The 67,146-nt window shown below is 43.0% G+C and overlaps 2 protein-coding genes and 1 pseudogene across 8 annotated transcripts; all 3 read left to right on the top strand.

Annotated features, from left to right (window-relative positions):
- The first annotated feature begins 14,972 nt into the window (after positions 1-14,972).
- On the top strand, positions 14,973-15,326 carry LOC309793321 (NADH dehydrogenase [ubiquinone] 1 beta subcomplex subunit 1-like; annotated as a pseudogene). Its single transcript has one exon. The product of its transcript is annotated as an NADH dehydrogenase [ubiquinone] 1 beta subcomplex subunit 1-like (transcript).
- An 8,426-nt stretch (positions 15,327-23,752) lies between these two features.
- Positions 23,753-27,272, top strand: LYZL6 (lysozyme like 6; the record flags this gene model as incomplete). The annotated part of the gene is made up of 4 exons (XM_082604581.1): positions 23,753-23,891; positions 25,088-25,246; positions 26,154-26,232; positions 27,203-27,272. The coding sequence occupies 4 exons, from the start codon at positions 23,753-23,755 to the stop codon at positions 27,270-27,272; spliced, it is 447 nt and encodes a 148-aa protein (XP_082460707.1).
- Positions 27,273-28,466: 1,194 nt separating this feature from the next.
- On the top strand, positions 28,467-66,887 carry LOC309793141 (RAD52 motif-containing protein 1-like). 6 transcript variants are annotated; one of them, XM_082603452.1, is made up of 9 exons: positions 28,467-28,594; positions 29,198-29,377; positions 32,837-32,959; positions 33,339-33,507; positions 34,471-34,569; positions 36,223-36,308; positions 40,364-40,444; positions 47,007-47,081; positions 55,813-55,901. In XM_082603452.1, the coding sequence occupies exons 1-8, from the start codon at positions 28,499-28,501 to the stop codon at positions 47,034-47,036; spliced, it is 864 nt and encodes a 287-aa protein (XP_082459578.1). In that variant the 5' UTR covers positions 28,467-28,498; the 3' UTR covers positions 47,037-47,081; positions 55,813-55,901. The 6 variants fall into 6 exon arrangements, with proteins under 6 accessions (XP_082459578.1, XP_082459579.1, XP_082459577.1 ...); XM_082603450.1 differs by lacking the exons at positions 28,467-28,594; positions 29,198-29,377; positions 32,837-32,959; positions 33,339-33,507; positions 34,471-34,569 and adding exons at positions 57,962-59,772; positions 60,178-60,282; positions 64,690-64,739; positions 66,114-66,168; positions 66,250-66,887 and having other exon boundaries at positions 36,256-36,308; positions 55,813-55,931; XM_082603449.1 differs by lacking the exons at positions 28,467-28,594; positions 29,198-29,377; positions 32,837-32,959; ... (1 more) ...; positions 34,471-34,569; positions 36,223-36,308 and adding exons at positions 39,802-39,939; positions 57,962-59,772; positions 60,178-60,282; ... (1 more) ...; positions 66,114-66,168; positions 66,250-66,887 and having other exon boundaries at positions 55,813-55,931.
- Positions 66,888-67,146: the final 259 nt, after the last annotated feature.

The raw sequence follows: 67,146 nt of genomic DNA, 5'->3' as shown, positions 1-67,146 counted from the left end.
AGGAGCCTCTTCTGGCATTTGGTGCTCTTAGCAGTTAAGTTCTTCCTGAAGTCTGCCCTAAGTCTCTTCTCCGCTCTTTACTGAAGTCGCAGGAAGCCTTCCCAGATGTCAGAGGAGTCGCAGAGACCCCTCCCCTCGCCCCAGCGTTGCCTTCCCTCTCCTCTCTCCCCTCGTCACTGGGCAATGGCCCTGGGTGGCCGGCCGTGCCCCGCCGCTCCCACCCAGGTCCTCCCAGCCTCGCTCCCCCCATCAAGGTGAGGAGTACTCTCTGCCTCCTTCCCACCTCGCCCCCAGCCCTCCCCGTTTGACATTTTCTTAATTTAAAAATGTTATTGCATTTTTCCCCTCTCCATTCCTTTTCACAAATACACGTCACTGTAAACTTGTTAGAAATTACCGATTAGCAAAACGCAAAAAAATCTAAAAGCTCATAATCCTACTACCCAGAGAGTGTCCATGTCACCGCCTTGGTACAAAATCTTTCTGTCCTTTTTCTATGTGTGTCTTTATATATGTATTCAGAATAGGGACGCACTGTTCATACATGCTGTTTTGTACATGCTGTTTTGTAACCCTTTGTCATTTAACAGTTTATCCTTTGGTAGGGATAAATATTCACCTACAACAGTGGTTCTGAATTGCCCAGGGGGCTTGTTAAAACCCAGATTCCCGGGCTCAGCCCAGAGTTTCTGAATCAGTAAGCCTGTGCATTTCAAATAAATGTTCTTGCTGCTCTTCCTAGATGCACTTTGAGAATTACTGGTCTGCAACATCACTTTTAGTGAAGGAATTGTATATTGTAGTCAAAGTATAGACTGTTACAAGTTATTTAACCAAAGTCTCTATGTTTGGATATTTAACTTGTTTCTCTCTCTCCCTTTCTTTCTCCCTTCCTTTCCCTCTCTTTCTCCCTTCCTTCCTTCCTTCCATTCCTTCCCTTCTTTCTTTCTTTCTTTCTTTCTTCCTTTCTTTCTCTTTCTTTTGTCAGAAACAAGATTACCATAAAGAACCTTGTAATGAAGTCTTGGTACAGAAACTGTAATTTTTTATTTCTATTATATTTTGAAAAATGGACCTGCAGAATCAGTAAATCACATCTAACCAAATTGCCCTTCAGAAATGTACCAGTTTACACACCAGCCCTGTGGAGAAAGAGCATACTGTCCCCAGTCCTGTTTATTGTCAATATTTTAAAAATCATAGTGTGAATTTAGGGGCTAGTGGATGGTTTCTCACCCTTGTATTCTTTGATTGTTGAATCAAAGGAAAGAAGGAAAGCATTCAGGACTCTTTGCAATAGTCCAGGCAAAAGATGGCCGGCTGGAGACTTGGATTCCAGTGGTGGCGGTGGAAGGAGAGATAAGTGGGTGGAAAGAAAGGGCTTGGCAAATTGGAGGGAGGGGATTCAGGATGCCTCCAGCACATGAGCATCCTAAAGCCACCCCCTCACTATTAGTAGAACACTAATTTGTGTGTGTATGTCCTGCGAAGCTATTAAATTTCTCATTTTAAAGATGAAGAAACTAACATGTATGCGCGCACGCGCGCGCACACACACACACACACACACACACACGAGAGATTAGGGAAAGACCCAGCTCACCTCCTCAGTCTTAAGAAAGCAGCCTGGCACAAGGGCACTCAGAGTTTTCTGGGCAGGAGTCTCCCTGTCCTGACCACCCCTCAGAGCCAGGATAGAACAGGATGAGAACAGGTATCTGGCCTAGACATTTTGTCCCCTGCTTTTGACCAGCTGGGTTTCTTTAGAGAAATGCTTTTATGTCTTCTGTCCATCCTTTTCCTGAGACCAACCCCTGACCTTTGATATACCCTGGACTTGGAGCCCATGGCTTTGACCCCGTCCAGCTGAGGTCAGTCAAGCTGTCTGCTGCACAGAAAGGTTGGGGAGGGGTGAGTACAGGTGGGGTACAGGGGCCTGCTTACTCCAGCAAGAGGCTGTGAGGAGGCTCATGGTTGGCCTTTCCTTTATTAAGCACCTATTATATGCTCAGTGCATTAAATATATTACCTCACTGAATTCTTACAGTGGATGTCCCCTTGACATGAGGAAACAGAGACTCAGAGTGGTTGTTTGACTTACCTAAGACCACACAGCTAGTTAAGCATCAGAGCCAGAATTTGAGCCAAGATCCGTCCTGTTCCAGAGCTACACTATTTTTTTTAAAAAAATTATTGAAATATGGTTGATTTACAATGTTGTGTTAATTTCTGCTGTACTGCAAAGTGACTCAGTTATACATATATATTTTTTTCATATTCTTTTCCATTATGGTTTGTCACAGAATATTGAATATAGTTCCCTGTGCTACACAGTAGGACCTTGTTGTTTATCCATTCTATATATAATAGTTTGCCTCTGCTAACCTCAAACTCCCAATCCATTCCTCCCCTACCAACCCCTCCCTTGGCAACCACAATCCTGGTCTCTATGTCTGTGAGTCTGTTTTTGTTCTGTAGATATATTGGTTTGTATTGTATTTTAGATTCCACATATAAGTGATATCACAAGGTATCTGTCTTTCTCTTTCTGACTTACTTTGCTTAGTATGAGAATCTCTAGGTCCATCCATGTTGCTGAAAATGTCATTATTTCATTCTTTTTGATGGCTGGGTAATATTCCATTGTGTGTGTGTGTGTGTGTGTGTGTATAGAGATAGATATAGATATAGACATATCAATACTACGTCCAAAGCTACACTCTTAATTATAACTGTCCCCTTTCTTCCATCATCACTGAGCAGCTTTCTCTGGTTACCTGGCAGGAGAGGAAGATGTTGTCTGTGACCTGGGAGCAGGAAGGGAGAGAGAGAACTTGGGCATGTGGAAATAAACAAAGACCACCCAAATGAACAAGCAAAGGCTATTTATTCACAGCTTACTACAGTAGGGGGTCAGCCACCATTACCTGAGTTTGGCAGAGACACAAAGGCAGATAGAGGAGCAGGAAAGCTTTGTAGCAGCAAAAAGGGCCGGCTTCAGGTGTGCCCCGATTGGAGGCTGCTGGCATAGAAAAGCTACAGGTGGGTTGACTAGACGAGGGGCAGCCCATGTGATTGGTTAGGGGAGCATATTTAACTTTCTCCAATTTGTACTGTGTTGAAAGTGGGGGCAAAATTAGGGAAGCTTGTTATTGATCAAGGCCTGGATGTTTGGGGCTGGTTGCTACAGGGGTTGTGGTTCGGCTTCCTGGGCTGTTGCTATAGGTAGTGGGCCAGAGCACTTTTTTTTTTTTTTTTTTTTTTTTTGCGATACGCGGGCCTCTCACTGTTGTGGCCTCCCCCACCGCGGAGCACAGGCTCCGGACGCGCAGGCTCAGCGGCCATGGCTCACGGGCCCAGCTGCTCCGTGGCATGTGGGATCTTCCCGGACCGGGACACGAACCCGCGTCCTCCGCATCGGCAGGCGGACTCCCAACCACCGCACCACCAGGGAAGCCCCCTGTATTAACTCTTAATTCGTACAGTAACCCTGAAAGAGAAGTACATTACTTATCTCTGCATCACAAATCACTGCCAAATTTAGCAAATATTTTTTAGCTCACATAGCTTCTGAGGGCCAGGAAACCGGAAGCAGCTTAGCTGGGTTGTTCTGGCTCAGGGTCTCTCATGAGGCTGCATTCAAGGGGTTGGCCAGGGCCACAGTCACAGGAAGGCTCCACCGGGGGTAGAGGATCGGCTTCTAACGTGACTCCCCAGCACAGCTACTGTCTGGAAGCCTCAGTTCCTGGCCCTGGAGACCTTCCCGTAGGGCTGCTTGAGCGTCCTCATGACATGCAGCTGGCTTGCCTTCGAGCAACTCTTGAAGAATGTGCTGGAAGGTGAGCAACCGGTGGAAGGGGGAGGGTCAGAAGAGTGAGGTTGCAGAATAGAACACGTCAGCTGTCATTGTTACTTCATCTTCACAGCGAGCCTTGCAGAGAGAAGTCAGGAGCCCCATTTGACAGGTGAGAAAATGGAGGCTCAGAAAGGAGAAAAATCTTGCCTGAGGTCACGAGCTGGTAACTGGCACAGCCAGAGTTTCAGCCCTTAGCTACTTTATAACCCAGCCCAAGTTTGTTCCAGCACGTTCTTTGTGCTTGGGTGGGGGGGTGAGGGGGGAGGGGAGTGTTTTGCTGTTAGAGAAAGACCACCCTCCCCCCAGGCCCCAGGGCTTGGGAGGGGCCTCAGGAGCCTAAGAAGGTGCCTGTCAACCGGGCTGCCTTCCCGCTCTAGAATGAGGAAGCCAGAGCCTCTGGGCCCAGCTGCCACCCACACAGGACTATTTTTACCCTCCACCTCAGTGACAAGCCTGCATCTCCCAGCTCTGGAAAGGCCATCTGGGCAGTCTGGCTGCCCCAGGAAGAACCTCCACCCAGAGGCCACCGTTGTCCCCGCAGCTGTTTCTAGATGAACCTCTAGCTGTCCACCATGCCTTGGCCATCCGGGGTTGGTAAGACGATTCCACCCCTAGATTCAGAGACTGATAAAACATCCCCAGTTAGTATCAGTTGCCGGATGGACCTATCTGAACCGAAATGTTTAAATCTGAAGGTATTTTAAATTGTTCACATTTCTAAAAAGGTCAATAAAGTGTTCTATGCATGAACCACTTTAATGAAGAGGTAAGAATGATTTTATTTGCGTATTCAACTGTACACACACACACACACACACACACAAAATGTCAATAGATGACCATTGTACAACAGTGCACTTCAGGGAGGCCCAAAAGCCCTTGAAAGGAATTTATTTTCTGAAGTGGTTTCAAACAGCTGCCCTGAGGCTCCTGTTATGCTCTTCATTTATTTGGCAAACTCTTCCTGGAGCAGGCCAAAGTTGCCTTCGGCCCAGGTCCTGTCCAAATGACCTCACGTTTTACATTGGCAGAGGGGAAGTTAATGATTTCCTGCATCTGGTACAGAATTTAAATAAACACGGATTGCCCTGTTCAGCTTTTGCCCCTCTCGAGAGCCTTGGAGGTTGGCCCCTGCTCCGTTCACCCACACAAGGCGGAGAGCAGAGGAGGGCTGCTCCTCACGCCAGGGTGGCTTTGCCCAGAGCATCGGGAGAAATGCCTCAGGGGTGTCTGTGCCATAGCAGAAAGGGGGCGGTACCTGTGCAAGTACTGCGCAGTGGAGAACTTGTGAGCAGGTATCACGGGTATCAGGAACTTCACACACCACCTCCTACCACCTGTCTGATCTGTGTTTCAGAGAATACCTGGATTTTGGAGATCTGGAATCTATTTCTGCCTCTGCCCCTAATTGGCTATGTGCCCTTTGACAAGTCACCCATCCTCTCTGGGCCTTGATTGGCTCATCTATAAATCGAGGGAGCTGAAACAGATCCTCTTCAATAAAACTTTATTGATAAAAACAGGGAGTGGGCCATTTGGATCATGGTTTGCCTTCCTCCACCCTCTGTTTCCTGGAAGGTGGGGGAGGGGATGTGCAGAGAGCATGGGGCCCCAGATCTGTGCCTGGTCTGCACCTAAACCACTACGTGGGCCTCCCTTACCCCATATATAAGATGAGAAGCATGGTTAATATCTTCATTCCCCAAACTGTGCTTTCTGGATCAGCAGTTCCGTGAGGTCTGTACAGAAGTGGCACTGACCTTAACAGATTTCTTTACTACTACAGGCTTTCTCAGGGCCTTTAGTATGTTGATGTGCATTGTGAATTTCCCGGGGTGGGGGGGTGGGGGGTTGCAGGATGCGGTGTGTAACAATGGGATTCCTTTTCCCTACCCACCTACTAATATTTTTTGCCACTGTGTACCACTCAGCACAGTTAGGGAAATGCCCTGTAACCTCCCTAAAGCCTCTGTTTCCTTCCCTGCAGAACAGGGGCGATGATGGTTTCTGCCTCCTAGAATTGTTGGGAAGGGTAAATGAGGTAATGCCTGGAAGCGGGCCGGGCACAGGGCCTGGCACAGAGTAAGTGTTCAATAAATGCTGGCAGTGATTATTTATAACGAGGTTCTTCCTTTCCAGCTCTGACAGTCTTCACTTCCAACGGCAGTGTGTTATTAGACCCCAAAGCATCTGGCTTCTCGAGCCGAAAGAACAAAGCTGGAGGAAGGAAAAAGGAAGAGAAATATCCTTCTGGGTTGCCCATTTGGCACCAGCCTCACTGCCAGTCGTCACAACAGGGGAATGTAGCAAAATGCCAACCCCTAATGACAAGGCTCAGGGGAGCTGGTGGTTCCCTGTTTAGCTCAGACGCTGTGGGGAACATCGGAAACTGTGGAGAGGAGAGGGCTAGGACCAGTGCTGCTTTGGGGTCAAACAGAAGAACCCCACAGCATCCCAAGTGGGTCAGCCTCCGTTTCTCCCTGTCCGGGCACAGTGATCTTGGCCATTTACAGGTCTGTGTGATGTGCTGGGGGAACAGTGACAGGAGTGCTGAGTCAGAAAAGGTAAACAGGAAAATGCAGACAAGGGCAGGAAGAGCAATCCGCAGAGGAAGCAGCATCTGCTGTGGCTCTGAAGCCTGGGGAAGCATAGGGCTGTAGTCACAGGGACCCAGGGGTGGGGCGGCAGTGCGGAGGAGTGACAAAAGAGAAGGCTAGAGAGTGGGCGGGGAAGTCAGTGGGGCATCATTTACATTCCCCTGGATTAAAAAAGAAAACAAACTCTTCTCTGTATTTTTTAAAAATTTGACAGTGAACGTGTATAGCTCTTATAAGAAGAAAAATAATGTTTTTGAGGAAGGAAAATGATCACCCTTGCAACCATGTAGAGATCACTCTGGGTGCTACTGCAATGGACCAGACAAAAGGTAATGATGAGCAATTCCACTCGCAGGTGTATATTCCCAAAGAATTGGAAATGTACAAATATACATACATGCGTGTTCACAGCAGCACTATTCATAATAGCTGAAAGGTGGAAACGGCCAAATGTCCATCCACAGATGAATGGACAAACAAAACGTGGTATAGCCATTCAAATGGGATGTTATTCATAAAGAGGAACGAAGGACTGATACACGCTACAACGTGGATGAACCTCAAAAACTTTAGGCTAAGTACAAGCAGCTGGACACAAAAGGTCACATACTGCATGATTTCATTTATATGAAATATCCAGAATAGGTAAATCCATAGAAACAAAAATGCAGATTAGTGGTTGCCAGGAGCTGGGGGAGAAGCAATGAGGAGCAACAGCTTAAAGGGTGTGAGAGAAAGTCCCAGCAGTCAGAACGCTGAAATCTCCCATAGTCTGGTAATAAGCCCACTTTATAGCTTAAGCTACCTCGAGCTGACTTTCACTTATACAAAAGAGTCGTATCTAATTCACCTGATACCATTCCATAAGCCTCTTTGCCAAAGTTCTTAAATCAAGAATAAAGTCACCAGGGACTTCCCTGGTGGTCCAGTGGCTAAGACTCCGCGCTACCAACGCAGGGGGCCCGGGGTTCCATACCTGGTCAGGGAACTAGATCCACATGCTGCAACTAAGGGTTTGCATGCCGCAACAAAGATCCCATACGTGGCAATGAAGATCCTGTGTGCTGTAACTAAGACCCAGTGCAGCCAAATAAATAAATAAATATATATATGAAAAAAGAATAAAATCACCTACGGGTGGGGCGAGGGGGAATTTGATGAAGGTCGTGAAAAGGTGCAAGCTTCCAGTTATAAGATAAAAAAGTACTAAGGATGTAATGTACAACATGATAAATATAATTAACACTGCGGTATATTATATGTGAAAGTTGTTAAGAGGGTAATAAAGTCTAAGAGTTCTTATCACAAGGAAAAATATTTTTTTTCTTTTATTTTGTATCTATATGAGATAATGGATGTTCACTAAACTTATTTTGTGGTAATCATTTCATGATGTATGTAAGTCAAATCTTTATGCTGTACACCTTAAACTTATGCAGTGCTGTATGTCAATTATATCTCAATAAGGCTGGAAGAAAAAAAAAGAATAAAATGATCATACTACCGATGTTTCTGAAAGCCATAATGAACATGTGCAATGGGGGAAACTTGAAGAACCTTCTACAAGGTTTATAATGATGAAAAAATGGAACCAAACTAAATGTCCAAGAAAAGGGGGTTGGTCAAATTACAGTGCCTCCCTTCAGCAAAAAGAATGCAAGGCCACCGTGGGAAAATGATGCTGTGGCACAGGGGCCCTCCAGCTTGGCCACACATTGGAACCACCTGGGGAGTCTTAAAAGTCCCATAGACCAACCCCATCCCAGGCCCATTAAATCGGCCTGGGGGTGGAACCCAGACGTGAATATTTGTTAAGCTTTCCTGGGGGGTTCTAATGAGAGCCACTGTTGGAGAAGAATATTCAAGGACATAGAAATATGGCCACTATATGCAGTCATTCCTTGATATACAAAGGGAATTGGTCCCAGGACCTGCCTTGGATACCAAAATCCCCAGATGCTAAAGTCCCAGAGTTGGTCCTCCATATGGAACCTGCCTTGTATTGAAAAAAGTCTGCTATAAAGGGACCCGCGCAGTTGAAACCTGTGTGGTTCAAGGTCAGCTATATTGTTACGTGACGAGAAGCTAATTATCTAACAGAGTATACCCTATGACTCCTTTCTGGTAAATATCTACCTGTGTGCGCACACACACACACACACGCACACACACATACACACAGACTCACATAGATGAACAATAGGTGTGAATCATTGATGTGCTCACCTCTGTAGGATGGGGCTATGAGAGACTTTGATATTTTTCTTTTGATTATCTGTATTTCCTATATGTTCTAAAGTAAACATCGTGTCTTGTAATAAGTACAAAAGAAGATAAAGTCATCATCTTAAAAAGTCATATACTTTTCATTTCAGGAAAAAAGACAGAAATGAGCATCTAATCAAACAAGGTGTCTGCAGGTCATTTGCGAACAAAGAACATCCCTAGAGGTGCTGCCACTGCAGCCCAACCGAGAGGCAGGTCCCAGCCTCCTGGTGACACCTGGGTTCTGTGAGTTAGGCAGGTGCTCCTGCCCGTAAGCCTCAGGCTCCTCCAGGGTTAAGTGGGATGAGTTTGCCCACCTCACAAGATTAAAGGCGTGAATGTGCAGCATCTGGCACAAAGTAGGTGCTGGATGCAGGTTGCTTCTTTCTCCATCAGTACATCTCAGAGTCAGAGCCTGCAGCCAGTCAGCTCCTTGCTTGTCTTGCTGAAGGAGAAGGGTTGGTTTTGCCCAAGTTCATCCACGGCTGCTGGTCCCCAGTGCTGTTGCAGCTGTGCTACCCAGTGGCCACCTCTCATTGGCTTTGGCTGGGAATCTCTGCTGCCCGTGGAATTTTCCTGGGCTCCCTAGAAAGACCCCAGCTTCTCATCAGCACAGCCTGTTGACCCTCTTATCAATATAGTCTGTATCCACCATCCCCAGATTGGGTCCCATCTGCATAAAGAAAGAAGGGCTTTCAGTCTTCCTGGGGTTGCTCACCTTTAATAAAAATGACAATTGTAGCTGCCATATATGGACGCTACATGTGCCTGGGCTTAACACCCTCTATCTCTCAGCCTTAACTCTGCTGGGCATGGGATGATACTATTCCCATTTCACAGGTGAGGCTCAGAGAGGTGAAGGGACTCAGTCATGGTCACACAGCTGATAACTGGCAGGCCTGTCTGGCCCCCAGGTTTCTCCACTGTACCACGCTGCCTTCTAGCTGTCTCTGTTCCCTGTTCTATCCCAGTGGATTCTCATGTGCAGCCAAGTTAGATAACTGTTTTTACAAAAGCAGTGATTTTCAACATTGACTATGGAATTGCCTAGAAAGATTTTTAAATCCTGGTGGTAGGGGTGGGCATTGGAGGGTGTGGTGTGGGAAGGGTGGAGGTGGGAGGAGGGCGAGTGGGTGAGTAGTCACCAGAAGGGGACACTCAGGGCCTTCTGCGGTTGTGGTAATGTTCTACTTCTTGATCTGGGTGCTGGGTACTTGGGTTGTTCATTTATTTGTGAAAACCATTGAGCTGTACACTTATGATCTGTGTACTTTTCTACGTACATGTTATTCTATGGTAAAATTGTTTTAATTATTTTTTTAAGTAAAGAAAAAAAGGCAGTTGTCCTCAGCCACGTCACTGCCTCCTGGGAAAAGGCAGTCTGTGGCCCTGGATTCATTATCTTGAGGATGCTTTTCACGGCATCAGGCAGCTGTTGGCCTTTGAGTCTGTGCCTGTTCTTGACCATGAGCAGACACTTCTTCCAGGGCTGATGCTACGCTTAGCTGTAAAAGGCCCACTGCTGCTGCTATGGTACTCAGGGACCGTCAGGCCCTGTGGCTGGGCTCAACAGCCCCTCCCGCCCCACAACTGCACTCAAATGACCTCACTGTGCCCAAGCCCTGGGACCTAGGGCAGCAGGGATGGAAACAGCTACAGCCCAGCACCTGGGCCTCAGCTGTGAGTCCCCTGCTGACTTCTGCCTTGTATCATAATTTGAGTCACTGGATATATGTTCTCTGATCTTCACTTACTGACTCTCTGATTTTTAGCTGGGCCCATGAATGTGTGAAATGAAGACGGTATTTCCCGTTGTCATTTGTGGCTAGGTCTAGTTTTGTGACTCACTTTTGGCCAATAGAATCTAAGTGAAGTAGTCTGCACAATTCTAGGAAATGCCCCCCAAAAAGGAGACTGCTCTTCTCTTCCCTTACTCTTTCTTGATACCTGGAATATGGCAAGGAAAGGCTGAGTCCCAGCAGCCTTTTTGGTCCAAGGAGCAAAGTTATGATTGAAGATAGGAGAGCAAGAAGACAGGGGAGCCTGGGTCCTCTCTCTCTTTCATCTCCTTTGTACCATGGAGCACCCTGTTGGTGGTAGACTGACTCCCCTGGGGTGTCTTAACGTGAGAAGGAAATGAGCTTCTACCCTGTTTGAGTCAGTGATAGTTGGGGTTTTCCATTCCCTCAACTCAGCTTAATCCTAACTAATCCTCACGGCTTCTGATTTGATCCTTGGCTTGAGTTCCTGCCTTGGTCACCTGCCCAGTATGAGGCTGAGGGTCCTGCCTTGCTCCTCCTGTGCACTGGAGTCCTGTCCCCGCCCCTACTGGTGCCCCCCATCCATGCTCTCTGCAGGATTGTGTGTTGCTGCATTTGCCTCTTGCCAGGGTGGAGTATAGTCTGCTGCTCCAGTTGCTTCCTTAGAGTGAACCCTGCTGCTTCTCTCTTCTCTCTCGTCCTCTTACCGTGGCTCCGGCCCTGTGCCTGACAGGCTGGCAGCTCTCTGGACATCTACAGCAGGGCCGATGCCTGCAGGACCTTCCCCAGTGGGCAGGTCCACGAGCAGCCACTTCTGGAGAGGTAAAAACAATGGCACCTTCATTCATGTATTCATTCAACTGATATTTATCAAGTGTCGATCTTGGGCACTGGGGACACAACAGTAGGACAAGGTCGAGAGATGGTGCACTAGGTACAAGCACAGGCTGTAGGGCAAGAAAGGCAGACACAGGCATCAAAGACCCTGGAACTGATCACAGGAATTTTTAGGGGTTTCCTTTAAGGTTATGCCCATGACCTTGGTTACATGTGCAAGTCTGTGTAAGTCACTACACCTCTCCAGCCTTCAGCTTCCTCACCTTCCCCATCTGAACATGACAAGGCTGAACTGGATGATGTTTAAGATTCTGTGCAGATCTGTCCTCCTATGAAGGGAGAAAAAGGCCTAGGAGTCCTTAAGCCCAGATTTGCCACCCGTGGGCTGCTGCCTGATTTAGGGCCTTAAGACAACTCCTATTTAATTATTTATTATAATTCTGTGGGTTGATGGGGGCTCAGCTGGACAGTTCTTCTGGTAACAGTTCCCTTTACCCCTCTGACCTCTGTGCTCATATAGAAATGGGGTACACTTGTACCGACCCAGAATTCTCACAGAATTCATGAGATAATAGCCAGGGTAACCGATAGTAGAGGAGGGGAAGTTTCTCTTTGTTGAAATAAAGCAGTTACTAAATGAAGAAGGAATTATAGAATTAGAATGTCACCATGTTTAACTCCCGGAGAATTAATGGGTCCACGCATTGGGCATCAATAGCTGCTAATGTCACAAAAAGGAAGTCAATTAGACATTATGTCCCTTTGATGGAAGAACACAACACCTGCTTTGATCTTAATCTGATCAAACCTTTAGACTCAACTGTCAATTTACAGGAATTATAGAAGACAGAGCAATATGTTAAACTACATCATGGGCTTGTAATCATCAAAACACAGACTGTGGACAATCTACAAGGTATATGCTCTGCCTTCTTCAATAATAAATTACAAAGAAAAAGAGAAAGAGGGGAGAGAAACCTACGGATTAAAAGAGATTTAGGAGACATCAACCAATCACAACTGAGAGCATCTTATTTGGATCTTGATTTAATCCAATTGTTAAAAAAATGCTTTTTGGCATAGAACAATTAGAAATTTGAACACTGACTGAATATGTAATGATATTAAAGAATTATTGTTTTCAGAAAGACACAAGATAATGAGTAAATAGTAATAGACAAAGTACAAAGAAGTGTCCCGAAGCAAGGACCTATCATTAACTAAGTCTGGGGCGTATGGGAGAAAGAGACTGCGCTGGGAGTCCTACCCCCAACTTGGCCATTAACTCACCCTGCGTGTAGCCTTGGTCGAGTCTTTTCCCCTCCCCAGTCCTCAGTTTTCCCATCTATGAAATGAAGCAAGTGGATCCAATGGGTCTGTGAGGACTTGTTTATCTCTGGCCTCCTTTTGCTTTGTCCTCACCTGTGCAGCCCTGGAGCCTTTACTTGGTGCCTGTATCACCCCTACCATGTGTCCATAAGAGTATAAAAGCAGCAGGATGGGCAGAAGCCCATAGCTGATGGGCCCTGCAGAACAGAAGAGGCCACCTCCCTGAGGCACCTTGCCTGGAGGATCAAGCTGCATGATCCCAGGTGGACTGCTTCAAGCCCAGGGGGAAGGATGTCCAGGAAAGAAACCTCTGGAGAGGGACTTCACTGGTGGTGCAGTGGTTAAGAATCCGCCTGCCAATGCAGGGGACACGGGTTCGATCCCTGGTCCGGAAAGATCTCACATTCCATGGAGCATCTAAGCCTGTGCGCCACAACTACTGAGCCTGTGTTCTAGAGCCCGTAAGCCACAACAAGAGAAGCCCACACACTGCAACAAAGAGTAGCCCCCGCTCGCCCCAACTAGAGAAAGTCTGCACACAGCAACAAAGACCCAACACAGCCAAAAATAAATTTAAAAAAAATTACAAAAGAAACCGCTGGAATACTTCATCACCCACAAACCACACACATGAGTTATCTGCTCACTGGGATGGTTTGGCTTTTCCTGATGACTGGGGCCTTTTGGTGAGCTCCCTGGACCTACACCCTGGTCTAGTCACCTGCTCGGGACTCCAGCTGAGGTGGGGTCCTGCTGCCTTTGACACACATCTGTGGGCAGAAATGAACAATGTCACTGGACCATTCCATATCACCTGCCCCTCGATTCCTTGTTGCTGGCCTCTGCCCACCTGCCCTTCCAATGGCATCACTAAGAAAGTATCAACCTTGGCACAGAACCTCACACATTGAAAATGTTCAGTCAATAGAGACGACTTCCCTCCTGGACCATCACAGGGGATTAAAATTCTCTTGAATCATCAGGAGCTTTATCTCCAGAAGTTTGAAATAAAATACCCACCACCTGCTACCAACACCAACCAATTTAACACAGGAACTGAATAATACCCCAGCCCCAAAGAGTAAGAAAGACAATTCCATGAAAGTGAGCAGTACAGAGTAGCAGCTAAACCCGCCATGTTGGTGTCAAACCTGAATTCAAATCCTTGCTCTCTCTCCTGCAAGCTCTGTGATTATGGGTGAGTAACTTAACTTCTCTGCATCTAATTTCACAAGAGTGCTGTGAAGATGAAATGATTCACTGCATACACTGCTTCGTGCCTCACACCCTGGGAGGGCTCAATATGTATTAACAATAGGTTCTATTGGGAGGCCTCCATTGTCGCGTCCCATGGGTGCTCCACCATCACCTCACCACCCCCAATTAAACCTTGTCTCCTTTCCCTGTCCCTTATAAAAAACGACCTTTCCACCAGTGCTTCATTCTTCAGCCTGGTTAGTTAAGCCTGTGATGTTGCGGTGTCTGATAATGGAACGCTGACTTTTTTTTTTTTTGGCTGCATTGGGTCTTCGTTGCTGCGCGCAGGCTTCCTCTAGTTGCGGCGAGCGGGGGCTACTCTTCGTTGTGGTGCGCGGGCTTCTCATTGCAGTGGCTTCTCTTGTTGCGGAGCACGGGCTCTAGGCGCGCGGGCTTCAGTAGTTGCGGCACGTGGGCTCAGTAGTTGTGGCTGGCAGGCTCTAGAGAGCAGGCTCAGTAGTTGTGGCGCACGGGGCTTAGTTGCTCCGCGGCATGTGGGATCTTCCCGGACCAGGGCTCGAACCGGTGCCCCCTGCATTGGCAGGCGGATTCTTAACCACTGCGCCATCAGGGAAGTCCGCCTTGTTTCATAATAGGAGGGTTTCAGACAAGGTGGAAGGCCAATACAGAGGGTACCTTGAGCCTGAGCGGCTTTCTAAAGGCACCTTGAGAATCACAACTCTTCGATGCCACCTCCAACTACTCCATGTCACTTCTGTGGTTGACAGACCCGGAGCTCTGGCTGCTGCCCCACTGGAGACAGGACATATGGTAGCACAGGGAGGGCTCTCGATGTTGAGGGACCAACAAAGTGGAATCAGGAGCCAAAGAGACCACAACCCAAATCCCGGCTCTACCACTGCATAAATTAGGATATTAATGCCCAGTTCCCAGGCTGGCGAGCATAGAGGAGGGAATACGTTTACGTGTTGGAATCCCCGCAGCCCCTGCCTTCCTGTACCTGGACCTCTGCTGGCCTCTAGTGGCCACTGGATAAATTGCGCAGAGAGTTGGCCTGAAAACCGGCATGTGGGAGAAAATTTGCCCCAACTTCTGAATCTTCCTAATACTGGGATCCTCAACCATGACAGACCCATAACTCCCTTTTCACAAAACATATTTTGTGGGTGGTGTCGTTGTTGCTTCCGAGGCTTCAGCATTCATGATGAACTTACTTCAGACTGTGCGTGACCACTGGGTACATATACTTGTCCCTGTGGGATTTGTTGTTGGTTGTTATCTAGACAGAAAGAATGATGAAAAGCTAATTGCCTTCCGAACAAGAATCTGTTATATAAAAGGGAATTAAGACCCAGTGAAGAAGTCACCAGGAAGTAAAAGTTGCTGCTGAATTACAGAATGTTCACATTTTTTAAATTATAAGAGAAATAAAAAACACATTCATTATTTAAATATATATATAGTGTAATGATAGTAATTTTTAAAGATTTTAAGCACTTTATTGAAGTACTGACATATAATAAATGACATTTATAGTGTACAATTTGCTAATTTTTGGTTTATGTAAATTCTCATGAAGCCATCATCACATCAAGATAGTGAACATCTCAATCACCCCCCAAAGTTTCCTTGTGCCCCTTTCTACTCCCTAATCCCCCCAAAAAACTACTGACCTGTTTTGTCATTATAGATTAGTTTACACTTTCTAGAGTTTTCTATAAATGGACTCATACAGTATATACTCTTTTTTTGGTCTGGCTTCTTTCACTCAGCATAATTATTTTGAAATTTATCCACGTTGCTGTGTGTACCAGTCATTCATTCCTTTTTATTGATTTGTTTAATCCATTCATAATGACGGTAAATTTAAAAATCAGCATAATGCTTTAACTATAATATAAAAGAGAAACTTGGGGAAAGTAATAAAATAATAGGTAAGTTCTATGAAGATGCTCAGGCATGATTACACTAAAACATATAATGCTGTAGTCACATGCTTTACCTATACATACAGTTATATGAGCCCAGTTCTTTGCCAGAAGTTTTGGTTTGACTCCAAAGGCCAGCAATTGGCCACCCCATGCAAGAGGGTCCGAAGCTGGGTGGATGACGTGTGGGGACTGAGATTAAGCAGAGAAAGTGGACACAGGCAATTTTTAGCTCAGTGGAAAGATTCATTTCTCGAAGGGCTGACCATCAGGGTGGCATGCTTCTTTTTGAACTATGTGAATGGTGTGTCTGGACTGGACCACCATGGAATTTCTCCAGTCTATTAATTACTCAGACTTATGGACCTGCTAAGGTCCATATTTGATTTTTCAAAGGCAGGTGTGTATTTCACTCATCTTGCATTTCACAGCACAATCTAGGAGCTTCCATTGCACTTTCCTGAGCAGAGACATAAGTCTCCCTCCTTGCCCCATGCTCCCAGGTCCAGCAGCAGGCAATGGTACTTCTCAGTCCTGCTGGGGGTCCCCCCTTGGGACAAAATATGATTTTATGGGAGAAAGTGTTTGGCAATGCTTTTGGGCTATCAAGGCTTTAGAACCTTCAGTTGTATTTATTTTCTTGGATAATCTACCCACTGTGTTTTTATTAAAGAAATCTGTTGCTTGCTGGTAACCCTTGGCTTCCGAGTGGCCGGTCCTTGCAAGGAATTCACTCCAGAAACTTTGAAAAATTTAGTTTACACAACACTAATGCTACAGAGAAGGATCCAAAGTCCATAGTGGGACACATAATATTCAGGTTCTCTAGTCTTTGTTTCTTAACTTCGTTTTTAACTTATCACCCAATATTTCCCCCTGAAGCCAATTAAATACGTTACACTTTCATTCTTATGTTTTGCTTCCTTCTGTTTTCCTTGGGAATGTTTTTCTTCTACTTTTTCTAACTTCTTGAGTTGAATGCTCAGTTTGCTTGTTTTATTTGAATGAAAGCAGTTAAGATTATGAATTTACTTCTAAATAAATTTCAGACACTTAATATATTAATGTCATTTTCATTGTTTTGCAAACCTGTTATTCCAGACTTTAATTTGCCTTTGACCCAATAATTACTCAGAGGGGAAAATGTGTGTGTGTGTGTGTGTGTGTGTGTGTGTGTGTGTGTGTGTGTTTCTGTTAAAGTTATAAGAAACTGAGGTTTTTAAATTATAGCCAGAGTACGGAGCTTATGTAATTCCTCCTCTGGGGACAAATTATGGTATTATTTGTAGCCTAGTTTATAATCAATTTCGTCACTATTCCTGAAGTATTTGAGAAGGTATATATTCTGTGGGGTAAAGTACAAGCCTAAAAGTAAAGTAAAAAATTCAGTCTTATGAATATATGGTTTGAATATGTCTCAGTAGTGACTGTCTTTTCATGTATTTTTCCTGGAACACAGGTTACCTGTCAGATCTGCAAACTCACCTTTTTTCAGCTCTGGTGTCTTTGTCCCAGTTTAAGGCTCTAATCTTTATCATCCATATCCATCCTTTTTTTGTCCCATTGTTTTCCACACGTCTTTCTGCTCTGCATTTGAAGAACTTCCCAGGTGTGTGACTACAGCCTTGATCGACTCTTCTGCCATGTGGATTCTGCTCTTTCTGCCTTCAATACAGATTTCATTTCTGTCACTGGAGTTTAGTTCCTTGTATTCTGCATTTCAGCCAGTGGTATCATTTGGGGGTTTTCTCATATTTTATTGAAAGCTCAAAGCAGACACTTCCTTAAATTTTCCTCTGGTTTCTATAGCAATTTATTGCCAGAGCATACTTTTCCAGTATTGCCATTAAAACTGACAAGTGAGGGGCTTCCCTGGTGGCGCAGTGGTTGAGAGTCCGCCTGCCGATGCAGGGGACACGGGTTCGTGCCCCGGTCTGGGAAGATCCCACATGCCGCAGAGAGGCTGGGCCCGTGAGCCATGGCCGCTGGGCCTGTGCGTCCGGAGCCTGTGCTCCGCAATGGGGGAGGCCACAACAGTGAGAGGCCCGCGTACAGCCAAAAAAAAAAAAAAAAAAAAAAAAAAAAAACTGACAAGTGGAGCCCCTAGCTGGGCCTGTGCTTAGTGCACCTGCAGACAAGATAATTAAGTTAAACCGCAGGATATGCCTCTGTTACTCAGGACCTGGCACTCAGCACTGCCACAGCACGACTTAACCCGAAACATCCACTCTCTTGACTAACAATGTTTAGGCCCTGGGGAGATGCTTCTTTACATCTTACCCTATGTTCATGGGGGAAAAATGCAACTGCGTCTAAAGGTTTGATGAAAGCTTAATGACTCCTGCTTGGTACAATTTCAGAGTCCAGAGATGCTTTGAGCAGAAAAGAACTTAGGAAAGAGAAAAGACTAACTTGTCAGAGCTTTCCTCTCAGGTAGCTTGAACGCAATAGGTTTGAACACAATGAAATATCATTTTCTAGTAGCGCTGAGTGTACAATTCTTATTTTCACGTTTCTACTCATGGTTCCGGAGGTACAGAGGAATTAGTACAGTATCTGCCTCAGTTGTAAAAAGCTGAGGAAATTTTTGTAATATTGCATAAATCACATTACATATTACTCTTAAATTTTTATATATGTTTAGACTTCAGACATAACATGATACTAATTCTTTTTTTTTTTTTTTTCTTTTTGCGGTACACGGGCCTCTCACTGTTGTGGCCTCTCCCGTTGCGGAGCACAGGCTCCGGATGCGCAGGCTCAGCGGCCATGGCTCACGGACCCAGCCGCTCCGCGGCGTGTGGGATCTTCCCGGACCGGGGCACGAACCCGTGTTCCCTGCATCGGCAGGCGGACTCTCAACCACTGCGCCACCAGGGAAGCCCCGATACTAATTCTTTACATTAGCAACAAGATGGACATTGAGTGCTAGACTTATGAATTTTAACATTTTCATTTAAAAAGTTTTAAATTAAAAAAAGTTTTTAAATTAATTTATAATTTAAATAAAATTTAAGTTAAATTTTAAAATTAAAAGTTACTTAATAAAATTTAATTAAGCTTTCAAAGAGTAAAATAAAGTGTTTGGATTTATATAAATAATTTTGATATTAAAATTTAATATTCATTCATTTTAATTTGTATTTTGCCTTTTGAATTATTAGATACCTTTCAATATTTTAAAAAAGCTAGTTTTTGGAAAACAGAAAATTAATACATTTTTCACATAAATTTATATTTTTGATGAAAATATATTTAAAATTTTGTACTTTGAATATAATTATGTTTTTAATTCTTAAATATATTGAAAAATCTTGATAATAGTAATATAATTAGTGATTGTATTGAAAGGGAGATAAGAAAAATAAATTCCATGGAATATTTATAATCCTTTAGGAATTATGTATATGTTTATTATTCATCCCAACATTGTCAGCCCATTAATAGAGCATCTAGACATGTGCAATAAAAATTAAATTCATTCATCTTTGACATTTTGCTAACTTTCAGTCATATATAAACCATAGCTTCATACACATTTAAAAATTTTATCCTTTTAAAAGAATGTTTGTCAGAATATGAAGATAGAAAATATTTCAGTTAACAGCTTGTTAGTTTGATTTATAACTTGTAAATATTTATTTAGACCAATGATCTGTGGCTTCCATGTCTTTTTGTCCCAGGTTGCAACATTCAGAATTTATTCTTGGGTCCCAAGTTGGGTCCCAGGTTGGGTCCCAGTTCCTTGAATGGGTAGGAATCCATTCAGGGCTCATGTCTGTCACAGTTGGGGGGTGGGGGTGGAGGGTCCCTCTGGTCCCCCTTTGAGTGCTGCCATCATCGCCTCTAAGACTTTAAGCTGCAGGGAGACCCTCCCCTGGCCCAATTTCCAGCATGTGGTCCTGGGCTATGGAAGCCTCTCCTCCTACCCAGAGCTCTAATTCTACACAGACATGATTGTTTGGGTCATCTGAGGCACCTGCATATTTCTGGCCCCAAACGATACTTCATAAAGTGGTACCCAGAGAATGCCCTCCTCCCAGATTTCAACCTCCACCAGAGCTCCGCTTGCTTCACATCCCAAGATGCAATACGCTGCTGTCCCACTGGGGAGGGAAGTCCAAATCCAGAAGTTATGGGGCATCACTGCCCACTTAGAAAGCTCTTCCTACTTCCTTTCTGTCAGACCTTATCACCCTGTTTCAGAGGGTGGCGTGAACATCAGTAACAGAATTTTCTCTTGCTTCCTTTTTGCTATAGTTGGTGGAAATGTCTCCCAGACTTCCTTGGTGACAAATGATACTAAGGTGTGGCCTTCATGGGGAGGTGACAGGTTGTCAGGTCACCATTCCATGGATGGTTAACCCCATCCTTCCTCTCCTGCAGGTCTCTTTTGGTTGTAAGTGACAGAAACTCAACTCAAATGTGTTTACACAAGAAAGGACATTTATTGAATCATAGGGTAGCAGTAAGGGCAAAGGGTGTTTAGGTCGCAGAAGGGTGGACCCTGGGGCTGGAATCCTGTCTGGACTCTGATCCCTGTTCAAGGAGGCTTATTCTCTCGGATGGGTCGTATCCACGTGATTCTAAACTGTCCGCCTCTGGCCCCACACCCAAAGTCTTCCTGGGAGAAGCTGAGCTGCTCTGCTTAATTTCAGTTCAAGATACACTGGTTGGGGCACGGGCACACCCTGCCACCTGGAGGGCAGGGCCCTGTGACTGTGGCACTAAAGCCCCATGGGGGAAGGAGTTCCCTTAAAGTTTCCCAGAAGGGAAGGGAGGTGCACAGACAGAGCAACCAGCCCTCTCTACCCTATCCCACAGTTGTCACCAATCCCTCCAGGCCCATCTACCATTTCTGCCTGAAGTTTGGCCTCAAGACTGAGCCAATTTGCATGTAAGACCAGAGTATTTCCAGGAGGGTGATGACATCACAGAGCTGGGGTTCCAGAAGGTGGGGGTAGCTCAGCACTCCCGTCTTCTTTAGAATATGGAGAGCGGTGAGCTGGGCGGGGCTAAAGGGTAGTCCATGAGGAAGAGGAGGCTCCTACCCAAACGACTTGTTCTACAGATTCTCACAGAAAGCCCTAGGCCGGCTGGGACCTGGGGTCAGAGAGGGATAGGAGAGCGGTAAGCTCGGGAGGGGAGGTTGGAGGTGCACCTGTCCAAACCACTTTTTCCCCAGGGAACCCCAACAGGGGCCTTCATGGGCAGAGAAGGAGCTCCCTGCTTTCCGAGGTTCAGTGATACCTGTCTCTGTAGGACCCTACTGAGTCAGAGCAGAGTAAGGTTGCATGAGACACACTTATACTAAAAACTTATTTGTTGTTTGTCTGAAATTCTAACGTAACAGGGCATCTTGTAATTTTATTTGCTAAATCTGGCAACTGTAGGGTGGAAGAGAGAGGCAAAAGAATGGTCGCAAGCTCAGGCTGCAATGGAGTGAGTCTTAGGAGACAAAATAAAACATCCGTGAGGAGACAGGCATCAGGGTAGCCATGTTGTCCAAGAAGCTGCCTGACTCATGAAGCTAGTGGATGGAGGAATCCTCAGGAACATACACCTTGTTTAATGGGAAAGATACACACACACACACACACACAGTGATAGAAATAGCCTCATTCTTTGCTTTCATGGCATTGATCATTTTGAAGAACGTAGGCCAGTTATTTTATAGATTTTCCCTCCATATGGCTTTGTCTGATGTTTCCTCAAGATTAGCTACAGGTTATGCATCTCTAGCCAGAGCTGCATAAGTGACGTGTGTCCTTCTCAGGGTATCACATCTGGAGACACATAATCTCTCTCTGTCCCTCACTGGTGGTGTTAATTTTGATTACCAGGTCAAAATACTGTCTGGTTTCTCCACTGTATTGTTACTGTTTTTCTCATGCAATCAAGGGGAGATACTTTAAGACCATGAACAGACTCAGTTCTTCACCAAGCTTCCCACCCCCTCATATTTAGCATCTACTGATGATTATTTCTTGCTCAAACCAGTTTATGATGGTGATTTTCCAACTTCATGACTACCTCCACATTTATCAGTCAGCATTTTCTTGTCAAGAAGAGTTCCCCTTTAATCCCCATTATGTATCTATTTATCTATTACTGTTATGAACTCATGGACTTCTATCTCATTCAGTGGGTTATAATCTGTCACTATCATCATTTATTTTGATGGTCAAATTGTTCCAGATTACCTTGGAAACCATTATGCATTGGTTTCACATATATGATACCAAAAACATATGCAACAAAAGAAAAAAATACATAAATCAGTCTTCATCAAAATTTAAAACTTTTGTGTTTCAAACAACACCATCAAGAAAGTGAAAGGTGGGACTTCCCTGGTGGCACAGTGGTTAAGAATCTCCCTGCCAATGCAGGGGACACAGGCTTGAGCCCTGGTCTGGGAAGATCCCGCATGCCACAGAGAAACTAACCCTGTATGCCACAACTACTGAGCCCACATGCCACAACTACTGAAGCACACGTGCCTAGAGTCTGTGCTCTGCAACAAGAGAAGCCACTGCAATGAGAAGCCCACGCACTGCAACGAAGAGTAGCCCCCACTCGCCACAACTAGAGAAAGCCCACGCGCAGCAACAAACACCCAACACAGCCAAAAATAAATAAATAAATAAATTTATTTAAAAAGAAAAGAAAGTGAAAGGTAACCCACAGAATGTGAGGAAATATTTGCAAAGCATGTATCTGATAAGGTTCTAATACCCAGAATATATAAAGAGCACTTACAACTAAATAATGAAAAGACAAACAACCCAACTGAAAAAAAATGGGCAGAGGTTCTGAAAAGACATTTTCCCAAAGTTACACAAATAGCCAATGAGCATGTGAAAAGATGATCAACATTATTAGCCATGAGGCAAATGTAAATCAAAATCTCAATGTGAAACCACTTCACACCCATTAGGACAGCTTTGATCAAAAAGACAGTTAATAACTCTGTTGGTGAGGATGTGGAGAAATTGGAACCTCCATACATTGCTGATGGGAATGTAAAATGGTACAGCCGCTTTGGAAGTCCAGCAATTCCTCAAAAGTTTAAACTTTAGGTCACCATGTGACCCAGCAATTCCACTCTTTGGTATGTATCCAAAGGAATGGGAACATTTGTCCACACAAAAACTTGTACACGAATGTTCATAGCAGCATTCTTCATAATAGCCAAAAAATAGAAACAACTCAAATGTCCACAAACCGATGAATACATAACCATATTGTGATATATCCATACAATGGCATATTATTCAGCCGTGAAAGGGCGTGAAATCCTGGTACATGCTACAACATGGATGAAACCTTGAAAACATTATGTTACGTGAAAGAAGTCAAACACAAAAGGCCAGATATTGTATGACTTCATTTATATGAAATGTTCAGTATATGCAAATCTATAGAGATAGAAAGTAGATTATTGGTTGCCAGAGGCTGGAGGGAAGTGGAACGGACAGTGACTGCTAACGGATATGGGGTTTCTTTTTGGGTTGATGAAAATATTCTAAAGTTGACTGTGGGAATAGGTGCACAGTTCTGTGAAAAATGATTGAATTGTATACTTTAAATGAATTAAGTGTATGGTATGTGAATTATATATTGTGAATTATATCTCAGTAAAGCTGTTACCCAAAAAATGCTGCTCCAGATTTGGCCAGTGGGTACCCCTTTGAGCTGCCTTTCATTTCTATTTGACATGCCCCAGCATCGTTCATTTTAGACTAGGAAAAAAAAAAAAAAAACAGGAGACCAAAAAAAAAAAAAAGTATTTATAAAGTAATACATGAGAGGAAAGAGAAACAGCCAGGAGGGGGGCAGTGAGTAAGCGAGGACATTTGGTGGCTCTCTCCAGATTCCCCAGAAGACTCTCTCTCCTGGGAGACCCGAGGACCCGCAGGCCTTCAGCTGCTCACCCTCCACTGCGTCTCCTCCCCTCTGAGGATGACGACCCTGCTACTCATCTCCTTGGTCAGCTGTCTCGTTGCTGTGAATCAAGCCAGCCTCATCAACCGATGTGACTTGGCCAAGGTGCTGCACCAGGAGGATTTGGATGGCTTTGAGGGCTACTCCCTGAGTGACTGTGAGTGCCGTTTCCTCACACCCCCACACCCCCTTTCTCCTCCTCTCCTGGTCATGCCCTCCGTGGCCATCTTTCTTTTTCTCTCATTTGTTTTTCAAAGTCAAGTTCAAAAAGCAGCCCTCTCCGAGAAGCCTTTCCCAACATTCGATATTTGTTCAACGATTCTTAACTGAGCACTTATTATGCCCCAGGAACTATTTTAGGCTCTGGGGATACAGATATCAACACAGCCCCTTCTCTCATAGTGTTCTCTTCTAGGGGAAGAGACAGCAAGAAAGAAACACACAAATATATGAAGTGCTTCCTGGTGGTGATAAATGCTATGCAGAAGAATAAAGCAGTGGGGAGTGACGGGTGACACTGTTCTAGAGGGGGAAGTCAAGGAAGGCCTCTCTGAGGAGGTGACATTGAGCAGTGCTGAATGGAATAAAGGACCTAGTCCCCCAAACATCTGGCGGAAGAGCATTCCAGGTGGAGGGAACAGCCAGTGCAAAGGTTTCGTCCTACTCCATGGTAGAGATAGCTCCCTCTGCCCAGAATTGTAAGGCACGTCTGCCTTATAACACTCTCTCCTTTCATCTTGCTTTGTGGGTTTTTTAGGTACATATCTTCATTCTTATTCTATAGGCACCTTGAAGGCAGCATCTGCATTTGAGCCAGCTAAATGTCCCTCACTGGGTTTTGCACAGTTGCTGGCACACAGTAGGTGAAATCATGCATGAACAGATGGATGGATGAGTGGTTGTACTGATGGGTGGATGGACTGAAGAATGAGAGGAGAAGCTAATGGGTGTTTCTGGCCCACAAGCCCCATCTAGCCTCTTAGGCTTTGTTCCTTTCTTCTTTTTTTAAAATTAATTAATCAATGGCTGCATTGGGTCTTTGTTGCTGCGCGCAGGCTTTCTCTAGTTGCGGCGAGTGGGGGCTACTCTTCGTTGAGGTGAGCAGGCTTTTCTTTGTGGTGGCTTCTCTTGCGGTGGCTCTAGGGAGCACAGGCCCTAGAGCACGTGGGCTTCAGTAGTTGTGGCTCGCTGGCTCTAGCGCGCAGGCTCAGTAGTTGTGGCGCACGGGCTTAGTTGTCTTAACCACCAGGGAAGCCTGTTCCTTTCCTCTGATTCCTCGTCTCCCTTTCTCCTCTGTCTTCCTTGTCCCTCAGCTTGGCCCCCCTCTAAAAACCCTCTTCTCCCTGTTCTAAGGGCTGTGCCTGGCTTTCGTGGACGGCCACTTCGACATAACAAAGGTAAATGACAATACAGATGGCAGCTTTGACTGTGGCATCTTCCAGATCAACAGCCACCACTGGTGCAATGATTACAAGAGTCACACGGAAAACATTTGCCAAGTGGACTGTCAAGGTCTGGCCAGGGCCCCAGGGCGGGAGAGGTGAGAGAGATGACCAGGCTCTACTCACGGGACTTCCCTTCCCACACACAGCCTGGAAACAACCCCAGAGGATTGGTTCAAGGAATCAGGGAATCCCTTTACTGAGCAGAGGGTTGACTCGTGTCCCTAAATGCCCACAGGAGGTTCTGCAGTGTGCTAGCAGGATCCAGAAAAGCTCTGCACAGGCAGTAGCCGTAGAGCAGTGCAGCAGCCAACATTTATTGAGAGCGAATTATATACTCAGTACTTTACGTACATAGCTCATTTCATCCAACTTGCCATGCAGTAGAAACTAGTATGATCCCCACTTTATTGGTGAGCAAACTGAGGCTCATAGAACCAGTGCTGAAGGCCAAACTGGTGGCCCTGAAGGCTCAGCTCTCACCACCAAGTAGAGCTGCCTTTGGCTAATGGTCTGACCGAAGGCCAAGTGCAAACTCCCACCTCAGGGCTAATCCAGGAGGCTCCACAGGTCCGTGATTCTGTCCCCCATCTCCTCCTTTGTACTCTGATTAATGGCCCTGGGCTCTTCACTTGAAGAGCCTCCCTCCTTAGGCAGGACTTTACCTTCGTCTCTGTGCTGCCTCTTTTGGCATTTCCTTTCCCTAGAATCCTCCACACTTGGGGTGAACTACCATCCATTAGGAAGTATGGCAGTAAACAGGCTCAAAGCTCAGCCCTCCTGCCCCTCCTGTCCCCACCCCCCAACCATCCCCAACCTCCAGCGGCCATTGTACGGATGTCCAAACGGGCCTCTGAGGGGGAAGGCTTGCCTCGTCCGGAAGTTCTCAGCCACTGGGTGGCACATGCCTTGCAGGGAGAGCCAGTCTTCGGGACTGTCCCCTGTGCTCTGACGGGTATTCTCTTTCTCCCTTTCAGAACTGCTGAGCCCCAATCTTCTTCCAATCATCAACTGTGCGAAAAAGATTGTGTCCGGAACAGAGGGGATGAAGAACTGGTGAGGAGGACATGGTGGGACGAAGTTAGTGGGCAGAGCCTTAAGAAAGACGTAGTGACAGAGAAAGGGACAGTAGGCCAGGACCTGACCTTTTCTACAGCCTAGAAAAATGTGGGATGTGGCAGGGCTTGGAACTCCGACTTAGAAGACCTGGGATCTGGCTCTTCCTCTGACACCGTAATAAACAAAGCTCTTTTGGTTGCAGGAACAGAACAACTTGAGCTAGCTGGGGGAGATTTATTCTGAGAGGACAAGGTGTCTTGCTGAGCCCACACGAGGGGTGCAGCTGGGCCTCAGGAAGAGGGTGGAAGCAGGGCTGGAAACTTTCCTTTGCAGGTTTCTGCTTCTCTTTGTGCATTGGCTTCACTACTCCCTCAGCAAACCAGCTTTCTCTGCTCTACAGTCCACCAGACAGACTATGTCTGCCCTGAATCTATGGGCTAATGTCCTAAGCAACCATAGAGACTAGCTAGGCTCAGTCCCAGTCCAAGTGCCTGGCAGGGAGGATCTGATGGGTTCAGCTTAGACCCTGTGTCCCAGCTCCATTCATTCAGCTACAGGCATGGAAGAAATTAAGCAACATAAACATGGCTGCCACGGGCCCTCTCTCCATAACTGGCAGCAACATTTTCTATAAAAAGTGTTGCTGGGCTTCCCTGGTGGCTCCGTGGTTAAGAATCCACCTGCTAATGCAGGGGACACGGGTTCAAACCCTGGTCTGGGAAGATCCCACATGCCGTGGAGCAACAAAGCCCATGTGCCACAACTACTGAGCCCACGCGCCTGGAGCCCGTGCTCCGCAACAAGAGAAGCCACCGCAATAAGAAGCCCGTGCACCACAACAAAGAGTAGTCCCCGCTAGCCACAACTAGAGAAAGCCCGCACACAGCAACAAAGACCCAACGCAGCCAAAAATAAATAAAATTGATTCTTAAAAAAAAAAAAGAACCAATCTTCTTTCTCTCCACAGGGTAAAATGGAGGTTGCACTGTGCAGGCCGGCCACTCTCCTACTGGATGACAGGATGTCACCTGGCATGAGAAAGGGAGCAGGCCTGTGGTGGAGTCATTCCAGAACTCCTCTCCTCACTTGGGAATTCTTCATTTCTTCTTCCTCTTGCCTCCACCTCATGTTATTTTCTTCCTTTCCCATTTACAAATAAAACTGACCAGAGCCCCAGAATAAATGGTTTTCTAGGGCTTCCTCCTTGTTCCTATCCAGGCCCAGGTCCCTGGTTCCTGACTGTCATTTGCAAACCAAGAAGACCATGATGAAGAAGTTTCTATATTTTTGGAATTATTAAAGCATTCCTTGTGCAAAGAATGTGTTAATTTAGTCATGATTAATCCCAAGTATATTTGAGTACCTAATAGAGTATGAGTGTGCTAAGTACTAGAAAAAGGATGATAAATCTGTAAATATTGTTCATGAGGTGTTCATAATCTATCTGGAGAAGATTATGGATCTTCTCCATACACAGATAATGGATACAATGAATAAATGGATACATACAATGAATGGAATGGATAATGATATGGATAATAAATCTATAGTTATTAGTTTGAAACAATATTAAGATCCCAGTAATTCCTCCAAAGTCAACAATTTTTGAAGTAAAAGAGCTCAGAAGTAGGTAATGGGTGGGGCTAAGGGTCTGATATATTGAGGTGGAGAAAGTCGTGGTGGGGATGGAGAAATGTGCTCTGTGATTTGGGGGTACTCTAGGAAAATGGGCTATAAACCAGCTTTTTAAGAATTTCATACTAGACTGTTGATGGCTTTAATGAGTTATACCTTGATTTGCATATTTAAGACTCATGAAAACACTCAAGTCGAAGGATTGCATCTTTGGTGGTCATTTCTCACACAGAGTCGGGAAATCTAAAATTTTAAAGTTCAGTGGATAGTTAGCGCTAACTACTTAGTACTCTAGTCTTCTCTGGGAGTTTGAAGATGAAGCCAGCTGCTATAAAGATGTCCGCACCATTCGATCCTGGAAACTCACACTTTGGACTCTACGCTAAAAATACACTTGAATAGAAACGCTAAACTCCAAAACTTCTGGGCGCGGGGGTTGCAGAAAGGGAGCTAGAGGCAGAGACAAGCCCGGAGTGGGAGGGGCGAGGGAGAGGTCCAAGCACCGCCCCCGTTCCACTCCCACCGAGCTGGCTCCGCCCCTCAGGCTCCCTTTTTAAAAAAGCGCGGGCGCGCGTGCGCAGGCGCAGTCCGCTTGAGTCCCGAGCCGCGCACGCGCGGTGACGGTAGGATGGTGGAGTTGGTACCTTTTGCGGTTCCCATCGGGGGTGACAAAACCTTGCTGGTGTGGGAGCTGAGCTCTGGACCCACGGCCGAGGCCTTGCAGGTAAGCCGAGCCGGGGCGGAGGGAGGGGTGGAGGAAGCCGCCCCGCTCCCCAGTAACTGGGCGCCCCGGGGCACTGCTGCAGCACCTCATCTGCCTGTGGTATCCGCTGAGAGGAATCTTAGTTCTAGAGCCGACCTGAGCAGTCAGCTCGCCCCACAGATTTTTTTTTTTTTTTTTTTTTGCGGTACGCGGGCCTCTCACCACTGTGGCCTCTCCCGCTGCGGAGCACAGGCTCCGGACGCGCAGGCCCAGCGGCCACGGCCCACGGGCCCAGCCGCTCCGCGGCATGTGGGATCTTCCCGGAGCGGGGCACGAACCCGCGTCCCCTGCAACGGCAGGCGGACTCCCAACCACTGTGCCACCTGGGAAGCCCGCCCCCACAGATTTTTGAGAAATAGTTCCCAACAGACGGCATTGCCTCCTAATGCTTTTCGAAGCTTAGGATTTCAGAGGGAACCTTGTTCATGAAATGAGAAGTGTTTGGAGTTGCAGGCTCACCACAGTTGCCTGTGGCGAAGGGCTGGGGGAATATAAGGGAATGGGCGGTTTGGTTTCCTGGGCGTGAAATTTCCTGCACTTACTTAGCATGGGACCACCCTACAGCATTCTCTGTTCACAGTCTTCTCCCAGTTTGGCCTTCTGTATTCGGTCCGAGTCTTCCCAAACGCAGCAGTGGCCGGTCCTGGGTTCTATGCCATCATCAAGTTTTATTCAGCAAGGGATGCCCACAGGGCCCAGAAGGCATGCGACCAGAAGCAGCTTTTTCAGACATCTCCAGTGAAGGTGGGTCCAAATGTGGAATTCCTTGCTCTACTGGGATGAAGTGCTGAATTTAAAACTAATAGGCCATCGGGAATTCCCTGGCGGTCCAGTGGTTAGGACTCTGCACTTTCACTGCTGAGGGCCTGGTTCAATCCCTGGTCTGGGAACTAAGATCCCAGGGGAAAAAAAAAAAAAAGGCCAGCGTTTGTACAGCACTGTGGTGTACAGAATGCTCTCAGATGCACTGCTCCACGGATCCCTCAGTCCCCCAGTTCTTTCTTTCTTTTTTTTAGATGAAGAAACTCGAACTCAGGATGGTTAAGTGACTTACTTAAGGTTCATGGCAGTAAATGTGGAAACTAGAGGCCAAACCCAAACTTAACTGATGTTAAACCCCATGTCATTTTATGCTGCCCCTTAATTTAAGAAATCTTCACAAGAGTCTTCCTTATATTTACTTTTATGTGGATTTTAAATGTGTGAGGTTGACAGATTTTTAAAATTAATTAATTAATTACTTAATTAATTTTTGGCTGCGTTGAGTCTTATTGCTGCGCGCCGGATTTCTCTAGTTGCGGCGAGTGGGGGTTGCTCTTCGTTGCGGTGCGTGGGCTTCTCATCGCGATGGCTTTTCTTGTTGCAGAGCACGGGTTCTAGGCACGTGGGCTTCAGTAGTTGTGGCTCACGGGCTTAGTTGCTCTGCGGCATGTGGGATCTTCCAGGACCAGGGATCGAACCCGTGCCCCCTGCATTGGCAGGCGGACTCTTAACCACTGTGCCACCAGGGAAGTCCCGAGCTTGCCAAACTTTTGTCAGATGTAACATAAAGGAGGCTTCATCATCATCATCACTCTCAAACTGCCTATTCAGAACTCCCTTCAGATTCCAGAAAATGGTTAAAATATTCTTTAATGCATTGTAGAAACCTTATTCCATATTAACATGCCATCCAATTTTACTTCCCCAGAATTAACATTTCATTATGTGCCTCCATTGAGCCACCATTCCTTTTTCAAGGACCTTTTCAATTCCTCTGAATAAGTGAGTGAGGCTTAGAGTTCCCAGACCTTTCACTTTATAATTGTGTGTCTTCTCTGATTGGCTTCTTGCTCTGGCTACTTCCTACTGACCTTGCTGCCTCTTCTCACCCATATTTCTTTACTCACTGATTTCGCCTTTATTGAATCTGAGAACTCTCCTCAGATGTGACTCCAGGTACACTACCTCCCACTTCTGTACCCTGTTTAACACCCTCTTCAATCCTGGCTGTACTCCCTGGGGTTGAAATGATTTTGTGTCAGACATTCTTTAATTTGCAGACCCTGTGACCATTTCACATAACCACTCAGATATTACAGATGGTCCTGGAAAGATTATGAAACAGTTACTTGGTATCAGTTGTGAGTAACGAGTTCTTTTCTTATATTGGACAATAAGACCATTCCGTAAGTTTAGGTTCTGAGATTTTCACAGCATAAAGCCCGTCACTGATAGAGTAATGAAGAAAATGTTCTACAAGTCACTATAGAGTTGAGAGGAAAGGGCATTCGTATTAGATTTCTTTATTTCATGCAGAGCCTTAGTTTACTACCCACACCCCCGAAATTGTTACCTACTTTAATTATGCGTTCTTTTAAATTTTAAATTATTTATTTATTTGGTTGCACCGGGACTTAGTTGCAGCAGGCGGGCTCCTTAGTTGTGGCTCAAGGGCTCCCCAGTTGCAGCATGTGGGCTCCCCAGTTGCAGCAGGCAGGCTCCTTTAGTTGTGGCTCGCAGGCTCCTTAACTGTGGCGTGCAAACTCTTAGTTGCAGCATGCATGTGAGACCTAGTTCCCTGACCAGGGATCGAACCCAGGCCCCCTGCATTGGGAGCACGGAGTCTTAACCACTGCGTCAGCAGGGAATTTCCAATTATGTGTTCTTTTATTCATTGGCAGGTATACATACTTCTTATCTTTTTTCCCCTGTATTTTTTATAAATACAGAAAAGAGAATAACATCTTAAAATAAAATGAAGGAAAGGCCTAATGTATCTGAGTTTTTCTCAGTAGCACGAAGGGAAATGTTTGCCAGCAAGAAATGTGGCAAGGTTATCCCAGATGTCACCTGTCTCTACTACCCAGGGGCTCAGAGCCCTTCTGAAGCTTCCTTATTGTCCAGGACAGCTCCATTATGACTCACCGTACAGGGCCTAGCCTCCCATGCGACACTCAACATTTAAAAATTAGTCTTCATTTCTCCTTCCCAGCAGGCAGCTTCAGTTGGAGAAAGTAATTTCATTTTCTTATGTACTCCTTCATTCACTCAGTCAACAGACCATCTCTCCTCTATTATATGCCAAGATCTATGCTGGTTTCTGGTAACAAGGAAATAATAATATATGGTTCCTTCAAGCACTTAAGGAGCTGATAAACTAGTGACAGAGGAAGATGCACAAACAAATCAATAAAGAATTAACAATGCTTTGACTTTATTTGTATTATTTGAATTTTTATGACTATATTTATATACTACACCCTGTTCAAAGTGGAAATAGACATATAAGAAAGAACTAGTGATGTAAAAAATCCACAGTAATATGTAAGTTATTTAGAGAGTTAAGACTGGAAATATTTGCACTCTCAAAGAAGCTTGTTAATGCAGATAAACCTTGAATTCTTTTTTTTTTTAAGAAGATGTTGGAGGTAGGAGTTTATTAATTTATTTTTATTTTTGCTGTGTTGGGTCTTCGTTTCTGTGCGAGGGCTTCCTCTAGTTGTGGCAAGCGGGGGCCACTCTTCATCGTGGTGCACGGGCCTCTCACTATCGCGGCCTCTCTTGTTGCGGAGCACAGGCTCCAGACGCGCAGGCTCAGTAGTTGTGGCGCACGGGGTTAGTTGCTCCGCGGCATGTGGGATCCTCCCAGGCCAGGGCTCGAACCCGTATCCCCTGCATTAGCAGGCAGATTCTCAACCACTGCGCCACCAGGGAAGCCCAAACCTCTAATTCTTTTGGTTGTTTTATTTACATTTATAGAGGTATATGTATTCCCTCTTCTAACAGGGGTTAGTAACTTGGGGAGGGGGCGCTACAGATTAAGGTCCTGATTCAGTGGCAGGTCCATCTTATCTCCTCTTCAGGTCATATTCTCAAGCAGGGGCTACAGGATGAGATGAGTAAAACAGTTCACTTCCTTTGCTTACCCCCAGCCCCATAATAGGCTTCTGCTGCGCTTCCTTGGTTGCTTTCATCATCACTTTCACCACCAGAGGTCAGGGAACCTTCCGGTTAATCAGGGGTCCTGGAAATGATGCAGAAAAGTACTGACTTAAAAATAATAAATAACATTTATTTAGGGCTGACTGTGAACTCATTGCTTAAAATGGCCTCCTTAATCTTCACAACCACTCTATGAAATTGGTATTGATAAATCTCAGGTATATCCAAAATAAGTCTCTATGTAGGGTTGTGATATTTTTAGGTCTTTTATGTCTTTAGGTTCGTCTCGGCACCAGACATAAGGCGGTTCAACATAATACGCTGGCCCTAAACAGCTCCAGATGCCAGGAATTGGCAAATTACTACTTTGGTTTCAATGGGTGGTCAAAAAGGATCATCAAGGTAAACTCTGTAGATTTTCTTTGACTAACCAGACTTCTTTCAATGTTGAACTCCTAGACTTTAGAGAGGAGAATAGAACAAGGCTATGGGGAGGAGATGTGAGAGGAGGCTTCCACATGGAAATATCTGAGCATTGGCCTGCCACCTAGAATTAGTGATAATCTCAATGACTTGGATGGCGGTGTCCGTAATTTTCTCCAGTGTTTGTATGGTATATAATAAAAAATAGTTGTCCATATCTAGTCATTCATTTGCAAGTCTCACTTGATTTTGAAGCTATTGCATACCTAAACTATTACCTGGGATTGCTGGAGTTCAGTTTTTATTTCTAACAACAGGATATTTTTGAAGTCTAGCCTTTAATTCAAAATCCTAACAGCTTCAGGATCTTTCTAACCTTGAAGAAAGGGAAAATGAAGATATTGTGACACCACTTCAGAAGCAAAGCCTGAAGTTCTTCTGTGCTTTAGAGGTGGTGTTGCCCTCCCACGAGTGCAGGAGTCCCGGAGTTGGCATGGCTGAGGAACCTTTGGATAAGTTGGAGGAAGGTCTGTTTTCCAGTATGTGTGTGTGTGGGGAGGTAAGGGAGTGGGATTTCTCTTTTTTCCTTTCTTTCTGAAACTCAACTTTTCAGATACATCATCACCTTTTCTAAGCCACTAAAGCCTTGGGCAGAATTTTTCTGCCTGACAATATAGGTTTTTATCTTAGGCAATACCTGACAGCACCTTAAACTTTAGAATTTTAGAACTGACCGCCTGCCAAGAAGCTTAGGAGGAGGGAAAATGAGTTAGTTGGTTTTTTTTTTTTTTTTGGTTAATAATTTGTTTTGTGCTAAAATAGTCCTTCAAATACAGATGTCTTCTGGCCTTCAGTTATCCCAACAAAATCATTGTCTAAAGATTGAAATAAACTCTTGTGTAAATGTTCAGTCCTTTGCCTCCTATAGAAGGGCCTGAGCGGAAAAAGTAAATGTAAATCCCTAGGAAGGGGATTCCAACTGGTACTGAGTTTTTTCCTAGAATCCATGGCACTTGGGCTTAGGGTTTTAAGTCAGAGGCAGGGCTGTTAGCGAATGGAGTGGAGGAGGTTCCACCATCCACCTGAGTGGGTGACGGTTCAGGAGAGGCCAGGTCATCTGCACTACCACCAAATCTATCTCACTGTATGAATCCAGCCCTTTACACACAGGAGAGCAGGGTCTGTAGCAGTGTAGCCTCAGCTTGTCCACTTGAAATCTGTGAGTAATATGAGATTTGTGCCACGTTCTTGGTTTGCATTTCCCATCGAGTATTTTAGGAACTTCCAGAATAGATCTGAGCAGTAAAAATGTGCCATGCCAGGGTATACCTACAACAGAGACATTCACCCGTACCCCAGTGTTGTGCCTGCCCTTAATCACTAAGATAATGATCTAAGAATCACAGATGCATTTGTAGTTTTAAACACATAACCTAGAAATCAGTTATTCAGACAGGCATTTTAAATTCATCTGTTTTGGTTGGATTTAGGGTCATTATCATTCCTTATGAAAAGGAAGGTAACCCAGAAGCTTGCTATTCAGAAGGCTATGACAGATGCATTCCAGAAACTGCTGATTGTGGTTTTAGGTAAGACCTTTTTGATTGTCCTTGAAGTACTTCAGTTTCAGTGAGCAAATAAACTTATTTGAAAAGTTAATTGGATGAAAATAATGGTTATGTAAAACATTACATATTCTTTCATTCACCAGATGCTTTCACAGCAGCAGTCTTCAACTTGTTCTTTGTGGCATTTATGAGAAAAACGACAGCAAATATTATTGTCCCCAGTGTTTAGATGTAGAATGACTTGCCTCAGTTCATACAGAAAGTGTTTGATCCAGTTCTTCCTCAGTTGCTTGCTTATCATACAGAATAGTGTAGTGATTATAAGCCTTGGGCACCTGTGTTTGAGTCCTAACTTTGTCTCTTAGATTTTTTTTTTGTTGTTGTTGCAATTTTAGGCTTTTCTAGCCAGAGACATTTGAAGGTATTTAATATCGCTAAGCTGCAATTTCTTTATCTGCAAATAGGGTTAGTAATTCAGCTTACCACCTAATGGTGGATACTGTAAGAGTAAATGAGATGATGAATGTAAAAAACTTAAAACTATGCCTGAAAGCAGGCATAAGCAGACAAAATATATTGACTATTATTATTATCATTGTTGTTTTCTTGTTGAAGAGTTTATTAGATTATGTTTTTGGAATTAATTCAATTTCAGTTTTCATTTCTGATATATTCGGTGAATATGATTCTTATATAATAATCGGCTACGTTTTTGTGAGCCTTGAAAGTGGTCATGCTATTGAATAGCGTTGATTGTGTTCCCTATCGAGTTATACAGCGGTGAGAATGTCACAGGCTGTGCCCAAAGGAAACTTTATGACTAGTAGATTCCCGGAACAGAATTGCTCCCCTGCTTCACAGCCCTGCAGGCTTAGAGACTGAGAAATCCTAGCTAAGTTGTCAGAGACTTTATTTGCTTGTAAGCGTTGACCCTGGATTGGTCTTGGCCTTCCCACCTGGGCAGTCCTTCCAGTGAAGTTTGACTTCCCTGGTCATCAAGCAGAATCTCCATCAGCTGTCAACTCTGGGTAACAACCTTTAAGAACCAAACTAAATGTCTGGGTTGTTTGTCCCTAATATGCCAAGGTATTCCTTATATGTACTCCAAACTCCTTAGACCAAAAAGCCTGGTGGCTCTAGCTTGCCTTGAGGAAAGCTGTATTGTCCAAGAGGTACATGGGCCAGTTTCTGCCAGTAGAGTGTTCAAACGCTCTCCCTCTCTCTCTCTGTCTCCAAAGCTTTGTTCATCCTATCTGGTAGAATTTTGGTCCCAAGGAGTAGGCACTTGCCTTGCTTCTAATATGAAGTATCTATTATAGTCCAGTGGTATCTATCCAGGTTTGAACTCATTTTGACCCCCACCTAACACCTTCCTATTTCATTGTATTGTGATTGAACATTTTTGTTTCCACGGCTTTTAATTGCTATGTCATTATTCCTTAGTTCTTATTTCTAAGATCATAAAGGTTTTTGAACCAAAGTTGATACTTCTTATATATTTTTTTCACAAATAATTATGATAAAAACTGTCAGATGAGGGAACTCCTAGGAAAATGCTCTTATTTTCTGCTTTTAGAAATCAAAAGAATGTCTAATTATTGGGTGCTACCATTGTATACAGGAAGTTTTAGAACAAGAAAACTTCTGAATTGATCCTTGTTAACTTTATTTCAGAAAGTGGTAAAATAGCTGTGGCATATAGACCCTGTGAAGAGGTCACAGATGCTAGAATCGAAGAGGAACTACAGGATTTAATTCAAGTATGTGGAGATAAAAACTCAAGGGGGTACACAGCCAGTGTAGCCATAATTCAAAACAACCAGCAGGATTTGGAAGACCTTGGCATGTCTACTCAGCTCTGTCTTCCTTAGGAAAATGTGAAACTCTGAAACTGCTTTTGAGGCAGGGAATTTCTAGGGCTTTTCCCAGTCCCGAGCCTTGTCTCTGGCCCCTTATTTGAAGTTTGGAGAGCAGGATTGAGGGCCATCAGTGTACGTCTGCAGTTGTGGACACAGGAGAAGACACAGGCCTTTTAGAACTCCCCTCAAATAGAATTGCAGGGATTTGGGAACAAAGTAACTATGGCCTTAAGTGTGATTATGCTACAGTGTTTTAAAACTATTCATGCCTTTCAAGTAAGGTATATTACCCAGATCTCAGCGTCTCATATATATCTTGTGTTAAATATTTTGCCGAAGAACCTTTCTGTAAACCAATTATATGGATGCCTCGAATTAGGGATTAAGTTGTCAACGTAATTTCTAAAAGAAAACACTAATGTACTGCATATAGGATTTTTATTAAAAAGGAGCAAAAAATGTGTTTCATGTCATTGAGAGCTTATTTTGGGGCTAGATTTCTGATTATTTAACTCACCCCAATGTTGCAAAGTTTGTTTTGAAGGGAAGAAAGTAGAGAAAGAAAAGGTGGTTATGTTCTGAAAAATGTAAAAATTTTGGAAGTTTTTCCTGTACAAAATAATTATTTTAATTCAATTTAAATCAGTCAAGGAAACTTCAAACATATCCATGTTTGGGCTTTAAGAAGTCTAGCTTCCTGGGCTTCCCTGGTGGCGCAGTGGTTGAGAGTCCGCCTGCCGATGCAGGGGACACGGGTTCATGCCCCGGTCCGGGAAGATCCCACATGCCGCGGAGCAGCTGGGCCCGTGAGCCATGGCCGCTGAGCCTGCGCGTCCGGAGCCTGTGTCCCACAACGGGAGAGGCCACAGCAGTGAGAGGCCCGTGTACCGCAAAAAAAAAAAAAAAAAAAAGAAGTCTAGCTTCCTGTGAAATGTGAGAGGAAAGGATTCCATATTGATAGTAAAGATTTCAGAAACCTGATTATAACAACAGATCCATTCCTAAATGAGGCCAATCTTGGAATCAGTTCCATTTAGAAACCATTATGTGCTAGGCCCTGGAAATAAGATGAAGCTCCTTCTCTCTTGGAGTTTAGGTGTTAAAGGTGTACCAGACAATTAAAAAGAACTAAAATTAAACAGATTATGAAAAGGACTGTGAAAAAAGTAAACTGGGTGCTAGTTACAGTATTTCAAGAAAATTACTTAACATGCTGACTTTAACATTCTAAGTGTCTTCTCCATGTCTGCACACAGGGTAGACCTCTGAAAAGTGACACTGTGGTTTTTTCTAGATTAATGGCTCTATTGAGACAAGGTGGGATGGGGGAAGTTTTCCCATGCTAATGTAAAGGGCCATTCACTTGGTTTTAGACTCTTTCCCAGAATGAATTGCTCACCTGCCCCCATCCCCTCCTACAGAAGTTCTGGAGTCATCACTGATTCCGTGGTAACCCCTAGTAACAGAGTGGTGAATGAATAATGAGACGTGAATACTGAGAGTTTGGAGGAAATGGCAACATTTTAGAATAATTGTAAGGTGTGTTCCCCTCCCGCCACCCTGACTGGTGCTCATTTTGCAGGTCAGCTACTTTTCTTGTCAGCCGTGTGGCCAAAGGGAGGAAGAATGTCTCTCAGACTTCAGCTTCGAGGAGGAAGAGTTCAGATTGCCAGAACTGGACTAGCACTTTTGAATTTCCCAGAATGCCACGTCCTGTGGTTTCCTCGGGAAGCTCTGCATCCTTCCCAACCCCCCTCCACCCCTGGGCTGCTGGAGTTTGGGGCCACTCGGGTCTGCAGCCCAAATCCCGCCTCATTGTTTAGGGCCAGGGAGGGCGGGGCGGGGTTGGGAAGAGGGCCCGGCAGGAGGTAATTGTCGCCTTTGCAAGGGTAAAGATGGCTTGCGCCCTGGGGACTCTGGGAAAAAGGCCCACTCTGGTGGCCCTCATTGGATCTCCGCACGAGCCTAATAAAGGTGGCGTAACTAAAGATGTCATTAATAACGGGTGGGACGTTAGGCGGGGGAGGGGCGCGCGGTTGCTAACGGTGAGCCGTCGCGGCGCGGCGCTGGCATAATGGTTCCGGTTCGGCTCTGAAGGAGGATGTGGCTCCGGCTCCTCACTGGCCTGGGTCGCTGCGCGTGGGAGCCGCCGCATGTTATGTCCTGGCTGTGCCTCTGTGTCGCTGCTGCGCCCCACGGCTCCTCCTCACGTGGCAACGACTGTGGCTTCTAGTCCAGGCAGTTCAGCCTCCGGAGTGGGCCCTGGGCCCTGTCCAGGTGACCCCCAACCCCCCGCGGCTGACTGAGGCTTGGTCTTCATACGCCTCAGACCCCCCTCCCAAATTGCCCCATGCCCTTACACCCCTGGCAGAAGCCGGGGGCTTTAATCACTTGACGTCCTCGTCTCCAGTCCAGATGTTGGCCCCGCCTCATCAGGAGGTGACTGAGACTGAGGCTCCATACCCGGACACGGATTCCGTTGGAGAGCTGCCTATAGGGCCAGATCAGTTTGCTGTTCCACATCAGGATCTGAATAACAAGCAAACCCAGCATGAAAAGATCTCAGAGGCGGTTCCAGTGCTAGACTGGGATCAGAATCAGCCTTTGGTTCTGCCTTCTCGACACAAAAGTAAGACTAAACACATAGGTCTAGATCAGGCTGAAGGTCACCAATCATTTGAAATAATTGTTCCACCTCTAGGTAGTAACAGCTCAAAACCAATGAAGTTTATTGTTTCACCCCCAAACCTGAAGGAAGATCTAGTTCAGCATCAACGGCTTGCCAAAGTTGTTGGAACTACAGGCCAATTTGAAAAAAACACTCAGGGTCTAGAACAATAGTTGCAGGGTGATTATTTAGATCCCAGTATTGATGCCTTTTATCCTGAGGAGAGCCTACCTAGGGATTTTTTGGGGAGCCCAGATGAACCTCCAGAGCCCCCCGAGGAAGCTGAAATTTCTCCATCCCAGCAGGAGGCCCAAACTCGTCATCCAGAGCTCACTGAGGAGGCTGAATCTTTACCCCAGCAGGAGGTCCCTGCTCAGCATCCACAGATCCCTGAGAAGGTTGAATCTTTTTCACCCCAGGCAGAGGCCCAGGCTCAGCATCCAGAGCCCACTGAAGTGGTAGAACCACCTCCACTTCAGCAGGAGGCTCCATCTCAGCCTTCAGAGGCCCCTGAGGAACTGGAAACTTCAAGTCCTCAGGAGGCCCTCGCCTGGCCTTTGGAGACACTTAAGGAGGTTGTAGTTTGACCAGTAGCACATCATGGGGTAAATGAAGCTCAGCAGTCACACTTGTACAATGTCACTGTTAAACCTCTGGCTCTGGCACTTCCCATAAATCCACAGGTCACTAAAGAGGTTGAACCTTCTCCAGTCCAGCAGGAGACCCCATCTCAGCCTCCAGAGCTCATTAAGGAAGTTGTAGCTCAGTCTCCATTGTATCCCGAGGTGACAGTTCCAGCACAGAGCAGGATCATGCTGAGCATCCAACATCACCCAGTATCAAGAGCAGTGGTTCTCAACCAGGGTGATTTTGCACGCAGGTGACATTTGGTAGTGTCTGGAGACATTTTTGCTTGTCAGAACTGTATATGCTACTGGCATCTAGTGGACAGAGGCCAGAGGTGCTACTAAACATCCAACAGTGTACAGGAGAGCCTCCCACAGCAAAGAATTATCCAGCCTAAAATGTCAATAGTGCTGCCTATCTAGAGAAATAAAGATCACTTAACACAAGTATTTAATGAGCATTTAGTATTTTGTATCTAATGCACCACATATATAATCATGAAAGTATAAATCATAATATCTCCCACAGTGAGATTTCTTTAGTGTATGGAGGGAGTAGTGATGTTATGTTTCATCATATATAAATTAGAATTATTGCCAAAGGATAAGTGTTCTGAAAGAATATCTATTTTTCTAATTCTTTTGCTTGTGTTTTTTTGTAGAAATCTTGGTTGCAATTTACTCACAGAACTGAGCTTTGGAACGTTTCAGGCCTGGCATGGAATGCAGTTTTTACACAAGTTGTAAGTGAAATGGAAGATGAATACATGTAAAAAACCATGTGTAAAAACAATCATGCAGTTATTGGTTAGCTGGGTGTAAGTAAGCCCAGTATGAATTCTTGAAAGTATGTCTTGAGAGCCATTTCTTTTTTTTTCAAATGAGGAAACTAAGGTACAAAGAGGCCAAGAGACTTGTTTAACTCATATATATGAAAGGCTCTGCTTTCCATAGCACTGATCTTTGGCACGGGCAATAAAAGGCACCAAACAAAAACACTCAGATTAGCATTGTCATGGAATCCCACTGATGCCTCTCCAATATGCGAAGGGTCCAGGAAGTTCCACTTTTGAATTTCACTTTGATTCCTGCTCATGTGCAAAGTTCCTAACTGCTTAAAATGTATGCAACACAAAGCTGCAGAGAACTAAGTTTAGCAGGGTATGCTTCAGGGAGCAAAAGGTGTGGGTGCTTCCCCAGCCATTATTAGCTCTTTTAAATGGTAAAGCAGAAAGAATTCCTGAACACCCACCACAGGGCTCTCCCCAGCCACCCAGAACATTATTTTTCAAAACATATATTTCTGAAGTGAATTATCTGTGGCCAATAGGAACCTTTGAGGCATGGAAAAAGGCGTTGTTTGTGTTCAGCTGTAGTGTGAAAAATATAAAGAAAATACATTGCTGTGGCCTAATTCAATATATTTTCTTTGCTGACTACTCTTCAATAAGAAGTGTGGGTTTTACACCCCTTCAGCTCAAAACTTCTCTGATTTCTCATGACACAAGGAAATGATAGTGGGTACGTTCAGTGGCCCGAAGGCGATTTTAGACTCAAGGTAAAGAGCTCTTCTACACCTGGCTTTGGAAAAGACTCTCTTACCTGTCTTGTGGTTCAGAAATCCAGTTTCACACAGTTCACACATTTTGGGTTAATGAAGGTGTTGAGGCTGTGTCTGGAGCTGGATTAGCAATTCCTGCAGATGCCTGTCTTTAGCGGCCTCCTTCCTTTCCCTTGTTAGTTTGCTGACGCCTACCTTGGGGAGAGAGCACCAAGGGTCGGTTTTTCTTTTGCCAGCACACCGGAGAGCAGGCTCGTGAGGTCCCTTCACCAGGAGGTTTCAGTAGCGTCAGTACAACGTCTTAAACTCACCACCTTTCCTAAACCTCCTATAACACCAAGAGTTCCTTATAAGAATCAGAGTTTCACTATAGTTATGTAGGCAACACAGGAAAATACATTGTGGAAATAAATACATACATAAATAAATAAATCACAGTTTTAAAATTAATGAATTCATTCAAAAAACATTCACTGAGTGCCATGCCCCCTGTGTGTCAGCATTGTACTAAGGGCTGGGGATACAAAGACGCATAGGGCAAGGACTTTGTCCCCATAAGCTTTCATACTGGAAGGAGAAAGATGGATGTTGATGGGAAAACATATATGAGAGCCATTCTAGCATCTATGCAGCAGGGTAACAAGGTGAGGGAGGGGGGTGATGAAGTAGAAAATGGGTGGTAGGTTAGAAAAGATTTGTAATGGAAGAGGCACCAACTTGTTCCTTTGGAATTTGTGTTCCTCTTAAATGACAGAAAAAGGTAGTGAAAGAATCAGAACTATCTGGTGTTGGAAATAAATTAGTACTGTACTCCGAAAACTCATTCACAGTTACTTTCAAAAGATTGTCACAGTATAGTAAGTCTTTGTTTTGGACTAAGTCTTTCTAATAGACAAAGCTAATTTGCTTCAGGAAACATTTGGCATGGTGAGATATAAACTTTATTGCATCTCTTTCTAAAGCCACCAAGGGAAGATGCCACCCTCGAGTTAAGTCATTTTACTACCTATAATGACATATTACTGGGGTGTTTATAAGTTGCCTGCATTAAATAAGTTTGGAAAACGGCCCCAGCTGCGGTGGATTTATCATGAATTCAATGAAGCTTAGGCTTCAGGGCTCCTCACTTGCATAGGTCCCTTCCAAGGTTTTGAGAGGGGTCCTAGCGATTTTTGTATTCATAACGTTGCATGTTTTTATTAGATAGGATTTCCCAAAGTAGATGAGGTTCAGGCCCCACAAAACCTTGATTCATCACCGGGTTTCAGGTAATTATGTCAGTAGGTTTCTTGAATGAAGCCTCTATGTTATTGGCAAACATCAGGTGAAGTTGTTAACAGTGTGGTAGTCTATTTTAAAGCCGAAATCTACCTCAAAGATGAGCCTAGAGCTTATTAATTAATAAAGTCCCACTTTTTGAATGGTGGTAGTAATCATATCTCTTTCAGATAAAATCAGGAATGAAATATATTATGGAAAACCAACAGTGGTTGATAATCCTAAATGTTAAGTATACTTTTTTTTCTGACTTTAAAGTGTTTCTCCTTCATTCACCTATGCAGGTCCAGACTGATGGCTTATTTTAAAAAATTCTTTTAGTCACTTCACTGGTTCTAACAATACAAGCTCCATGATTTTAGAAACTGAAGGACTCTACAATGTAGAAAGGCTATATAACTTACCCAGACAGAGCACATTCACATGCTGGCTTGTCTGTGGTACATCAATATTGTACCAAGAACATAAGCACTAAGAGAGAATAAGAGGAAAGTCAAAGCCTTATCCCTATTGAATTATTTACCCCATTGTTGAGAATATCAATGAGGGAGGTGTGGCCACACTATGAAGGCAAATTGAGCTTCGGTCACAGAGCCGCCCTAATGCTCCCCCAGTCAGCTAGCATTGTTTTCCTTTCCATAGCTATGTACACACAGAAGCTTCCACACTTCAGGGTGCTGTCCTCACTTTTTGCTATGTACTAGAGTCCTGGCAGGTTCTCAGATTTAGAAAGGCATAAGCGCTAAAAACAAAAGTAACTTGGGTCTGCCCTTTGGGGTGATTCAGCGTGGCTGTTTTATTTGTAATAGTTCAAAATTTTGAGATTGTCACACCTAGCAACTACAATTCTTTTCTTCTCCCAACTGCATCTTATTCTTCCCACCTATAGTATTTTCTCCCATTCTATATGTTTTTTTCACTTTCTTGATAGTGTCCTTTGAAGCACAAACTTTTTAATTTTTATAAAATCCCATTCATCTGTTTTTCCTTTCGTTGTTTGTGCTTCTGGTATCATATCTAAGAAACTGTTGTCTAATGCAAGGTCATAAAGATTTACTCCTGTGTATTCTTCTAAGAGTTTTATAGCCTTAGGTCTTACATTTGGATATTTGATCCATTTGGAGTGAATTTTCATATATGGTGTAAAGTGTAGGAGTCCAGCTTCATTATTTTGTGTGTGGATGTACAGTTGTCCCAGCATCATTTGAAAAGACCGTTCTTTCCACATTGAATTGTTTTGGCACCCTTGTTGAAAATCAAAAGACCATAAATATGAGGGTTTATTTCTATACTGTCAATTCTGTTCCATTGATTTACATGTCTGTTCTTATTCCAGTACCACACTGTGATTGCAGTAGCTTTGAACTGAGTTTTGAAACCAGGATGTGCGAGTCCTCCCACTTTGTTCTTTACCAACATTGTTTTGGTTATTCTATTTCCTTGAATTGCCATATGAATTTTAGAATTAGCTTGGCAATTTCTGGAAAGAAGTCAGCTGGGATTTTGATAGGAATTGCAATGGAACCATAGGTCGATTTGGGAAGTAGTGAAATTTTAATAAGATTATCTTCCCGTCCATGAATCCAGCATGTCTTTATATTTATTTAGATCTTCTTCAATTTCTTTCAACAATTTTGTACTTTTCAGTGTGAATCTTGCACTTGGTTAAATTTTTCCCTAAGTATTTTATTTGTTTTGATGCTGTTACACATGGAATTGTTTTCTTAATTTCATTTTTGGATTACTCATTGCTCGTGTGTAGAAATAATATTGATCTTATATCCGACAACCTTGCTGAACTCACTTATTAATGCTAACAGTTATTCTCCTAGATTCCCAGGAATATGTCTTGTGGTCTTCCAGTTTCCCGGGAATACATTGGAACATTTCAAAGTCTCTGTGGACATCTCATTCCTCGGCTTTTCTTTTTAAGCTTTTCGGTTGGGCTGTTTTTTGCCCCAAACTGTTATCCATTGCCTCATGCAACCACCATGTTAAAATATTTGCTTGAAAATATTTTCCAGAAATGCCACCTGCAGAGAGACTTTGCTCACTAGACAGCTCTCAGTCAGGTCAAAGGCAAGCCTTTCAAGTGAGGTCTTCCAGGGGACCACCAGACATGTAAAACAATGACAGTTTTTTGGGCATGAGGCTTTGAAGGACCTCCCAGTCCATGCTGCTCCTTCTGGTACCAGGCATGTGGGCTGTTTTTCAAGGCTACCACTGGCATGGAGAGCCAAGGTCAAGGACAAGTTAAAGCGACACAGATCTCATTGTTCTTACAGAAATTAAGTCGTTTTCCTTGAATAAATTACTCCCCAATTTGCTGCAAGCCTGTTGGTTAAATTTCCAGAGTTCAGAAGAAGCTGATTCTGACCATTTTTGCCAGTTTTGTTGTTTGTTGTTATTGTAGTGTTGCTTCTATGGAGGGATGAATTTTCAGATGTCCTTCCTCCATCATTTTTACTGATTTTCCTGCAATATTTTTTTTAAATCTCTAAAGTCTCAATGACCATAGGCTAATTAAATATTTATCATGGGAGATGATCAAGGAAAAAATAAATTAAAAGAGAAAATATAATTCTCATAGAGGCTTTCCCAGATGGGTAGATGAATTTTGAAAAGGTATTTCTATATTTAGTGCTCTCAAAATTAAGGTTAAAGTAACAGATGTTTTAACCACCCCCCCCCCTTTTTCTTTTCATTCAGGTTAAACACAGGCTTTAGTGTCAGAACTGAGTTCAAATTCCAGCTCTGCTTCTTACTAGCTTAATGACTTAGGACAAGTTATGTAACTTCTCTGTGCCTCAGTTTCCTCATTTGTACAATAGGGTAATATGTCTATCACATAAGGTTACTGTGAGGATTAAATGTTAAATGCTGATCACAGATGCCTGGCAACCCAAAAGATATTAGTTTTGATAATTATCTTTCAATATTCTGCAAAAATATGCTAATAATTCTTGAGTAGAGTTAACCTAAAGTCAGATATTCTTTTCTTTCTTCCTGTTTCTTTTGGGGTTTTTTTCCCCCTTATTTGTTTTAAAGAACTAAGAAAAAAAAAGAGAAAGAAAGAACTAAGAAGAAAATCTATTCCAGCATTTTGGAATAAAATTTTGTTCCCCAAAATTAATTTGTTTATTTTATTGATATATAAACAAAATGTTATTTATTTATTCAGCAAACATTTATTAAATACCTAGTAAATATTAAGCACTGTGTCAGGCACAGGAATAATAATGACAATAAAGTGTGGTCCCTGCTCTCAAGTTGCTGACAATCTAGGAGACTGACAAGTAAACAGGTGATTACAGTAACAAAGGTTATGATACAAGAATACACATGGGAGTGTGTGATGGGAGTATGGCTTTCACCAGTTCCTCTTGGATTTAGCTCTTCTTCTTTGGCTCCAGAACAAAGGAATTAGCCCTATTTTTGTCTTTAACTGGGTAGTTTAAATCATGAAATTTTAAAAAATTTGTAGAGATGAAAGAAAAACACCTTAAATTATGGAGGACACTAGAAATAGTACTTTTTTTACAGAGCAAGGGCTTCCTACCAGCATAGTCACTTCGAGGGTTTTTAACCTGAAAAGTCCTTTGGCATATTTTTTCTTTGCTAGCCACTTTTTTTCTGTTTTTTTTGTTTGTTTGTTTCTCTTCTCCACTTTATCATCTAGAGACCTGGGTAGTTCCCAATGAAAGAGTTTTACAGATTCTAAGGGTGATTTATAGGTAAAGACAGAAAATGATTTTTTTTTAACCTTCAAGTTCCATACCAAAAAAAAATGAATATAAGCTTTCATGGAAGTAATTGAAAATGCAGATAATTTTAATTCCATTCCATTTTTCAGAATTCTCAATCGTAATCCTTTGACAACGGTTGAAGATTCTTATCTTTTTAAATTGCCAGCATTAAAATATTTGTGAGTATTTCAACAGTTTCATGGCTCATGAGATAATTTCTGCTCTTTTTTACTTTCATCAAAGATTGAGTACTTTGGCTAAAAAGTCATAATTTAGATTTTAACTGGGTTATTGAAAATAAGAATTATTGGCAAAGAAAAGGATTAAGAAAGAATATATATGGGTAAGAGAGCCAGCAGAGGATGAGAACAGTGTTGAAGAACACATATAGTTATGGAACATGTAGATGCATGTAGGAATATTATTTATCCCAGAAAGCAAAAAGGAATAAGGGGTACATTATTTTTTTTAAAAAGAGTGATCAAAAGAGGTAGATGCAATTAAAATGAGAAGTTAGGATAATAAAAAATGATTGTACTGCTCAGCACCAAGGTCATTAATTTGATGATGCAAATTTAAATTTCAATAAGAGCTCTTTGGAATTATCATCTATGACAAGTAAGAAGCCAGAATTGAAGTAATCACATGTTAAGTATCTTTTTAAGTTTAGACTTTTTGTCTTTGGGTTTTATATCATGCATGTTTGGGCTTCTCCTTCAGAGACATGGGAACAACACAAGTGTCACTTAGAACAATTGAAAGCATCCTCATGATGACCCTTGTATTGGAAAAACTGTAAGTTGATTTTTCTTACATTTGTTTTCACTCAACTGTTTTTTTTAGATTTGTTTTATTATTTTCTTAAGTCAGGTTTATTTATGTATAATTTTCATTTAACAGAATTCACTATTTTTAAATATACAGTGTGATGTGTTTTGACAAACGTATAGTTCTGTAGCCGCCACGACATTTGAGGTAAAGAAAACTTCTGCACTCCCAAAAGACCCCTCCTGTTCCTCTGTAGTCAATCCATCCTCCTCCCACTACCAGCCCCTGGCAACCACCAATCTGATTTTTTTCCGTATAATGTTGCCTTTTCCAGAATATCTTATAAATGGAATCATGTGGTATGTAGCCTTTTGTTTTTGGCTTCTTTCACTTAGCCAGTCTCTTTGGAGATTCATCTGTTTTGTTGCACCTGTCAGTAGTTCATTCCTATTTATTGCTGAGTAGTATTCTAGTTGTGTGGATACACAGTTTGTTTACGCTTTCATCATTTGATGAACATTTGAGTTGTTTCCCGTTTTTTCGATTTATGAACAAAGCCTCTGAAAACACTCACATGTGTGTGTGAACATATGTTTTGTGCGAGCATATGTTTTCATTTCTTTGGGGTAAAATACCTAAGGGTGGGATTGCTTCATCATATGCTAAGTGCCTATTGAACTTTTTAAGAAACTGCTAAACTGTTTTCTAAAGTGCCTGTGCCATTTTGCTTTCCCACTAGCAGTCTATGAGAGTTGCAGTTGCTCCACATCGTCACCTGATCCTTATATTTGTTTTTAAAAAAATTTTAGCCTTTCAAGTAGGTGTGTAGTTGCATCTCGTGGTTTTTGCCACATTTTGCATTTCTGTAATAGCTGATGATGTTGAGTGTCTATTCATGTGCAAATATCTTTTTAAATGAAGTATCTGTTCAAATCTATTTTTTAATTGGATATTTATACTGAGTTTTAAGAGTGCTTTATATAAAAAACAATGGAAAAAGTCCTTCCTCTCAGATATGTGTTTAGTAAATATCTTCTCCCGGATTGTGGCTTATTTTCATTGTATTAAAGTGTCTCTGAAGACAAGAAGTTTTAAATTTTTGATGAACTCTAATTTAGCAATTTTTTTTTCATATTTATTTAATTTATTTATTTGGTTGTGCTGGGTCTTAGTTGCGGCAGATGGGCTCCTTAGTTGTGGCTCACGGGCTTCTTAGTTGTGGCATGCAAACTCTTAGTTGCAGCATGCATGTGGGATCTAGTTCCCTGACCAGGGATCGAACCCAGGCCCCCTGCATTGGGAACTTGGAGTCTTAACCACCAGGGAAGCCCCTTAGCAATTTTTCTTAGATGGTTTGTGCTTTTTTGTGTCTTATCTAAGAAATCTTTGTCTGAGACCCCATTGTCTAACCCAAAATCACAAAGATTTTCTCCTATGTTTTCTTCCAGAAGTTGTATAGTTACATTTAGGTCTATGATTAATTTTGAGTTAATTTTCATATATGTTGTGAGGGAAGGGTCAAGTTTCACTTTTTTGCAGTTTAAAAATCTATTTCTGTAGGACCCTATTGTGACAGTTTATTACACAACTTACTACACCTTAAATTGTGCCATCCCCCCTCCAATATGGCAAGCTAATAGAAACTTTCTGTTATGCCAAGGCTAGTTGAGGGGATTGCATGAGATTAGTATGCGGAAAGGGCCCTGCACTTAGCAGTCTGTTCCAAGCACCTTTGTCAGGTCAGCTGACAAATGACTGTCTTCACTACGCCGTCACACATTGGTCACTGCTCTAGCCTCATCTTCCTCAGCCTCCCACAGCATCTGCCACAATTGCGATCCCTCTCTTGTCAGCTAGATGCCCTCCTCTCTGGATATTAAAAATTATTTCCCTATGTAACTGCAATACTGTTAACACACAGTATTGAAGAAATTAAATTCCTACACAATAATGTTACCTAATAAAGAGTTGCTATTCAAATTTCCCCAATTGTCTCTCTCATATAATATCATTTCTTTTAACAGCTTTTTGAGGTATAATTGACATACAGTAATCTGTGTTCACACACACACATACATACACACCATGAAGACATCACCAAAACCAAAATGTCCATCACCTCAGAAAGTTTCTTAATGTCTCTTTGTCTCTTCCTTCCCATTGTTCCTTGCCCTTCCCAATCACCATGCAACCATTGATCTGCTTTCTGTTTGCATTTTCTAGAATTTTATGTAAATGGAATCATACAGTGTATACTTTTTTCTAACTGGCTTCTAACTCAGCATGATTATTTTAATCTTCATCCATATTGTTTTATATATCAGTAATTCATTTCTGTTTATTGCTGAATAGTATTCCATTATATGGATGTACCACCATTTATCTATTCACCATTGATGGACATTTGAGTTGTTTCAGTCTTTGTCTATTACAGGTAAAGTTGCTATGAGTATTTGTGTACAAGTCTTTGTATGGATGTATACTTCCATTTCTTTTGGGTAAATAACTGCAAGTAGAATGGCTACATCATTGTAAATGTATGTTTAAGTTTTTTAAAAATACCTATTTTCCACAGTGGTTTGATCATTTTACATCTCTACCAGCAGTGTACGAGAGTTGCATCTTCTTCACGTTGTGGCCAACACTTGCTATGCTCAGTATTTTTAATTTTAGATAGTTTAATAGGTGTGTAGTTGTATCTCACTGTAGCATCCCTAATGATTAATCATGTCAAACATCTTTTCATATGCTTATTTTCCATCTGTATATCTTTGAATCTTTTATCTATATTTTTCTGAAGTTTTGAGAGTTATTTGTTCTGGAAATTAGTCCTTTATCCAATATGTAAGTTGCTATGTATTTTCTCCCATTCTGTGACTCATCTTTTCATTCTCTCAGGAGTGTCTTTTGCAGTGCAGAAATTCTTAATTTTGATGGTGTCTAATTTATCTATTTTTTCTTTTTATGGATTATGCTTTTGATGTTGTATCTAAGAAATCTTGCCTAACTCAAGGTCATAAAATTTTTCACCTCTTTTGTTCTAGAAGTTTAATAGTTTTATGTTTTACATTTAGATCTTTGAACCAATTTGCGTTCATTTCTGTATATGGTTTGGATGGAAGTTCATTTTTTTTCTTTTTGCACCTGGATATTCAATTGTTCCAGCATCATTTGTTGAAAAGACTATCGTTTCTCCACTTAAATGCCTTTGAACCTGAAAGTCAGTTGTCCACATCTCCCTACTTCTGAACTTTCTATTCTGTTCCTTTGATCTGTTTGTCTATCTTTACACTACTATCACAATATCTTGAAAGTGTAGCTTCACAAGCCTCGAAATTGGTTACTGTTAGTTCTTCAAATTTGTTCTTTTTCAAAGTTGTTTTAGTTATTCTAAATTTTATTTCCATATGAATTTTAGAATTAGCTTGTCAATTTCTATAGAAAAGCCTACTGGGATTTTTTTTTTTTTTTTTGCAGTACCCGGGCCTCTCGCTGTTGTGGCCTCTCCCATTGCAGCGCACAGGCTCCGGACGCGCAGGCTCAGCGGCCATGGCTCACGAGCCCAGCTGCTCCGTGGCATGTGGGATCTTCCCGGACCGGGGCACGAACCCGTGTCCCCTGCATCGGCAGGCGGGCTGTCAACCACTGCGCCACCAGGGAAGCCCGCCTACTGGGATTTTGATCTATAACTCAATTTGGGGAGAATTGATGTCTTAACAATATTGAATCTTCTGAACCATGAATACATTATATCTCTCCATTTATTTAGGTCTTCCTTAACTTCCCCCAGCAATATTTTACAGTTTTCAGTGTGCAAGTCTTTTACATCTTTTGTCAGATTTATTCTAAGTATTTTATATGTTTGATTCTATTATAAGTAGTATTTTAAAACTTTGATCTCTGATTGTTGAGATAAATTAATATTTTTGTATGTTGATCTTGTACTGTGCAAAGCTGATAAACTCATTTATTAGTTCCAGTAGCATTTTTGTAGATTCTATCAGGTTTTCTACATAATCATGTTATCTGCAAATAAAGATAGTTTTACTTCTTCCTTTCCATTCTGAATATCTCTTTTCTTTTTGTTGCCCTATTGCACTGGCTAGAACCTTCAGTGCAATGTCAAATAGAAGTAATGAGAGCAGACATCCTTGCCTTTGTCCTGATCCTGGAGAGAAAGTACTTTGTCCTTCACCATTAAATATGATATTAGGTTTTTTGTAGAAGTCATTTATCAAGTTAAGGAAGTGTCTCCTTCCACTCCTAGTCTACTGAGGGCTGTTTTTTCTTTAATCAGGAATGGATGTTAGATTCTTTCATTCTTTTCCTGCATCTATTGCAATGATTATGTGATTTTTCTCTTCTTTTCTTTGTTTGTTTATTTTTGGCTGCGTTGGGTCTTCATTGCTGCACGCAGTCTTTCTCTAGTTGTGGCGAGCAGGGACTACTCTTCGTTGCAGTATGCAGGCTTCTCATTTCAGTGGCTTCTCTTGTTGCAGAGCACGGGCTGTAGGTGCATGGGCTTCAGTAGTTGTGGCACACGGGCCCAGTAGTTGTGGCTCACGGGCTCTAGAGTGCAGGCTCAGTAGTTGTGGTGCACGGGCTTAGTTGCTCCGTGGCATGTGGGATCTTCCCGGACCAGGGCTCAAACCCATGTCCCCTGCACTGGCAGGTGGATTCTTAACCACTGTCCCACCAGAGATGTCCTGCTTTTTCTTTTTTAGTGTACTAAGTTGGGTAAATTGATTTTCAAATATTAAACCAACCTTTCATTCTTGAGATAGACCCCACTTGGTCATGATGTATCATCTTTTTATATATTATTGAATTTGATATGCTAAAATTTTGTTAAGAATTTTTGCCTCTGTTTTCATGAGAGATATTGGTCTATAGTTTTCTTGAAATGTCATTGTCTAATCTTGATACGGTGAAAGTTGGCCTTATAAATAAGTTGGGAAGCATTCCCTTCTCTTCAACTTTCTGGTAGAGTTTGTGTAGAATTGGCATTGTTTTATTCCTTAAATGTTCGGTAGAATTTATCAGTTAAGCCACCTGGACTTGAAGCTTTCTTTGTTGGAAGGTTTTTAACTGCACATCCAATTTCTTTAATATCTTTATTCTTGAATAAACTTTAGTAGTGCATATCTTTCAAGGAATTTGTCCATTTCATCTTGAATTTGTTGCTATAATGTATTTTATAATATTCTCTTATTATCCTTTTAATATCTATAGTGTTTTTCTGTTTTCCATTTTATTTATTTCTACTTTGATCTTTATTGTGTTCTTTCTTCTCTTACTCTGTGATTAATTTGCTCTCGTTTTTCCAGTTTAAGGTGGAAGTTGAGGAAGCTGAGTACAGTGTTAGCAATATCCCACATGTTGACATATTATGTTTTCAGTTTCAGTGAGTTCAAAATAGTTTCTGATTTCCCTTTTGACTTCTTCTTTGACCACAATGTTACTCAGAAGTGTGTTGTTTAGTTTCCAAATATTTGGAGATTTTTCGGATTTGTTCATTTCTAATTTAATTCCATTGTGGTCAGAGACATATATATATATATATATATATATATATATATATATATATATATATATATATATTTTTTTTTTTTTTTTTTTTTTTTTTTTTTTTTTGCGGTATGTGGGCCTCTCACTGTTGTGGCCTCTCCCGTTGCGGAGCACAGGCTCCGGATGCACAGGCCCAGCAGCCATGGCTCACGGGCCCAGCCGCTCTGCGGCATGTGGGATCTTCCCAGACCGGGGCACGAACTCGTTTCCCCTGCATCGGCAGGCAGACTCTCAACCACTGCACCACCAGGGAAGCCCCAGAGACATATATTGAATGACTAAAGTCCTTTAAAAATTTTTTTTAAGTATTTTTTTTAATTTATTTTTTTTCTGCATTGGGTCTTTGTTGCTTCGCCTGGGCTTTCTCTAGTTGCGGCGAGCAGGGGCTACTCTTCATTACGGTGCACCGGCTTCTCATTGGATGGCTTCTCTTGTTGCAGAGCACAGGCTCTCGTTTCGTGGCTTCAGTAGTTGTGGCACACAGGCTCTAGAGTGTAGGCTCAGTAGTTGTGGCGTACGGGCTTAGTTGCTCCGTGGCATGTGGGATCTTCCCGGACAGGGATTGAACCCGTGTCCCCTGCATTGGCAGGCAGACTCTTAACCACTGATCCACCAGGGAAGTCCCAATTCCAGTATTCTTAATCTTTCGAGTAGATCCATATTCCAATCTGGTGTTATTTTCCTTCTGCTTAAAAATACTTCTTTTGGGCTTCCCTGGTGGCGCAGTGGTTGAGAGTCTGCCTGCCGATGCAGGGGACACGGGTTCGTGCCCCGGTCCGGGAAGATCCCACATGCCACGGAGCGGCTGGGCCCGTGAGCCGTGGCCGCTGGGCCTGTGTGTCCGGAGCCTGTGCTCCACAACGGGAGAGGCCACAGCAGTGAGAGGCCCACGTATCGCAAAAAAAAAACTTCTTTTAACATTTTTATAGTGAAAGTCAACTAGTAATGAATTCTTTCAGCTTTTGTATGTCTGAGATAGTCTTTATTTTGCTTTTGTTTTGACAGATCTGGGTTTAGAATTCTAGCTTGATAGAATTCAATTCACTACTTTAAAAATGTTATTCCACTGAGTTCTCCTTTACATTGTTTCCAACAAGACTTCTGCTGTCGTTATCTTCATTCCACTGTATGTAGTGTATAGTTTTTTCCTCTGGCTGCTTTACAATTTTTCTCTTTATTGCTGGTTTTGAGCAACTTGATTATTTTTTGTGCCAATTTTCTTCTTTTGGGTCTAGCTTTTAAGATTCATTGGGTAGGAGTCCAAGTAGCCTTTAGTCCGGAGCTCATTATTTGCAACTACTGAGACAAGTCCTTTCAGAGTATCATGAGGTTTTCCAGTCTGACTTGTAGGGACAGGTACCATTCCTACAACCCTGTGTGATATCCAGTTATTCTTATTAATCCTTTCATGTGGCTCTTTTCCTGGCATCAAGTAATTCCTCACACAAATGTACTGACCAATACTTTGTTGAATTCTCAGGAGATCCCTCTGCATATCTCCAGAGTTCTTTGTCTGTGCACTTCTTTTCTCTCTGATACTCTGCTTTGTGAACTCTAGTTACCTTGGTTTTCCCAGACTCTCAGCTCCATTTCCTCAGTCAGGGAGTCCACCAGTCTCTGCCTGGACTTTCTTCCCTGTACCATGACCTGGAAACTCTCTCAGAGAAGTAAGTTAGGGCAATTATAGGGATCACTTCATTTATTTCCCATCTCCTGGGGATCACTGAACTTTATTGCCTGAGGTCCAGTTTCTTGAAAACTGTTGTTTCATATGTTCTGTCTGATTTTTTCATTGTTTTAGGTGGGAGGTTTAAATGGTCCTTTTTACTTCATCTTGGCCAGAAGCCAAAGCATTCTTTAAGTCTGTTTTGTTTTGATACAGGGTCCAATTAAAGATTAGGCATTGCATGTCATGTCTTTCTTTCCTTTAATCTAGAATATTTCCCTTTTTTTTTTTTTTTGCAGTACGCGGGCCTCTCACTGTTGTGGCCTCTCCCGTTGCGGAGCACAGGCTACGGACGCGTAGGTTCAGCGGCCACGGCTCATGGGCCCAGCTGCTCTGTGGCATGTGGGATCTTCCCGGACCGGGGCACGAACCCGTGTCCCCTGCATCGGCAGGCGGACTCTCAACCACTGCGCCACCAGGGAAGCCCGACATTGGCATTTTTGAAGAGTCTAAGCCAGTTGTCTTGTAAATTGCCCCACAATCTGGATTTGTCTGTTTCCTCATTAGATTCAAAGTAAACATTTTGGCGAAGAATACTATAGAGGTGATGTATTCTTCATACTTCATCACTTCAGGTGGCCCAGTACTAAGTTTGATCACTTGATTAACGTGGTATCTTCCATATCTCTCCATTGTAAAGTTATTTTTCCCCTTGGTAATTGATAAATAACATGTGGGGTGATACTTTGGGATCAGTGAAGATCCTACTTTCAAACAACTCTTCACCCAACTGTGCATCAATGATAATCCTTGTCTGAATCGATTATTACATTGATAGTTGCAAAATGACAATTTCCTAATTCTATCGTTCCTTTTGCATTTATTAGCTGACATTATTCTATAAAGAAGAGCTCCCCCACTTTTCATTTTGAGTATCATTTTGAACTCATGTGCTTTTTAAAAAATTAACTATGTTATACCTTGTTGTAATGATAATGTTATTCTTTGGAATGTTCCTTTTGTCCAGATTTTGCCAATGCGATCTCTGTTATTGTTTAACCACACGATGCTTTTGTATTACTAGAATAATTTCTAATATATTACTCCTCACAAATAGGAACTGAGAAAGGGACTCCAGAAGGTGCAGTCTTATTCAGACTCTTCTTAGAAGTCTGCCTTCTTCCTGTGTACTCTCAACCCAAAGTGAGGCTTTCGGGTTGGAAGGAGATACTTCTGAATTAAACTACAGATCAATGTCACCCAATTCTAATCCCCATTCCCTTTTTCTGGGCATACCATACCTACTGCCATCCTAATCCTTCTGTTGGGCACCTCTCTCCTCCTCTATATTTATTTACAACAGTTAAGGGCAGCAGTTGGCCAACCGGCCCCTATCCAGTTCTCCAGTCCATATGCCCCAAGAACTCTTTTTTGCACTGGTCTGTGATGGCCTTGGCCTACCTCTTCTACCTACTCAGGTAACTCTTTTACCACGAATTTACTTGCCTGTGTTTCCATTTATAGGATCTTACCCAGCCGTATGGCCTGCGGCCTCTACCAATTTAAAAATACTATTGAGGTTGTCTGTGAGACAGTCAAGCTGTGTTGTGACAGTGAATGCCTGACAGACGTCACATGCTGTGGTGAGTCTCCATTGCGGGATAATACATTTTTAATTTTTAATTTAATTTTTTAATTTTTATTTTTAATCAAGGATGATACATTTTAAAATTAATGATGTAATTGCATTATTTTAATTCATTCATTCAGAGTTCCAGCTCCCTAAGTTTCTAAGAACTACCCCCTTGCTAAAAATCAGATTCTTGGTTACATTATTAAGCTAATAATAGCTCAGTTACATTGTTAGCTTAATAATGTAACTGATCCGCATACATAAAGGAACAAGAGAAAGAAATGGAAGGGGGAAGGGAATTAGCATTAATGGCCACATATCCTATGCTGTGCCCTCTGCAAATGAGAACTTATTCACGTAGTGCATCACAGTTTGTAAACTGATTTTATATACCTTAGGTCTCAAGTACCCTTTGTCTTACAGGACAGGTGTAAATATATTTTTGTTTATTTTGTTTGTTTCTGCAATTTTATAAAGAGTACAAGAGATGCTATTTTATGTCCTATTTGGAGCCTGAGAGTTTCTGGTTCCATAACCAGAAGCTGCTACCTAGCCCTTCTAATGGATGGGAGAGCTAGTTTATTCTTAGACTGTCCAGCTCTGCACTTGCTCTGAATCTCAAGTTTTTCTATCCACAAAACACTCAGGGGCTTTCAACTATTTTTCTATATATTAGATTTATTGGCACTAACTTGATGCCTTCCAAACTGTGCTTTCATGCCCAGGTAGCTTGAATACAGGTCTCTTTCGGTGATCTAGAGCACATCATATATAATAACACTTTGCTACTTATATAAAGACAATATTGCTGATTTTTCAACACAATTTTTTTTTGCTGTCCGTGGCACACAGCTTGTGGGATCTTAGTTCCCCAACCAGGGATTGAACCCGGGCCACAGCAGGGAAAGTGCCGGGTCGTAACCACTAGACCACCAGGGAACTCCCCCAATCAATTTTTTTACTAAGTATATTACTCCCTTCTCCCCCAGAAGTGGGCAGAAAAGGCATTTTTAATCTCCTTTTACAGGTGAGGAAAAACAAGGTCAGAGGTGTTAAGTGCTATGACCCTAGTGCCCTGATCTCCTGTCCCCAGTTTGGGGCTCTCTGCAAGCCTATGCTCCTCCTTTCTCATGACTCTTACCTCCTCCTTTGACCCTCACCAAAAATACTTTTAATCCTTTTGGAAGACAAGCCCAGCTACACAATGGTACACATTACTTTCACACAGTCAGAAGCTTTGGATGGTTCCCCAAGTAGAGCTGGAAATATTAGAAGTAAAATGAAATGAAAGCAAAGTAGCCATCTGACAGAAGTTGCTTTTTCCCTTCTGTATTTTAGGACCTCAGGTATTCTTCCATTGATTTGTTGAACATTCCACATTGGCATACAATCTGGCAAATCTCTTAACTTATACCCCAAATCCCTGCCCAAATTTTTGCAAAGAGCCAGGGCCGCCATAGTGTTTTTTTTTCTGTATAGAGCCTTGTGTTATGGGGGCTGGGATATATGGAAGCAGGGACTGAGCAAAGGACTCGGTGGGTGGGTGAAGAAGGACATGTCCAGATGACGACCTGTTAGCGGCGGTTGTTGTCGTGGAGATCTGTGATAGCAGCAAGCACACAAGCACACTGAAGAGGTGGAGAGAGGAAGCCTCACACTCCTGTGCCTCTGAGGCAGGACAGGATGGGGTATATGAATGTGAGGAGTCACAGTAGATCTGCAGAGAGTCCAGCTGGGTAGGGGAATATTTGTCTTCCAGCCTTGGCTTTTCTTGAGTACTGGCCCCTGGGAACCGGTGGAGTAATCCTGAATATAGTTACTATATTTCACGCTACAGAATTTTCTGAGTAGATAGCCACTTTTTGAAGAGAGATCTTTTTCACATCTTGTTGCTGCCACTCATAGGCTTAAGTGTGGGTTTTGTTTTCTCCTAAGTGGCACTCAAACGTTGACTGATTCCTAATTTATTTGGCTGTGGACTGACAAAAAGCTGTCCCATCAGTCTTCAGTGATCAAAAACAGTCCCTTCTTTTTTGACAGATAAAGAAACATCTATAGGGAATGCAGAAGGATCGTTGATGAAGGTGTTACAAGCCCGGAAGAAGAACAACAGCACCGAGCTGACTACTGAGTCAGAGAGGACGTCCTCAGATAAAAGTGCTGTCAGCTTGTCAGGCTTCATGAATGAGCAGCTGGACTTTAATAATAAAAGTGATATTATCAGTGCACTAAATTACATACTGCCATATATCTCAGAGGGAAATCTAGGAGATGTGGAATCAACATTATTACCATTTATTCAACTTCTTTTTTCAAATATACAAGATGGAGATATGCCGCTGGGCCTTTTGAAAAACAGTACAAGGAGCCCTTCTGTTAAACCTGTACGCAACCATTCTACTAATAAAAATAAATTGAGGAAACTCCATTTTCTGGAAAATTTGTTAGATGCAGAAACTCAAGAAGAAATTGATGAGGTTAAAAAGGAAGAAAAACCTGCCATGCGTACGTGTTTCAACCTTTTAAGTGCCATGTTTAAATGCTACATCTTTCAAAGGAAATTGGAAACTGCCCAACCACAGAAAGACAGCCTAGGTAAGATTGAGAGTACAGAGGAAAAGCTGTTGAGAGTGAACAGGGTCCTCAAGGGCCCAAGGGGCATACAGAAAATGCACCTCAAAACAGTGGGAGATGAGAGCATCAGGAGGAAACAGAATGCCCAGCCATCTGTGGCGAACACTGTCGAAGAAAGAAGCCTCAGGAGGCCATCCCCAAGAAAGCTGAAACAGCTTCTCATGGTGCAGAGGCCCAGGAAGCTGGTGGGAAAGTCCTCCAATGCAGCGTCTTCATTCGTAAAGGAACACAAGGCCGCAGGCTTCTCTTCCCTGAAACAGTACTTCAAGGGCAGGCCTTCTGCCTCCATCCCTCCAAAATCCCCATCTGAGCTTAAAAGCAAATCAAAAGACTTATCCAACACTATTCATGTTTTAGAAGATGCAAAGGCTAGAGTTAGAAATATTAAGGCTCCTGAACTAATCTCACATTCTGGGAAAAAATACATCTTCCATAAAACTCAGTCTCATCGGGTCCACAGAAAACCCAAAGTCAAAAGGAGTCGAAAGTTCAGAAAGAAAAGTTCACTCAATAGAATGATGCTTGCAAGCCCTCCGTTCTCTGTCGTGAGGGGTCTCATAAATTCCTCTCCACGAGAGGCTGTTTCACCTTCAAGAGAAGTGACTTCTCAGGAAAATCCTTTTCCGGAATTATTTTCTCTTTCAGACCCTTCTACAGAAAACACTACTTCAGAAAACAATACCGCACAAAATGTTTCTGAAGAAATTATTTCTACAGGAAACTCTACTCTGCCAGGAGGAACCGGCCCTGGAAACACTACCCATAGGAACGTCTCCACTGCACATTCTATTGTTGCTGCAGACCACAGTATGCCAACTGTTCAACACACCAACGAAACACAATGGGAGCACCACAACACGGGCACTGAATTATCCTCTAAGCCCACAGGGTTCACTTTCCCAGGGCTCACATCCCCGGGTGATCAAGTTGAAGCTCAGCTAAACCAGCAGCTACGGTCCCTCATCCCCAACAATGACATGCGAAGGCTCATTTCTCATGTTATCCAGACTTTGAAAATGGACTGCTCGGAGCCCCACATGCAGCGGGCCTGTGCCAACCTCCTCTCTAGAACAGGCCTCCTAATGAAGCTTCTCAGCAAGCAGCAAGAAGTAAAGGTGTCCAAAGCGGAATGGGATACGGACCAGTGGAAAGCTGACAACTATATCAGTGAGAGCACAGAAGCTCAGAGTGAGCAGAAAGAGCAGCAGTCAAGTGAGGTGAGGATAACCCCTGACACATGGGACCTGGACTTCTACTCAGTTTAGGACATGCCATTAACGTGCCCAAGTGGGAATACCATGGGCTCCTAGTCTGTATCTCATCTTCAGCCATGAAACTGCCTAAGACAGTGATCTCCCACTTTGCTCATTTAGAGAATGTGCCACTGTTCCTAGGGTAGACGAGAAAAGGACATAACACAAGATAAATTGTAGAAGAAAATGCTAATGATAAGATTAATAACATTAAGTTTGGCTTGTTCTTATAGAAGCTACTATCCTGAAAGGATTGGGTTTTATAGTAGTTTAAGAATAGTTAGCTGTTGTTTAGAATAGGTTTAAGAATAGTTAGCTTTCATCCCTTCCATGTACTTGTTGTTAAAAAATTGTTATTTATTTTTTTAGCTCATAAAAGAAGTTCCAGGATATGGCTATAACAACAAACTCACCTTGGCAATATCTGTAACTGTAATAGTGACGATTTTGGTTACAATTCTCTGTCTCATTGAGGTAAGGACAATAATTAATTCAGATTCAGTACCCAGAAACTGAGAATCAAAGCCACCTTTCCACCTACTACTACTTGATTCTTCTCTTTAGTCATGAGGACTGAGATACGCTTTGTTCTTTTACTGAAAAGTATATTCCCAGGATTTTTTTTTTTTTTTTTTTTTGGCTGCATTGGGTCTTCATTGCAGTGCACGGGCTTCTCATTGCGGTGGCTTCTCTTGTTGTGGAGTACGGGCTCTAGGCACGCGGGCTCAGGAGTTGTGGCGCACGGACTTAGTTGCTCTGCAGCATGTGGGACCTTCCCAGACCAGGGATCGAACCCGCATCCCCTGCACTGGCAGGCAGATTCTTAACCACTGCGCCACCAGGGAAGTCCCCACAGGATTTTTAAAGGAACTCCACTCCCAGGAGATCTCTACGGAATTGGATCCATGATAACAAGCCATTGGACTATTTTGACAAGTTAAGTTTATAAGAAGGCCAGAGTTGACATGATAGTAAAATTTCTTCAACTCAAAAAACTATGCTGATTTGATGTACTCACCAGTCACTCTCATTCTACTGTTGATTTCTTTCCTTGTTGGCTGAAGTGATGAGAGATATAGGATCTCCATACTCATGGAGCTATCAGTCACCCTGGGAGGGCTAAAAGGACATGCCTAAAAGATAAAAGTGTGATCTCGTCAATTCCTTAGGTTTACTTAGCAGCTTTCTTCTCCGGTGTATTAGGAATTGTGCAGATAGTTTTCCATTAAAACACTGCAAGTAAAATCCTGCAGCAGGCTACCCTAAAGTATGTCATATTTAGAGTAGCCTTTTCCTGGAGCTAGCCTGTTTACCTTTTGTTCAGTTACATAATGGTTTATTACTTTTCCCAACAGGCAGTTGCTAACATTAAAAGAGTGATTTTAATAAGCTGACGGCCTTGATTCTACCCTACCACTCCACACTACTTTATTTACCTTTTCTCTTGTAATGGCAGCCCTCCATTCCAGCCAAAGCAACTCCTCACTATACATTAGTTACACCATACCCATTCCTACTTTTGTCTGTGCCTTTGCCCATCTAAAATTCCTTTATTTTGCTTTGCCTGTGGAAGCCCTATGAATCTCTGAAAAGCCAACTCAAGTTCAGATATCTTTCTTCATAAAGCCTTCCCTGAATACTCCAGCCCTCCTGATCCTAGTCTTGTGAGGTTTGTCACCATTTCTTAGGGGCCATAGCAAAGCAGTCCCGTCCCCTCAGAACTCACAAAAGTGGTAAGCAGTTTTTTAAAAGGCAGACCCCCCAAGAGAGAAACACCAAGGTTAGCACATCATGGAGCTGAGCAGAGATGTGTAAGGACCAATGGCTTCCTGACCTATCACACTTGAATAAAACCTGACATGATGTACTAACTTCTAAAGAGAAATGTGTCTATCTGCAGGAGGGTTGGTCAGTAGTGAAAGCGTAGAAAAGGTGAGGAGAGACCAACATGGGCAGTGCCCATCCTCACATTGCCCGAGAGTAGAGATGGCACCTTAGGCAGCATAACTGAAGAGTCAGGCCCACTAGCCAGGCTGTGCCTGTTGAGGATGTGGATGGATCCAGCTACCTCAGGCCCTCCCATTAAATTCTGGATTCAGCTGATTCCTTTTCTAATTCTGTTTTCACCAAGTAGCCTTCGATTGTGTGATTGTGCTTTAGTGTGCCACGGAGGCCTGTCTCCACAGAAGGTAATTCTCTGATTGTGTAGACACGGATGCCCTGTGTGTAGAACAGATGTATTTCTCATTGTCAAGTAATAATTTGACATTCTGATTTTTGATCAATGCTGTGATATTGATAAAGTGGGACTGCCACAACAGGAAGACGTGAGTTCTCTCTTGGTGAGGAAGAGTATGATTTCTGAGCCTAGGAGGCTGGGGACTAGCATGGGGTCAGCTTGCTAGTCATTGGCTATTGCCCAGACTGTACCCTCTACATCTCCAGGTGGCATATGGCCTTTTGCTTTTTTAGAATTTCTGGAAATTCACCTTTTTATTGTTTTTAACTTCTACTTAGTTTAACCTTGCATTTGTTTTGTTTTGTTTTGTTTTGGCCTGCGGGATCTTAGTTCCCCAAGTAGTGATTGAACCTGTACCCTTAGTAGTGAAAGCAAGGAGTCCTAACCGTTATTTCTTCTTCCCACTTATATGATAAGCTTTTTGAGGACAGGGGCCATGCAGCATTCTTCTTATGGTAGACAATAATGGTGTTCAACAGAAGAGAGATGAGGTGTTATATCAATTCCACAGTGAGGAATAATGTAACTGAATATTTATTTGAAGCAGCATAGAGTTCAGCAATAGACCCATGTGTTCTTAAGACTTTTGAAATGTCATGTTTTAATATTCCAATCAGTGGAAGAAAATGAATAAATGGTGATAGAATAGCTGCCTAACTATTTGGGGTTTAATAATAGCAGATCCCCATTTTTCATCTTAAATAAACATATTTCCATAAAGGTGAAAAAAGACCACATAAAGGTATTAGAAGAAAATAAAAGCAATATTTTTATAATCTTATGGTGGGAAAGAGCCTTCAGAACCTGATGCCACAAGCAGAGCCTTTGATATATTCCACCATCTTGTCTGTGACACCAGCTTAGCACTGAGTCATGCCAAGCGTAGGAGGAAGAGTTTTCCATATATTGTCTGATTTAATGCCCACAGTCCTGTGAGGATGATATTACTATCCCTCCTTCATAGATGAAGGAGATCAATGTAAGGCCCCAGTGGCCAAACCAAAAGTAGAAGCCAGTTTCACCCGACTGCAAAGCCTGTGCTGCCTACTCCACTCTTTTGTCTCCCTAGGGACAAAAACACTGGAAAGATTCAAAACACTGAAATTCAATGAAAGCTAGTATTTCTTTACTATAAAGAGTTTTTTGTGTGTTTGATTGTTTGGGGGTGGCGGGGTTTGGCCATGCTGTGCAGCTTGCGGGATCTTAGTTCCCTGACCAGGGACTGAACCTCGGGCCACAGCAGTGAAAGCGCCAAGCTCTAACCACTGGACCACCAGGGAACTCCCAAGAGTTTTATAAGTCAGCAAGAAGAAGACAACAGTCCAGGGGAAAAGGGGGCAAGTGCTGTGAAGAGTAGGAGGTATGTTGACAGTTTGCCACCATATCTTCCCGTCCTCTCCTCATGACTCAATGTGGGGTGGGTTTTGTTAGCCAGGCCTTTGTCACCTCATGATGTAAAAATCATCTCTAATATTTTCTTCAAGTACTTTTATAATCTGTCTAGAATTTGTTGTATTTGTTTTCTAGTGTGGTTGAGGTAGGGGATCTAACTTTTTCCCCCTACATGAAGATCTAATTGTTTTCAAATCTTTCACTGAATGGTTTATTCTTTCTTCCCTGGTCTAATATACTATCTGCATCTGGACTCTATTCTGTGATCCAGTTATCTTGTCCTGTACCAGTACCAATATCACACTGCTTAATTCCACTTGTTCTATAACATATTTTATATCTGGTAGGGCAAGATCCTACTCTTTGACCTTCTTTTTCATACATTTCATAATTATACTTACATATATTCTCTACCAAATGTCAGCTGGCCAGGTTTTATTTAAAAATTATTTTGGATATAAATGGGTTGCATTGAATTTGTAGGTTAATTTGAGGAGAATTGACCTCTTTATAACATTCTAGGAGGTTGGTATCTCATGCCATGTAAGTACTTCTTCTTAATGTCCTTCAGAAAAGTTTTAATATTTTCATCACATAGGTCTTACAAATTTTGGGTGAAGTTTATTCCTAGGTACTTTATGCATTTTTATTGATATAGTAAATGGGATGTTTCTTCTGTTTTTTAGTTAGTTATTTGTGTTATATGGGAAAGCTATTGAGGCTTATAATGTTGATCTCTTGATTTTGTATGGAGCCATCTTACTCATGTTACTTCCAATAAAATTTCGGGTGATTCTTTTGGTCTTTTTAGGTCCCTCATTTCATATGCAAATATGTTTGTCTCTTCCTTTACAATACTTCGTTTTTCTTATCATACTGATTCAGACCTCCTCCACAATGATCAATAGTAGCAGTAATGATTGGGCATCCTACCCTTGTTCTTGATTTTAAAACAATGCTTAGGTTTCTGCTAGATACTTTTATTTTCTTTTCCTACTTCTAAGGGTTTTTATTAAGAATTATCTGTTGAACGTTATCTAAAACAGTCAATAAAATATATTGTCAGCTGCATGCAAGACTCTAAGTTAGGTACTGTGGAAGAGTCAAAGGATTATTAAACAGGGTAGAATTCCTTTCTTTAAAAAAGTAATCATCTCACTGGGTAGATAAGATTTAAAGTAAAAAGGAGTGAATAAAGATTTGGAAATAGTTGTCATGGATAATCATGATCATGTTTTCTTTCAAAACAGATTTATTCTCATAGAATTGCAAAAGAGGAAGATAGAAAAAGAAGCAGAAGGTAAATATTGGTCTTTGAAAGCAGAATTTTACAACTAGAGGAGAACTTAGAACTCATCTATTTCAATTTCCTCACCAAAGGCAGGAAGAATGTTAAATTACCCTAATGGTTTACCCTAGTTTATTTATCAGCACAATTAGCTCCCCAGCCCAAGCTGAGTTAGAACAGGACTGGCACACATTCATTTGCTTTCACTAGTCCTTTAAGGAAAGAGGGTGGACAGGGAGAGGTTTTGGTTGTACCTGTTCCTGCTGGCCTGATGCCTGGTTCCTAGGCATCAGGCCAGGCCAGAGGCCTTCTAGGAGGCTCTGGGGTAGGGAGGGCCATGTGGTTGGGGATGTAGGGGCTGGCCTCACTCAAAGCTGACGAAAGGTAGAACATACGAGTCCCTTCTGGAAAGTGGCAAGAAAACTTCCCTTCTCATTCTCCTGTTTTTCAGGCCTCTACTCTCTCTTCCCTTTATCCAAACCTCATAGAATTTTAACCGGGAGAAACTTTAGACAGTAGTTTGCCTCTTCCTATTATAATAAGGAACTGGAGAAAGAGGAAGGGAAAATATCTTGCCCCATGGTCATACTGCTAGTGATTATCAAAAAGAAGAGGGTCCCTTTCCACCGAGGACTACTACTGATCACACTGTGCTTGGGCTGTGAGCTACGTTTTAGGTCACAATTCAGTAGACACATACTATATGGACATAAGTAGTTTCTGAAACAAACTTATTGTGCACTCTGATCTTTTTCTATTCTATTTGTATTCAAAAAGAGTATTTTGTGTTTTCCTGCTGGTCATGGCCTTTAAACTGATTTCACAATTCACTGACACCTCAGTGACAGCCTGCAGTGTGAAAGCCAGAGAGCTATAGATAACTTTGCTCGTTGGGTTCAGGTGCTTACTTGGTGTGATTCAACTTATAGGATAGAGCAGCCAGGAAAATAAAAGCACCTTCTCCCCACACCCACACCCCCAGCAAATGCTGCACGTGCAACTAAGTCCGAAGCGGACAGGTGTGAAGCGCATCTAGAGAGTAACGTGTTTCTGCCCAGCGCCAGTGTGCAGTGTTTTCACTGCACGAGGGCACTTGGCCAAGGGCCAAGAAAGGTGAACGGGTCTGAGAATCCTGCCTATACTCCATGCTAAGCCACATGCAAAGGTCTCCCCAGACACACTGGGGGGCCATTTTGGACAGACACAGAGAACTTCTGGAAGGCCAGCACGCATGGAATGATTTTCAAGATCCCAGGTCTGTGGTGATTTTGCTCATTGTGATTATGGAATGAGCTACCCATTTAGTTCTAATAAGACCAGAGATAACACATTGTGAGAGAGATGAAAAATGACATGTAACACTAACTGTGTGTGTTTTCCTCCAAGGGGCTTCTTTCGATTTCTGCTGCGTAAGAGAAGCTCAGAGGAAAGTGAGAGTCAGGTAAATTTGAGGAGGGTAAAGTACTGTGGCCAGAGAAAGCAGGGGAGATGCAGAATTAATATTTCCCTTTCTGTTTTCTAGGAGGGCTTTTTCTGGAGAAGGCAGCCACTTTGGCTTAGGGATGTGTATAGCCCTCTCAAAGCCACACACAAGGAAAACATGGCACAAAAGCTGCACGACAGGGAGTCTTCTGATGAGGATGAGATATTCTATAAGGATGCAGGGTAAATGATAGGGGACAATTTAAAATTCTCATCTAAAGTGAGGAAGTAATGAAAACTATAATTGTTCCTTTCAAAAGTAAAAGCCTTGGCATTATTCTTCTTACCCCGGGGAAGTCATCAAAGCCCCAGCAGAGAAGCTTCTGGCTGCATATTGGATTGATGAAGAGGCGGGTGAGGAAAGTGAGACTGCACACGAGACTGCCACAGAGTGAGCCCTGTTCTGCCTCAAGCCACCTGCAAATGTTATTTTCTAATATTGGCTTCTCAGCATTGCTTGTAAAATACTTATTTTTCTCATACTAAAATGTAGGGCTTCCCTGGTGACGCAGTGGTTGAGAGTCCGCCTGCCAATGCAGGGGACGCGGGTTCGTGCCCTGGTCCAGGAGGATCCCACATGCCGCGGAGCAGCTGGGCCCGTGAGCCATGGCCACTGAGCCTACGGGTCCGCAGCCTGTGCTCCGCAACGGGAGAGGCCACAGCAGTGAGAGGCCCGCGTACCGCAAAAAAAAAAAAAAAAAAAAGTATAAATTCATAACCAAGTCTAACCATGTGGTAAGGAATTAAAATGTAAATAGTTGAATATTTATATACCAATAACAAGGGCCTGCAAGAAGAAGCAGAGCTGAAACTAGAATCCCTCATGGTAGCCAGTAGTTCCACAAGAGGAAAGGTGGGCAAAGGAGGATGAGTAGAAGGGTGAAGAGGGGCTTCCCTCCCTTCTTTCCCCAGGATCATCCGTCCCTGGGAACCGGAA

Source organism: Mesoplodon mirus (assembly GCF_964341445.2).
Source record: "Mesoplodon mirus genome assembly, chromosome: 18".
NCBI classification, from domain to species: domain Eukaryota; kingdom Metazoa; phylum Chordata; class Mammalia; order Artiodactyla; family Ziphiidae; genus Mesoplodon; species Mesoplodon mirus.
This window is presented reverse-complemented; position numbering and strand designations above follow the sequence as displayed.

Coding starts and splice junctions, on each gene's coding strand:
- LOC309793141 (XM_082603450.1), top strand. CDS start 40,425: ATGCAGTTTTTACACAAGTT. Junction 47,082..55,812: donor ACCCTTGTATTGGAAAAACT/GTAAGTTGATTT, acceptor TTCCATTTATAG/GATCTTACCCAGCCGTATGG. Junction 60,283..64,689: donor CAATTCTCTGTCTCATTGAG/GTAAGGACAATA, acceptor CTTTCAAAACAG/ATTTATTCTCATAGAATTGC.